The sequence below is a fragment of the Taudactylus pleione genome, unplaced genomic scaffold (genome assembly GCF_031769625.1).
Source record: "Taudactylus pleione unplaced genomic scaffold, aTauple2 ptg000386l, whole genome shotgun sequence".
Classification (NCBI taxonomy): domain Eukaryota; kingdom Metazoa; phylum Chordata; class Amphibia; order Anura; family Myobatrachidae; genus Taudactylus; species Taudactylus pleione.
The window spans coordinates 11,009,133-11,081,221 of record NW_028284787.1 but is presented as its reverse complement, the minus strand read 5'-3'; the positions used below and the strand labels follow the sequence as shown (position 1 = coordinate 11,081,221).

Genomic DNA, 72,089 nt, shown 5'->3' with positions numbered 1-72,089 from the left:
CGCTGAATCTCCATGTAAAAAGATGATAATGAAGCAATACGCCGGTTGATAATGTAGAAGCTCTCCTTGGGTGCTGGTTCCACTAAAGGTATTACCTGTCTAAAGGAAGAAATCCTTAGTTAAAGCGACAGTTGTGGTTCCAAATAAAGCACTCCGTACAGGGGCAAACACAGGAATTGTAAAAGGGGGTTTCCAAATGGTTGATTAAAAAAAAAAAAAAAAAGCAACTATATATATATTGTAACCCCAGCAGCACATAATCAGAGATAGTGGCTAACTTGATCTCCAAACAGGAGGGTTTTACAGCACATAAACAACAATGCATTTATATTTCCCATTAATTCCTTCCTCTGTCACATATAGCAGCAGCACACACACTGTGTCACACACGGAAGCAGCACACACACCCTGTCACACACGGCAGCAGCACACACACCCTGTCACATACAGCAGCAGCACACACTGTGTCACACAGCAGCAGCACACACTCCCTGTCACACACACAGCAGCACACACACCCTGTCACACACAGCAGCAGCACACACACACACACTGTGTCACACACAGTAGCAGCACACACTCCCTGTCACACACAACAGCAGCAAACACACCCTGTCACACACAGCAGCAGCACATACCATCACACACAGCAGCAGCACAAAGCCACACACATCCTGTCTCGCACATCCTGTCACACACAGCAGCAGCACACACCCTGTCACACACAGCAGCGGCATACACATCCTGTCACACACAGCAGCAGTACATACCCTGTCACACACAGCAGCAGCACACACAGCCACACACACCCTGTTACACACAGCAGCACACACACCCTGTCACACACCTCTCTGAACAAATGACTTACTTCCTGCATCCAAGGAGTTAATCATCACGATTCAGCTTGCCGGCTGATCAGGACTCTGGAGCACTGAGCAGTGTAGGGGTGAGGAATGCAGGCTGTCTGTGTTAGTGAGTCTGTCGCAGGAACACATACTGCACTTTTGAATTTGCCACGTTTACCTGCCCCAGCTGTAAATTCTCTGGCACCGCACACACAGAGCTAATTACACTTTTTGCAAAGAGCGGTGCCAGGGCTTTTAATCTGCCAGTGTGCCCCTTTAAGCCCCGGTATACCCCTGTACCTTTCTGTTGGTACTTAGCTGCTGTCACTCCTTTCTGGCTTTATACACACTGCCTGTCACTCTGCCATGGTGCCATTTTAGACCACCCCCTTTGATGATGCTCTGGTGCAGCCAACCATTAAATAGTGCCTATGACATGAAGTGCACCTCCACTGCATCCCAATAGTGGCACAGTTTCCAATCAGGGGTATACCTCTGCTCTGCTGCACAACTCCATCTAGGTGCCGGGCTACTGGGTGATCCTCCTTCTCCCACGCTCTCTCTGGGAGGACTGTATGCAGTGCCCAGGCAGCTCCGATCGTGGTGGGTGGCCTGCGGCTGATGCAGAGATGGAGACAAGGCTGTCTCCATCTCTGAAAAAAAACTTGATATATCAGGGGGGTTTCTGGGTACTCAGAAACCCCCCCTGTGTACGCTACTGCTGTATGGGTCAGTGTCCATGGTTTTTATGCAATCCTAGCTCCCAGTGCCTGTTACAGCACGGCCCCACTGGCAGATCACCACCGGTGGCTGGTCTCCTTCACTGTCTCGTGTTAGACAGACGTGAGTCGATACTTGGGGAGGGGAAGCAGAGGTAATGTCCGTTTGTTCAATAGGCACTCCACGCCGGTTAGCAGCAAGGAGCTGGCTCACTGTTCAGCAATAGGAGCTGATTGTGTAAGGCAATAGAAGATGGGAGTCACGATTGGAAGAAAGCAGCATAGATGCTTGACACATTTCTCCGGGCACTACAACCCCCGGTTAACCTTCTGATGAAACTGGGGGTTGTAGTGCCAGGAGAAACACATCAAGGATCTATGCTGCTTTCTTCCAATCGTGACTCTCATCTTCTATTACCTTACACAATCAGCTCCTATTGCTGAACAGTGAGCCGCGAGATACTGCTCCTTGCCGCTAACCAGCGTAGAGTGCTAATTGAACAAACGGACATTACCTCTGCTTCCCCTCCCTAAGTATCGACTCACGTCTGTCTAACACGGAGACAGTGAAGGAGACCAGCCACACATGGTGGTCTGCCAGTGGGGCCGTGCTGTAACAGGTACTGGGAGCTAGGATTGCATAAAAGCCATGGATGCTGATCTATATCGAGTGTCTTATTTGGAACCACACCTGCAGATTGATCTAAGATTTCTTCCTTTTGACAGGTAATACCACTAGTGGAACCAGCACCCAAGGAGAGCTTCTACATTATCAACCGGCTTATTGCTTAATTTTCATCTTTTTACATGGAGATTTAGCAGTAAGAGACGTTGCATTTCACACAATAAGGAGCTTTTACTTAATCCAAATGTTTTTTTAGGAGGAACAATTTCATTTAATGGACTGATTAGTGGCTACCATATTGCTGCTAATGATTGTTATATTGTGTCATCTCTTAAGCTACATTTGCACATTGTTTGAGTACTTTTGCAGAGGACTATGATATATGTCTCTCCAGGTTATTAATATTAGACTATAGGATGGAGATTGGAATTTACTGTTTAATTTTATGTTTACGAAGTGTAATATATGCTTGGTTATTAAATATTTATATTTATATATGTATATATTTTTATGAATAAAAGAGTACCATTGAACTCCTCAACTGTGTCAGTTTGAGCGCTTTACTTTACTTTGTTTTATTTTTGTCTTTCGAGTGTGGGATACAGAACCCTCTTGTGAGCTGCCACAGATACAGTTGATATTGGGAGCAATTGACAGCACACCTTTCTGCCTTTTAGATGTAATCAATAACGTCCCTTGGGTCAGGAATAAGTCATCATGTACTTCTTTCTTAGTGTGTCTCTGGATCAGATTCTTAGTCGTTTTGCTCAGAGCAATGTGTGCAGTGAAAAGAAAGAAACATATGTTGCGTCACTGTCATGCAATCACCGTCTGATTTAAAACACACGATAGAAAAGGCCCCAAGTTATGAGGGTTTTGCTTGCAGTAGAGCGTACCCTACTCACAGGAAAAAACACTGTGATAATCTCATAAAGGTATTTTTACATAGACCATCCCTCGAAAACGCATGTTCAGGAAATGCCAGGTACTGCATACCATTCACTCACTCCGAAGCAAATAGTTAAAATCACATCAAGGTATCTTTGATTCTATAGATGTATCAATATGCATACCGAACTTACGGTTTCAATATTGTGGGTTTTGCACATCAAGGTATCTTTAGCTGTGTTATTTCAAAATACACCAAATCTTGTATATATTCACAATCAAAATCACTCCAGTCCAGGAAGTACATCCAAAAGTAATTTATTGATACAAAAAATGTCCAAGGTGTTTCAAAAGAGTATATTCAAACAATGGTAGTAATACATAAAAAATGCAGCAAGATAAGTGAATAACAAATTAAAAAAATTTATATTTACATCCAAGAGACAGCTCAAAAATTATATGGAAATATATTGCAAATAAATTCGAATAGAAATCCGTATTTTTCCAGGCTAGAATAAAGTGCAGATGATAAAAGACATACCTCTGGATCAATAAAAACAGCACACTTCCATAGGATCAACGCGTTTCAGCTCTCTTGGGAGACTTTGTCAAGATATGGGAATAGTGTGCAAACATAACTTATTTAAACCATGAAACTACCAATCAGGATATATCAAGGCGAGGTCACCGCCAAGACTCAGGTGTCTCCTGATAAGGTATATTACCTTTCCTCAGACAGGTGCAGTTTAAAACAACCAATAAAAAGTATGATTCGCCTGGAGACCCTTACCTTGCAGGCTCTGGAGAATCCCAGCCGACGGATCCATGTTCGCCACCTGAAGTGATGCGTACGCATCATTCACCGGAATCAGCCCCAGCCAACGTGGACACATGGAAAGTATCGGCGGTATGAATACCTAGTGTTCTATATACCTAAATGTTGCTATTTAGTGTTGTAAGTCGCACAAGAAATAATTGTTTTCCAGACTTTGATTGTGGTTCCAAAGCACAAAAAGATATTATTCACATAAAAGCATATAGTTACATGCCTTGATCTATAAAACAATTAGTGCAAAGGTTATACAATCACAAGGTACAGTCGATACATACGCAGGCGCTCTGGGTCCAGATTTCCCGGCATCAAAGGTGAAGCCTCTGTCAAAAGTAAGACTAAGATGACTGACTGCTAGAAATAGAGCGTCTGAATATATACCTTTACAGAGAGTGGCAATACAATGGAAACGAGTTGGCATAATCCCATTGGTTCTTCTTCATGGTTCTTCTGTTACGATGTAGTTCATAGGTCAATTTGTACAGTAATGGTTCAGCCCTCCAACGGCTCTTTGTGTGTATTTTCCCCCGAGGAACAAGTCTAAACTGGCTAATAAACATTACATTACAGAGTACATTTCAATACCTAACTCTCTATAATTCATAATTTGCAGCCAAAAAATTATATGGAAATATATTGCACATAAATTCGAATAGAAATCCATTTTTTCCAAGCTAGAATAAAGTGCAGATGATAAAAGACATACCTCTGGATCAATAAAACACAGCACACTTCCATATGATCAACGCATTTCAGCTCTCTTGGGAGTTTTTGTCAAGATATGGGAATAGTGTGCAAACACAAGTTATTTAAACTAAGAAACCACCAATCGGGATAGATCAAGGCGGGGTCACCGCCAAGACCCGGTGTCTCCTGATTAGGTATATTACCTTTAATCAGGCAGGTGCAGTTTAAAACAACCAATAAAAAGTATGATCCGCCCGGGGACCCTCACCTTGCAGGCTCTGGAGAATCCCAGCCGCCAGATCCACGTTCGCCACTGGAAGTGACGCAAGCTCGTCATTCCCGGCCACCGTGGACATGCGGAAAGCATCGGTGGTTACCATGTGAACCCGGGCAGGAAAACATATTACAATATCTCTAAACAACAGTGATGTACAGATAAAAATAAAATTCCACAAGCATAATTAATACAACAGTAATATACAGGTAATTATGAGGTTTCACAAACACATATATGTAAAAGACCAACACAAACTGTCCATCGCCGAATGGTGTGTGTTGGAATAGTTGCTCCATGGGGCATAATTCTTATTCATCTCCTTTGAATATATTCACATATATAGGAAGGCCCATAATCTGAAATCAAGATTAGTTGCTACTACAGTACGTTGTCCACGTCCAACAATCTTTTGACTGTTCTTTCAAAGGGTTTCTATAGATGTGGAGGATATCAAGGCTGTAGATCAATTAAAAGTTATGGGAGAAATAAATTGGAGAGTGTTGATATTAACGGGAAACTAGTGCATATTAAAGATATTATTACTTGTAATAGCAAGAACGTCATATACTGTATGCAATCAAATGTATCTGTACTAAAACATACTGTATGTAGGGCGAACCACCAGGCCCTTGAAGGTACGCGTGGGTGAGAACCTTCATAACATTAAAAAAGGGCTTGAGACCCACTCCTTAGCCTCCCACTTTAGGGAAGAACATGGATGCTCACCCACAGATATTTCTGGTTTCTATGGTCTTAAAATTATTAAGCCTAACAAAAGATCCTCTGAAATCTCTTCAGCTCTGGCAAAAGCAGAAATGTATTTTATATATACCCAAAAAACTCTTATTCCAAATGGTCTGAACAAAGACTTTGAAGTTTAATGGTTCTTATAATGATGTATCTGTTGTCAGGGTCACCATCAGGCCTGTAGTCCCGGGCCTGGAGAGAGAGGGGGCCCGGATGTCAGCAGTGTAGATTAATCATTATACCGACAGCCAGGGAGAAGACTCAGTGCAGGCAGCATCCCAAATAAGTTGCCAGCCGCAAGCCAATTAGAGTTCGCAGAATGGCAGCCCATCAGGAACGGCCGCTCCTGATTGGCTGCTCGCGGAATGACAGCCAATCAGCAGTGGCTGCTCCTGATTGGCTGTCGGTCCGCGAGCAGCCAAACAGCAGTGGCCGCTCCTGATTGGCTTGCAGCCGAACCATATTCAAAATGCCGCCCGCACTGTTTCTTTCCCTGGCTGCCGGTGCAGTATGCACTGCTGACATCCTTGCCCGGCCAGTGACAGGTAAGTACACTGACCCTTCTCTGCACCCCCTTTCTAGTCCAGCCAGCCTTCTCTGTGCTTATCCCCGTAGTACAGCAATCCTTCCCAGCCCTGTGCCCCCATAGTCAGCCTTCCCAGCCCTGTGCCCCTCAGTCCAGCTAGTTTTCCCAGCCCTGTGCTCCCCCTAGTACAGCCAGCCCTGTGCCCCCCATACAGCCAGCTTTCCCAGCCCTGTGACCCCTAGTACAGCTAGCCTTCTCAGCCCTGTGCCTCCCCAGTCCATTTTTGCCAGCCTTGTGCCCCTGATGTTCAGCCTTCCCTGCCCTGTTACACCCCTCCTCTACCATTCTAGGTCCACCTCTCCCAATTGATGCCCCACCCCAATGTAGCTCCACCCACCTATGTCCTGTCCCCCTGCAAGGGGGGCCCTGCCTATTTTGTCAGTATCAGGCCGCACAATTTCTGATGGCAGCTCTGTCTGTTGTTCTGGTTTTAATATGCACGCTTTTAGTTTAATTTAATATTTATTTGCCTGTGTATGGAATATGGACTTTCTTAACACATCAATTAACGATTGCCATTATAAAGGAGATGAATAAGAATTATGCCCCATGGATCAACTATTCCAACACAGACCATTCAATGATGGACATTTTGTGTTGGTCTTTTGCATATATGTGTTTGTGAAACCTCATACTTACCTGTATACTACTGTTGTATTAATTATGCTTGTGGAATTTTATTTTTATCTGTACATCACTGTTGTTTAATTAGAGATATTGTAATATGTTTTCCTGCCCGGGTTCCCATGATAACCGCTGTTGAAGCCGGATGGTTGGCTAAGACCTAAATTGTAACAATAATATCTGCACAACGCCATTTTGTGTTGTCTGCATGATGCCATTTTGCGTTGCCTACACGATACCCCGTGTACAGCGCTATATTATGATTATTAGCGTCATGCGTCTGCCACTGACCTAGGTTAAAAGTCCTCATTATACAAATATGTACATTTATTAATACATATAAAATGAACAACCCCGCAAATCACATACCATGGTGTACTCCACAAACACGTAGACGCACAATGCATACAAGCGTCTTTTCTTAATATCCCTACACCGACACATTGCATACTTACACAGAAAGGGTCCCTGGCATTAAGGTTAATATTAGAGGTTTTACTTGTTATCAATTATGTTGTGAAATACAGGTATTTGATATCTAGGGTTTAGTACATGATATGCAGAATGTGTTTGGTGCCATTCTAAACCACTGTTTATTTGCAGATCTCCGGTTCCATCGGCAAGAAGATCGCAACATGCATCTGCAAATTATGAATTATAGAGAGTTAGGTATTGAAATGTACTCTGTAATGTAATGTTTATTAGCAAGTTTAGACTTGTGCCTCCGCGGAAAAACACACACAAAGAGCCGTTGGAGGGCTGAACCATTACTTTACAAATTGACCTATGAACTACATCGTAACAGAAGAACCAAGAAGAAGAACCAACTTGTTTCCATTGGATTGCCACTCTCTGTAAGGGTATATATTCAGACGCTCTATTTCTAGTAGTCAGTCATCTTATTCTTTCTTTTGATGGAGGCTTCACCTTTGATGCCGGGAAATCTGGACCCAGAGCGCCTGCGTATGTATCGACTGTACCTTGTGATTGTATAACCTTTGCGCTAATTGTATTATAGATCAAGGCGTGTAACTATATGCTTTTATGTGAATAATATCTTTTTGTGCTTTGGAACCACCATCAAAGTCTGGAAAGCAATTATTTCTTGTGCGACTTACAATGCTAAATAGCGACATTTAGGTATATAGATCATTAAGTATATAGTTGGGGGCTCATAGAGTGAGGTCACACCACCAATTTACATGGTAACACACGGTTATCGATCTCTCACCAAAGGGTGGATGATGCCATATGCAGGAAAGGACGCACTGTGTACAAAAACCTGCTACCACTTGATGTTGAGAGACGGATATCTGTTATTGTGTGAGTTCAAGGAGCGCTGATTAGAATCCAGGGACAAGGAAGTAAATGTTTTCTTTCATTGATAAAGTTTTGTGTTAAAAGGGTAAGTCGCGCAATAGCATACGCATATTTCCTGTATTGCTGCCACATGTTCAAACGGTCATTGTATGCATAGCGTGATTGCTTGTTAAACTTCTGAATTATACTGCTATATTAAGGGAAAAGGTTTTATTTGTTTTCTGCACAGAAAAGGTGTGTCAAATTGAAACGTGTGAATGTAAAGCAGAGGCTACTGTCTGGTTAAGCCTAATTGTAAAGTGTAGGCTACTGTCTGGTTAAGCCTAGGTTGAAACTCAGTAGGTGCCTGACGGAGCCATACAAGCTACTGGGACAGTGTACAAAGCAGGTACATTGTGGTTATCAAGAAACTAAGGGGTTTCTTGGTCCGACACCCATTATTCGCAAAGTCCATTGATCAGTTAGGTTCTTTGGGCAATGCGATCGGACCTCATAGTTATATAAACTGTGATTGTGAAGTGGGTTGTTGTGGGAGTGAAACTGCTGGCAAGGTTAGGAGTTATTGAAACTTCTAGATGCTACCAGCTGGGAGTAACTCAAAGTAGGAAGCCAAGTGGTGAAGCTTGAGGTGAATTCATCACAAGTAAAATAATTTGCTAGGTGGTTATTTTACTTCTTGTTTATGCACACGGACCATATTGCTTATCGGGAAAGTGTTGCATAACGGGATGAAGCGAGTGGTTGAAGCTTGTTTGAATTCACCACAGGTAGAATAATTTACAATAGGTGATTATTCTGCTCCTCATTGTGCAAGCTGACTGTAACGCCCTGCGGGCCAACTGTGCATAACGGGAGGGAGTGCGTGAACGTAGGTCACTGAAAATCGTTCACCAATCAAAATTCTCTAGAAATTGCTAAGCGTTTTCTCAGATGGGTGCTAAGCAATCTCTGGAAATGGTCGTTGATGTGCTGCTGATGGAAGGGCCGGTTGGTTCGGCCAGGTATGTTATGTTTAAAAAGTAAGGTTCGTACGCTACAGCGTACTGTGATATGGGTCAAAATGACCAAGAAATGTAGAACACCTTTTCCTAAAATTGGTAGCTTTGATTCAGATGTACTGAATAATGTTAGAGAGAGTATATGTTTAGTGAAATCTCTAAAGAAAAGGCTAAAGTTTAATGATTGTTTGAAGTTGTGGCAGCATGAGGGGAGCATGTGGCTTAGCGGTGTGCACGCGATGCAAACTAGCATCATGTGCACGACGCAAGGGAGCGCACACGCAACGCTAAATAGCATTGTGTGTATGCCGCAAGGGTGCACGCACAGCAAGGTAGCATTACCAAAGGTAATGTAAGTAGCACATGCGCACCACCACCACCCTATGCGGATGGGGTGAAGGTACAGTCGATCTCAAAAATCATAAAAATGTAACAAGTAACTTGTACCCTCTCCAAAGTATCTATAAGGAAGATGTTTATGATGCAGATGATAAACCTGTTGTAATGTCAGCTCTTTCCCATGTTGCCCAAATGTTAAATGTACCATCACAGCAAGCACAGGTAACTGCCGCTAGTACCAGCAATGAAGGTAGCCCCACCAGTGCAGGAAGTATTAACACCCGCTTTAACAGTAGCAGAGGTTGTTAATTCCATAAGTAGTAGTAATAGGCTGAACCCTGAAACAGGTAGCAAGGCCATAGGTAGCAGTGTGGCAGGACTCTATCCCGTCCGGACAATAACTGTTCCCAATGGGAATCCGGATGCAAATGAAATAGTGACCACCAGGGATGTAGCGATGCATTGTCCATGGACAAGAGCAGAACTACATTCCATAATAACAGATTTACCTGACCCTAGGAAAGAAGTAGCAAAGTGCCAGAGATTTGTAAAGGATTTAGGTAATGCTTATGAGCCAACCAACAAAGATTGGTGAGTGGTATTACGGGCATGTCTTCCACACAATACCAATGTGAGAAAGTTTATCAAGGCCTGTGTATTGGATGGAGATAGTCCCATAACTGAAGAATGCAATCAGGACAACATAACCCGCATTGTCACCCAATTGGCCGTATTTTTCCCATTAATAGTTAACTGGAGTAAAATCTTCACAATTGAGCAGAAAGAGAGTGAGACTGCAGCAGGCTATTTCTCTAGAGCACTGCAGACTATTATCCAATACACAGGTATAGAAGATATAAAAGACAACACACATCACAGGGAAATGACCATAATGGTGCTTAAGGATGGTCTTAAAGACTCTCTAAAAGCCAGGGTTCAGACCTCTCAAACTGGGTGGAGGGGAATTACAGTAGACACACTCAGGGAATCTGCAATTGAACATGATAAAAACATCTTTAGGAAGAGATAAATGCAGAGCGAGAAACTAATGGCTGTTAGTATTCAAGCTCTGGAAGGAATGCAAGTATCACCGCAGCACTCTTATCACACACAGCCTCAATACACCCGTCCCACACAACATCCACAACCACAATCTTTCCGTACTCCCCAACCCACACAACAACAACCTTTCAATACACGTCAACCACGAAGGAGTTATATTTGTAACAACGTGGGACACATAAGTAGGTTTTGTAAAGCTAGAAAGTGGGTACCACCAAACCAGGGAACACCGGGATACCCACAAGGGGGGCACCCCCCACAGTCAGGACAGTTCCAGCAATTACATGCTCACATTGTAGCAGTAAATGCTTTAATGGAGGAAGACAGCCAGCTCTAGGGGTCAGGTCACACCTGTAGTCTACAGCCAGTCAGGTTAACTGGGAGTACTAGGGAAGAACCTGTAACGATGGTTGATGTAGCTGATACTAAACATTCTGTTCTTGTGGACACAGGGGCCACCAGATCAGTGATAAAATCTCGATCTAATTTACAGGCGACCTGCAAGACAATACCAGCAATGGGTGTAACGGGTAAAGTGCAACATTATCCTTTAACCAAATCTGCAGATGTTACTATTGGTCCATTGCATACCATGCATTCCTTTCTCCTGGCAGCAGCGGCCCTTACTAACCTACAGGGAAGGCATTTGTTATGTAAAATGGGATGTGCCATTTATTGTACCCCTGATGGTATATTTTTAGATATCCCAGAGAGAGTTGCGCACAAGGTGAGGGATATACTGGATATTCCCCAAAGGTTAATGTTTCACTCTACTGTTTCAGATAAAAATCCATCTCAGGTAGAGCATATGTATATATCTCAGACATCAGGGTCCCTCTGGACCAAAGATGGACAGGACACTGGATTGATGGCAAATGTAGCTCCCATAATGGTAAATCTAAAAAGTGGTAGGCAAGCTCCAAAAATTGCCCAGTACCCTTTAAAACCAGAGGTAGAGTTAGGGGTGTATCCCATAATTGAGAGATTGCCCCAGCAGGGGATTTTAGTCCGTACAGCTAGTGTAGCCAACAGTCCCATCTTTCCTGTGAAGAAGAGTGATGGGAGGGTTTACAGGCTAGTACAGGACCTTAGAGGGTTAATAAGGTAGTTGAGAGCCAATTCCCTGCAGTGCCGAATCCAGCTGTCATCCATATGCAGATTCCACCATCCGCAACCCATTTTACTGTCATTGACCTCTGTTCTGCCTTCTTCTCTGTCCCTCTTCATCCTGACTGTCAGTACCTATTTGCATTTACATACAGGGGGTACAATACACATGGACACGATTGCCCCGGGGTTTCATAGACAGCCCCAGGATCTTCTCCCAGGCCTTACTCGACTGTTTACAATCTTTTCAACCTGCCAATGGATCTGTTCTAATACAATATGTAGATGATTTATTGTTGTGTTCTGATTTGTTTATGTCATGTTTAATTGATTCTAAACTACTGTTGCTTCATCTCTCACAGACAGGACACAAGGTTGCTAAGGACAAATTACAGCGATGCCAGTCCAGGCTTTAACTACTTGTGACACCTTCTAACCCAGGGATTACAACATCTGACTACTGACAGAATCCAGGCCATACAGACCATGACACTGCCGCAGAACCAACAGCAAATCCATACATTCATGGGAATGTGTGGATACTGCAGAATGTGGATCCCAGGTTTTTCTGTTTTGGCTTTACCATTACAGGACTTAGGGCCTGATTCAGAGGCACTCGCAAAAAGCGAGCGCTCGCTCTGAATTAGGGCGGGCGCTGTAGTTAGTGGCCATGATGATGGTCGCAATGGTCAAGACCATCGCATCCATCGGGCTTGCGATGAGACCCTTGTGGTTGGGTCTTGTTCATTGCAAGCCCCAGAGAGCTTTCGGCTCTAACAGAGCCGGAAACTCTCCACTGACATCACTGATGATGTCAGTGGGGCCGCCCCCAAACGGCAAGCGTTCCCTTGGGAATGCCTCCATTTGGGAAGCCACACCCCTGGCCCACCCACCAAATGGGGTGAGCTGTCACTCAACATCGACAGCTCGCCCCCTTTGGTGCGAGAACCGGAGCGACGGATTGCCCATTGCTAGCCGGGTCTCGCGCATGCACACGACAGAGCCGGCTCTGTCGTGCGCATATGCTGTGGACCACCACCGACCTGGTTGCAAGCGCTCAGTGCTTGCAACTGGGTCTGAATCAGGCCCTTAGTCTCTTCCTCAAAGCCTGATCATGTCGTACACACAGAGGAAACAGAGCAGGCTTTCCTTAACCTTAAGGATAGTCTGACAAGAGCACCTGCATAGGGAATACCTGATTATGAAATACCTTTTGATTTGTATTGTATGGAAGCTGATGGTTGCACAGCAGGTGTCCTCACACAAAGACATGGTGATGCCAATAGACCTGTAGCATACTACAGTGCACAATTGGACACTGTGGCAAGATCACTCCCAATGTGTTTAAGAAGTGTAGCAGCAACTGCTCTATTGTTCAGTAAGAGTGAGGATGTAGTATTAGGCCATGATATGATTGTTTATACACCACATGCTGTATCTGCTTTGCTGAATTCTGCCCAAACCAGACATGTCTCCTCAGCTAGGTTCACGAAATGGGAACTAGCTCTAATATCACCCTGCAATTATCACCATTAAATGGCAGTACGTTAAACCCAGCAACGTATTTACCATATGTGCCTCAGGATGCACAAAGGGTGGAGAGAGGTGAGTCGCTGGAGGAAGGTGAGTTCTGCAGGTATATTGATGCACATGATTGTGTGGAATATTGGAATCAGACCTTTACTGCAAGACCTGACATACGTGATACACCTTTAGAAAATGTAGATGTGACATTTTACACAGATGGAATTGCCATAGACAAACTGACACTGGAGAGTTGTGTACAGGTTATGCTGTTGTAGATGACGAAGACATCATAGAAGCCAAACCTCACTTGGCCCAAGTGGCAGAGCTGGTGGCACTAAGAAGAGCATGTGAATTAGCAAAAGGCAAATCTGCTAATATCTACACTGACTCTAGGTACGCCTTTGGGGTGGTACATGATTTTAGTGCTCTATGGCGTTTAAGAAATTTTATGACAGCAGCAGACACACCAGTCGCACACTCAAAACATATAAAAGGACTATTGACAGGAATCCAAATGCCAAAGGCAGTGGCTGTCATTAAGTGTAAAGCCCATACATGTGAGGACGATCCGGTGTCACTGGGCAATTACAGGGCAGACGAAGCTGCCAAATGGGCAGCAGGTTTAAGATTTAACATACCAGTTGATAAAATGATGATGTTTCAAATGATTGATGTGCAGAAATTAATTGAGATGCAAAACTTGTGTTCCATTCAGGAAAAGGCAGTTTGAAGATCCAAGGGATGTGGGCAAGAGTCCTCTGGAGAGATGGACAAGGTAAGCCGGTGGCACCTAAGGCATACTACCCAAGCTTGGCTGAGGAAGCGCACGGTCTGACTCACCTGGGAAAGCAAGGTATGTGCAAGTTGGTGAGGGTGTATTGGTGTGCAGGTTTCTCTTCCCAAGCTGAAAATAGGGCAATGTCCTGCTTGACATGTTTGAGGAAGAACATTGGAAAAACAATCCCAACCGAGCCATCCCACATTCCTCCTACAGACGGACCTTTTCAGGTAATACAAATTGATTTTATCCAATTACCACCTTGCAGGAATCTCAAGTATGTATTAGTTTGTACAGATGTTTTCTAATTGGATTGAGGCATATCCAGTTGCCACTAATACTGCTGTGTTGACTGCTAAAATGATTGTTCAGGAATTTGTATGCAGGTATGGCATCCCTAGAATTATTGAAAGTGATAGGGGTACTCATTTCACAGGTGATGTCTTCCAGAACATGTGTAAGTTGATTGGTATTAATAGTAGACTCTAGACCTCTTACCGACCGCAAGCCAGCGCCAAGATGGAGAGGATGAACGGTACTATTAAAAATAAACTGAGTAAGATCATGGCAGAAACTGAACTAGGATGGCCAGAAGCCCTACTACTAGTCCTTCATAGCATCAGGACAACTCCCAGACCCCCTCTAAATCTGTCCCCCTTTGAAGTACTATTTGGTAGGCAATCTCATTTGATTGTAAGTCCACGGGAAGATTTGAAGAGTAACAACAAGGTTACTTTAAAGTATCTTATAACAATGAGTGAACAATTGAAGCAGCAACAGCAGAAACTGAAATTTTTGTCACCTGATATGCCTGAAACTGTCATGATGTTGAACCTGGAGAATTTGTAATGATCAGAAATTTCTTGCATTCAGGTTGTCTGACAGATCGGTGGGAAGGTCCGTATCAAGTGTTGCTGATGAGTACAACTTCCTTGAAAGTGGCAGAGAGCGATACCTGGGTCCATTCCACTCACTGCAAAAAGGTCAACCAACCCGTGGAGATACAAGTCGAGGCAGATAACATAGACGCAAGGGGTGTGGAGAGGTGCTTTGGCCCACGTTCACATGAACACAGTTTTAAACCAGACTGACTGTTGGGTGTGCTCTCATGTGCTTCAGGGACAACATAATGTAGGGTTAGTGCCATTTCCATTAAATGTCTCTTAGGTTTTAGAATTGCAGCAAGGGAAGACGCTGGATGGAAAATTTCTTATGTCCAAACCACCTCATTTAAACTCCACCAGTATCAAGTAGATAGATCACTCGTGTTTGAACATCACCAACTTCAACAAACCAGGAAGTTGGGAGGTGACTGGGAATAACCAGATGATTAACTTCTCACTAGAGCTGATAATGAATCTATACATTTTTAACTTTTACGCTCAATTAGACTAGGTGGAAGACACTTCCAGTATTGGTATAAACTTAGTGACAGCAAAGAAATGGTTGGTAGGGTACCAGAAGGGTACTATGCCAGGGTTATACAACCAGAAACATGTGTTAGCCAGATGGGAGAACACGAAAGAGAAACATTTGCTAGGGAAATGTGTTTAATGATTATGATGCATTCTATCCCTTACATTTTCCCCGATGATGTGTATTTTATATGTGGAAGAAAGCGTATAAGTGGCTCTCTCCAAGTTCCAAAGGTTTATGTTACCTGTGAAGGGTACTCCCAGAGGTTATGACCCTTACACATGGTGAAGTGCTTGGTATTCATAAAAACACACCATCACCATATCTTCACACATAGTATGAACACAGAGACAAAAGAAACATGATGTACATAAAGCAACACAGTTGATTAGTGAAACAACTGACTTTCAAGTTTTAGTAGCATTGGATCCCACCAGGATCGCTCGGGGTACTTTACATTTTAGTTATATTCAAGATCTTGCTAAATTAATAGACAATATCACCGAGATGTATGATGACACATTCAGATATACAGGTAAAGAGTTACAGGCCTATAAGAAAGAATTTGTACAACATAGACTTAAATTACTTAAATTATTTAACAGCTGTCACTGGAGGGTACTGTGTGACCTTAGTCACCCAATTTGGTGTAAAGTGTTGAACATACATCACAAATAATACAAGTGACCCCAAGGAGGTGATAGACTGGAAGATGGACGAAATTCTGCAGCTGAAGTGGGAATTTCGGAAGAACCATAATGCTTCAGTGGCTGAAGTAGAGGAAAGGTACAAGAGTGGTTCTCTTGGTTGAATCCTGTAAAATGGTTCTTCGGTCTAGGAGAGTGGGTCCAGGAAATGGTTGCTAGTGTAGGTAAACTCCTGATCCTCATATTGGTTGTCATCTTAGTAATTGGCCTATGTGTCAGGTGTGTTCCTGTTGTGTCGAAATGTGGAAAATGTAATGCTAAAGTAAACCATGAGAATGAAATCATGATGGTGGTAAGAAATGATAGTATGAATACCAGGGTAAGTGAAGAACTGCATTACAGTCCTGAACTAGAATGTACCATCAGATGATGTATAGCTTTGGCCATGCATGAAATGTATTATTAAATGTTATCTTAAACATCCTAAATAATGTAAGTCCCTATCCCCTTCAAGACTTCCTTTATAGGTTACGTGCATCCCCCACATCTTTCTCATGATCTTCCTAGATCCGCGGTGTGCATATAAGGGTAGTTTTATGTCCTTCCCAGAGACACATTATTGATGGTTTAAAGACCACATTGTGCCATCCCATAATATAACATTAAATAATATGTCATAGTGTAAGAAAAACAATAAAAAGTAAGATCAGAGGGCCTGATTCAGACCCGCTCGCAAGTGCGTATGTATAAAATACATTTCTGCTTTTGCCAGAGCTGAAGAGATTTCAGAGGATCTTTTGTTAGGCTTAATGATTTTAAGACCATAGAAACCAGAAATATCTGTGGGTGAGCATCCATGTTCTTCCCTAAAGTGGGAGGCTAAGGAGTGGGTCTCAAGCCCTTTTTTAATGTTACGAAGGTTCTCACCCACGCGTACCTTCAAGGGCCTGGTGGTTCGACCTACATACAGTATGTTTTAGTACAGATACATTTGATTGCATACAGTATATGATGTTCTTGCTATTACAAGTAATAATATCTTTAATATGCACTAGTTTCCCATTAATATCAACACTCTCCAATTTATTTCTCCCATAACTTTTAATTGATCTACAGCCTTGATATCCTCCACATCTATAGAAACCCTTTGAAAGAACAGTCAAAAGATTGTTGGACGTGGACAACGTACTGTAGTAGCAACTAATCTTGATTTCAGATTATGGGCCTTCCTATATATGTTGAATATATTCAAAGGAGATGAATAAGAATTATGCCCCATGGAGCAACTATTCCAACACACACCATTCGGCGATGGACAGTTTGTGTTGGTCTTTTACATATAAGTGTTTGTGGAACCTCATAATTACCTGTATATTACTGTTGTATTAATTATGCTTGTGGAATTTTATTTTTATCTGTACATCACTGTTGTTTAGAGATATTGTAATATGTTTTCCTGCCCGGGTTCACATGGTAACCACTGATGCTTTCCGCATGTCCACGGTGGCCGGGAATGACGAGCTTGCATCACTTCCAGTGGCGAATGTGGATCCGGCGGCTGGGATTCTCCAGAGCCTGCAAGGTGAGGGTCCCCGGGCGGATCATACTTTTTATTGGTTGTTTTAAACTGCACCTGCCTGAGGAAAGGTAATACACCTAATCAGGAGACACCGGGTCTTGGCAGTGACCCCGCCTTGATCTATCCCGATTGGTGGTTTCTTAGTTTAAATAACTTGTGTTTGCACACTATTCCCATATCTTGACAAAAACTCCCAAGAGAGCTGAAATGCGTTGATCATATGGAAGTGTGCTGTGTTTTATTGATCCAGAGGTATGTCTTTTATCATCTGCACTTTATTCTAGCTTGGAAAAAATGGATTTCTATTCGAATTTATGTGCAATATATTTCCATATAATTTTTCGGCTGCAAATTATGAATTATAGAGAGTTAGGTATTGAAATGTACTCTGTAATGTAATGTTTATTAGCCAGTTTAGACTTGTTCCTCGGGGGAAAATACACACAAAGAGCCGTTGGAGGGCTGAACCATTACTGTACAAATTGACCTATGAACTACATCGTAACAGAAGAACCATGAAGAAGAACCAATGGGATTATGCCAACTCGTTTCCATTGTATTGCCACTCTCTGTAAAGGTATATATTCAGACGCTCTATTTCTAGCAGTCAGTCATCTTAGTCTTACTTTTGACAGAGGCTTCACCTTTGATGTCGGGAAATCTGGATCCAGAGTGCCTGCATATGTATTGACTGTACCTTGTGATTGTATAACCTTTGCGCTAATTGTTTTATAGATCAAGGCATGTAACTATATGCTTTTATGTGAATAATATCTTTTTGTGCTTTGGAACCACAATCAAAGTCTGGAAAACAATTATTTCTTGTGCGACTTACAACGCTAAATAGCAACATTTAGGTATATAGATCATTAGGTATTCATACCGCCGATACTTTCCATGTGTCCGCGGTGGCTGGGGCTGATTCCGGTGAATGATGCGTACGCGTCACTTCCGGTGGCGAACATGGATCCGTCGACTGGGATTCTCCAGAGCCTGCAAGGTAAGGGTCCCCAGGCGAATCATACTTTTTATTGGTTGTTTTAAACTGCACCTGTCTGAGGAAAGGTAATATACCTTATCAGGAGACACCTGAGTCTTGGCGGTGACCTCGCCTTGATATATCCTGATTGGTAGTTTCATGGTTTAAATAAGTTGTGTTTGCACATTATTCCCATATCTTGACAAAGTCTCCCAAGAGAGCTGAAACGTGTTGATCCTATGGAAGTGTGCTGTTTTTCTTGATCCAGAGGTATGTCTTTTATCATCTTCACTTTATTCTAGCCTGGAAAAATATGGATTTCTATTCGAATTTATTTGCAATATATTTCCATATAATTTTTGAGCTGTCTCTTGGATGTAAATATTAATTTTTTTATTTCTTATTCACTTATCTTGCTGCATTTTTTATGTATTACTACCATTGTTTGGATATACCTTTTTGAACCACCTTGGATGTTTTTTGTATCAATAAATTACTTTTGGATGTACTTCCTGGACTGGAGTGATTTTGATCATGAATATATACAAGATTTGGTGTATTTTGAAATAACAAAGCTAAGGATACCTTGATGTGCAAAACTCACAATATTGAAACCGTACGTTCGGTATGCATATTGATACATCTATAGAATTAAAGATACCTTGATGTGATTTCAACTATTTGCTTCTGAGTGAATGGTATGCAGTACCTGGCATTTCCTGAACACGTGTGGTGAGGGATGGTCTATGTAAAGAAACCTTTATGAGATTATCACAGTTTTTTCCTGTGAGTAGGGTACGCTCTACTGCAAATCCCTCATAGCTTGGGGCCTTTTCTGTCGTTTGTTTTAAATCAAATGGTGATTGCATGACAGTAACACAACGTATGTTTCTCTTTTTTCACTGCACACAACACGCTGAGCGAAACGACTAAGAATCTGATCCAGAGACACACTAAGAAAGAAGTACATGACGACTTATTCCCGACCCAAGGGACGTATTAAATACATAAGTATTTTTCTATTAGTTAGTGCCTCTTTGTCTATCTCCTGTTCCAATTTTTGTATGACACATGTAGTAAAGCCAACAGTAATTATCAACTAGTTAGTAATAATAAAATGCCTATTCTGTAGAATAAATAGTAACAAGACGCAGAAGCTGAAGGCGAGAGTGAAAACAACCACAGCTACACAATGTATATGTTTATTCCAACAATAAAATAGTGAAAATTGAGATTTTTGTGCACATATTAAACAACACAAAATAAATAACAATTGCGCGCTATGCAATGTTTAAACAAAAACAATGTATAAAATGTAGTAAATGTCCCTTTTGAAATGGACATGTTAGCTAGACAATGAATTGATATCTGGTCATACATTTAATTAAAATGTTTTACATTTATCAATTGCATCAACACTTTTAAATTTTTTCTTTAACTTGACTCTTGAGAGCTGAATAATAGAAGCTATATTCTTGGCAAATGTTCAATATTTAGGAAAAGTCATGAGACTTCCCAAGTTTCGATGGACATATAAACGCTAAAATGAATTGAAGCACTGTGCTCTTTGTGAGTTTAAAACAACACCTAATTACCCAGAAATCTAGGCAGAACTGTAATTTAACAGTTTTTATCGTTAACATAGTTCTAATTATTGACTTTGCCATGGCTAGTTCTGGGCTATGATTCTGATTAAATTTGCTTTTACATTCATTATCCAAATAGTTTCTTGCTTGTTTTTCCTTCATAAACAATTCTGTAATCTACATGTTGGTTAGGTCTATTAATTCCAAATATAGACACCAAAGGAAGCAGCAAACAGTAAATCTATCACTAAACATCCCATTAAGAAACACCTGCTAGTTAGTGATGAGACTGTTGGTATTCCCTGATTAATTTGATTAAAAGTAGCACCACCCAATCATGTGCCACTCAAATTTAGTACAACATGTCCTCTTTTTTATTTTCTCTTTTCAAGTGTATGCTTAATACATGTATACAGCATAGACTACTAGAATAGACAATGATATAACAGGTGTCGGTGATATAGGTCAGTTGAAAATTTACATAATGAGAAAATTAATGATTTTTTAAAATCCTGTCATCACCAATACAGAAAGAGTGAATTAGCAACCACGATCTCAAAGCAAACTCTCTGCAGATTCATTTGAAATAGATATTTCCCCTTAGAACCTCAGTTTTCCATTTCATATCCTTTTTTTGAAATATTTCCCTATATCTATTCCGTATAATTTGAAAAAATTCTATCTAAATACAAATCGTTCCCACTCTATCTTTTAAAGAAAATGCTTTGTGGGTCAACAATGTATAATTAAATTAGGTTTAAATAAAGTTTATATAAAAACAATATATTAAATACAGACCAACAATATTCATAATATATTTAAACAGAAAAATAGCGTTGTCTTAAAAACAATTTAAATCCTCATTAAATTTAAAAAACAAAAATACAAAAATAATTACCCGTGCAGATAAATTTCCCGGTAGACCTGCAGAAATAAAAGCTAAATCTGAGGGATTAAGAGGATAGATTCTTGTTTCTTTTTTTTACAATAAACAACAGTATCTTGCAGAATAAAATTGGTCAAAGTTGTATTTTGTGTATTTAATGGTCAATGGAGACTCCCTGAATCCATTAAGAAGGGCTTTTATTCCACTAGGTCACCTGTTTTAGGGTTAATAGTGCAGATTAACACGGAAAATCAGAGCTAAAGACAACTGCAAGATTATCAGTGGCAGGTTTCAGCTGTGACGTCAACAATCTATTTATATATTCAATCTTCGTAAGAAGTTCAGTTTGCAGCTTCATGTCAAGTAAAGTCCATACTGTACTCTAGTCCTTCCAATAGCTTTTGATTGATCAAATGTTTTCAGTGTGTCCATGCTAAATTAAATAACTCATTTATTTTCCAAGTTATAGCAATTGACATCTCCTTTATTATTCACATCATATCCAGGAAGAGGCTGTCCATATTTATCTACGCACCAGCAATTTCCTCTTTTCCTGCCTTTAGATGGACGACACTGCAAAACAAATGTACTGTTAGTTATGTAAATACAAGTTGACTTGATATAATTGGGATGCTTTACTGTGTGAAATAAAGATACTGTAAATCTATGGGTAAAAATAAATCACATTAGGTAAAATGTAATACAATTCATTGTTAAATACATTATTAATGCTAAATGCACATTCAAGAATAGCTGGAAAGTATGCCAAATATCTGTGAGTGCAGTTGTATGCAATTATTTGTATCCAGAGAATGAGAGATAACAGGACGGTGTATGGATACTTTAGGTTGGGTCAATCAAGGGAGCAATATTTTTAAATATGTTTTTAAATCGATGTTTAGCCCAAATATGGAAATAAAGCAACAATTTCTAAAGCATTTGGTTTGCTGAGTACATAAGGTTATTCTGTAATCCATTTCGCTGGTTGATGACCTTATACACATGTTGATGGAGGTAACACTATTTACCATTAGGGATATGCAAAATTTGCCAAGATATTATGTGGACCTCAGTCCACATATGACATCAAAATATCACATGCTTCTCAAGCAGAATTCAGCATAAAGTGTTATGTAGTGAATTTACAGTGTAAGTTTTATTTTGCTAGGAATTGAAAGCACACGACAGAGCAGAAACAATTGACATTGTTGTTGTGCCAGCTTTATTTGTAGGCTATACATGCTGAGAAATGCAGAATTCACAAATACCATGCCAAATGGTTCCACACAGGGGCTGATTCCAAGTTAGGAGCAAAGCAAAAAAAAAAGAGCACGTAACTTTGCACCTTGGCAAAACCATGTTGCACTGCAGGTGGGGTTGATTTAACCACTTAACCAACAAAACATTTTCTAAAAACTGCTCAGAAATTTGTTGAGTTTTTTTCTATGAGTGAATCAGGTGGAGAACATGTATTTTATCTCGTCCAAAATAATTTCATAAAAAAATTTTTTCTTTAATGTTTGTAAAAAATCATTTTTCAAACATCGGAAACATCGTGACTTTCCTTTTCACAGCAGCTTCAGGCGCCAGGTACACTGGGGGGTGAGGGGGGAGGTTATTTTACTTTTTCCCAGTGGCTGCTTATCTCTGCAGCCGCTGGGTGGGGGGGTCCTGCTGTGCTGACCGATCAGCAGTGGTCGGCAGCATGGCAGACACTGGGGGAGGGAGCAGGGAAGCAGAGGGACCGGAAAGTCCCGCTGAGAGTAGCAGCTCCTGAAAGATTGTCTGTTTATCTGACTGGTTGCATTATTGAGACCAAATCAGATAACGCACAGCCTGGTTTGGTTGTAAAAATGTGACCATGCCAGGCAAGTCGTTAAAATTTGCAGAGGTTTAGATTTGAGAGGGGTGTGTCCAAACGCAAATCTAAATTGCTGCGTAAAGATAAATCTGTCCATTATTTGTGGGCTACATTCAAAGAAGCCATTATTTAAATATAAATAAATTTATTTACACCCCTTCCATTGCAACATGGGTTTGTTCCAGATGTAGTTACATGTTGTTTTGCTTTGCTCCAATGTAAGAATTAGCCTCAATTTGATATTCTATGTGTTGCCACAGCTTTTTTCATTTGCAGTCACCACTTTTCCCCTGCAGCTTAGATTGCATTTTTCTTCTCAATTAGCAGTATGCTAAGCATTTCCTGATATATAAGGGAGATGCCACTAACAGACATTCAACAAAGGAATTTATTACTTTCCCCTCCCTGCATATAGGGCAGTATTTGGTCCTGCTACTAACTTTACAATACAGATTGAAGGTCAGTAATTGATGTCAAAGTATTTGGTCCTTCCTTTGATTGAACATATAATTGCTCGCTAATACTGCAATATGTGTCCTTTAACATTGCAAGAACTGATCAAAAGAGGCATATATTTTTAATCTCAGCCTAACAAGACCATCTAAAAGTATGAAAAGTAATCTTATACCAACTTTTAGGTTGTTTTAGCATTAAGAATGTATACTTAACTACCTGATATACTGTTCTTGTACAGTATTAATATAAAAAAGTTGGAAATAAATGAGAAAAAAGTATTTTTACACTACTAAGGTCCAGGGGTATTATCCAAATGTTTACATCAGAAATTGCATTTGCTGTTTTATATGCAGTTGAAATTTTTAATGAGATATGGTTCTCAAGATTATGAAAAAATCATTAGCATAATAAATCTATCTAAACCAGTTTGTTCTAAACAATGTGATTAATGTACTTTTAATTAAAAGAGAGAAATATATTTTTAACAGAAAATGTATGTTGGAAAACAATGTTGTGGTCAGGAAACATAGCATAGAGCACAGACTAATAATTCTATTAAAATTAGTCACTTCGGATAATTTTTCTCTATACTAAACAGTTGTATCACGGTTATTTAAGACATCAGAGCACCTGCTGTTTTCTAGTCTCCAAGTTATAAAAATGCTAGGTGCTACAGAAAACTGGGCCAATGTGATATCTTCTGTCTGGCACAATCAAACATTAACCGACAGCTCAGGTTGCTTCATGCTATGTGACAAACATCTTCACTTTAGAACATGTGTGTATGTGACAATATAGTGATCGTTATCTTTAATGCAGAAAACACCTGTTTATAAAATATATCCAGGTGTGCCTGGTACCATTGTAAGCAATAAACAGGGTCAGGGACAAATAGATGGGCCAGAAAGTCACCATGACTAACTGCAACTACTATGTACCCACCAAGATGAAAATGAACCTTGGATCCTTCGGAAACAAATTCTGTAAATATTGTAAGCAAAGTTCAGTGACGTTTTGTGTAATTTGAAATTCTGTTGATTTGTCTTCTCCTTAAAATAATTTTTTTTAAAAGGGAAAAAAAGTATTTTAACTAGCATTTAAAAATGCAGATATGGAATGGTACAGTTAAAAAGAGAATGGTGATATGGGTTATATGCTTTGTACAATCATATAAATGCAGAAGATGGATATAAACATTTTGAAGATTGAAGAGAAATGTTAACTCCAAATGTGGGAGTTAGGATGGGATAAACAAAAGGATGAGATGGTACAAGTGAGAGAGAGCAGGTCAGGAAGTGAATGGAGCTGGAGAAGGAGACAGTAATTTAGGAAAGTGTCGAAGAAGTGGATCCGTGATTTCAAAGCAATACTAAATAGACTAGGGATCTCATGAATTATTCCAGTTAGGAGTCCTAGTTTATATATTTGCCAGATATTTCTGATTAGTGCCTGCCATTATAGGAAGTTTAGTGTTCTGCCAATGAAGAGCTATAAAACAACTACAGTCAGGTGCATAAATACTGGAACATTGACAGAATTTTCATATTTTGGCCTCTATTCACCACCACAATGGCTTTGAAATGAAATAAACAAGATGCGCTTTAACTGCAGACTTTCAGATTTAATTTGAGGGTAATTACATCCAAATCAGGTGAACGGTGTAGGAATTACAACGGTTTCTATATGTGCCTCCCACTATTTAAGGGGCCAAAAGTAATGGGACAAACTAAACAATCCTAAATCTAACTTTCACTTTTTAATACTTTGTTGCAAATCCTTTGCAGGCAATTACAGCCTGAAGTCTGGAACGCATAGACATCACCAGACACTGGGTTTCATCCCTGGTGATGCTCTGCCAGGCCTCTACTGCAAATGTCTTCAGTTCCTGCTTGTTCTTGGGGTATTTTCCCTTCAGTTTTATCTTCATCAAGTGAAATGCATGCTCAATCGGATTCAGGTCAGGGGATTGACTTGGCCATTACATAACATTTTTTAGCCTTAAAAAACTCTTTGGTTGCTTTTGCAGTATGCTTTGGGTCATTGTCCATCTGCACTGTGAAGCACCTTCCAATGAGTTCTGAAGCATTTGACTGAATATGAGCAAATAATATTGCCCGAAACACTTCAGAATTCATTCTGCTGCTTTTGTCAGCAGTCACATCATCAATAAATACAAGGGAACCAGTTCCATTGGCAGCCATACATGCCCATGCCATGACACTACCACCACCATGCTTCACTGATGAGGTGGTATGATTTGGATCATGAGCAGTTCCTTTCCTTCTCCATACTCTTCTCTTCCCATCACTCTAGTACAAGTTGATCTTTGTCTCATCTGTCCATAGGATGTTGTTCCAGAACTGTAATGGCTTTTTTAGATGTTGTTTGGCAAACTCTAATCTGGTCTTCCTGTTTTTGAGGCTCACCAATGGTTTACATCTTGTGGTGAACCCTCTATATTCACTCTTTGAAGTCTTCTCTTGATTGTTGACTTTTACACATATACACCTACCTCCTGGAGAGTGTTCTTGATTTGGCCAACTGTTGTGAAGGGGTTTTTCTTCACCAGGGAAATAATTCTTCTGTCATCCACCACAGTTGTTTTCCGTGGTCTTCAGGGTCTTTTGGTGTTGCTGAGCTCTCCGGTGCGTTCTTTCTTTTTAAGAATGTTCCAAACAGTTGATTTGGCCACACCTAATGTTTTTGCTATCTCTCCGATGGGTTTGTTTTGATTTTTCAGCCTAATGATGGCTTGCTTCACTGATAGTGACATATCTTTGGATCTCATATTGAGAGTTGACAGCAACTGATTCCAAATGCAAATGTCACACCTAGAGTCAACTCCAGACCTTTTACCTGCTTAATTGATAATGAAATGAGGGAATAGCCCACACCTGTCCATGAAATAGCTTTTGAGTTGATGGCCCCTTAAAAAGTGGGAGGCACATATAGAAACCGTTGTAATTCCTACACCGTTCACCTGATTTGGATGTAATTACCCTCAAATTAAATCTGAAAGTCTGCAGTTAAAGCACTTCTTGTTTGTTTCATTTCAAAGCCATTGTGGTGGTGAATAGAGGCCAAAATATGAAAATTCTGTCAATGTCCCAATATTTATGCACCTGCCTGTATATCAATTAAGGATATGAACTATTCATTGTAATGTCTGCTTAGGAACATCTAGTATTGGGTGTGGGAGAAGTAACAATGAAATGTTGGTGGGGAGTTAAAACTTTATTTAATAAAGAGTTGAACCTCTTGCCAGAAGCTCAGCTTAGATTTTGTCAAGGTTGGGGTGATAGCTCATAGCCTTGAAGGTACAATAAGATAGGATCTAAACTGGAGTTTATATAAGTTTTCCTTAATGCAAATAGAGCACATTGTTCTTTCTTGAGGATTTGAGTCCATTTTCCTGGTTCCCCTATGTTCTCCTTTCACTTTAGCTCATGAAATTCTTTTGAAAGTTGTCCCATTTGAGGAGAAGATGATAAAAGGCAGATATTAAGCCCCTAGAGGTTGTATGACCTGCCCAAATTAGCCTGTAGAATGGGAAGGGGCAAGTGATTTGATTCTGTATTATATACTGAAAGTGTAATTTTTTTAAATACTGTTACTAGCACAGTGCCAATGTCCGACAGACTTTTAGCAATGTGTGGTAATCCACTAACACGTTTCGCTTCAATTCCATGAAGTTTTATCAAAAGAGTGTAATGAAGTTGAATGGGGCACGATTTTCCCCTTTTATACTGAATATATATTTTAGTTTATGTTGTATTTTAACTAGGTATTTTCCAGTACAATTTATATAAAGAATGTTGATTCCTTTAACAAATTTGGTGTCTTGAATTCGTTTGTTGGTTTTCTGCCATATTCAGTTCATTTTTTAATGTTTTAGTTTTGATATTTATTTACAGTATTTAGAATATTAGCGTAACACCATTTCTTTCCATTTGTGTTTGATCACCTTTTGGTCGTCTTAATTGGGTATCCACAGACCCATAGGTGTATGCAGCTGTTCTTTTTGGTCAATTATAACAACCAGCCTACGTGCGCCAGTCTGATAATTTTTTATTAATAATATTAGTCCATTTGCTAAATGTTTTGTGATGTTGAGCCGGTGGGAAAGTTATTACACATTGGAATATTTCTATTTGGGTTGTTTCCTTAGGACGCCTATATAGAACACCAGGACTCTTGCCAAAGCAGACAGAATTTAGATATATATTGCTACTGGCTGTTTAGAATACTGAGCGAATTCTAACTGGTAGAGCTTGAAATAGGTATAGTATTCTCAGGGAGAAAATTTTTATTGTGTCAATTAGGTGAGTAAAATCTCACTGCCTATTTTGGCTCTTTTTGCCACAAATATCAGTAATTATGTATGCAGAAGACACACAAATTATACTTTGTTGTTGTTCTTTTTTTACAGAAGACTTCCAGAAAGTAGCATTCATTTGCTTATTTCTCCTCACATAACAAAGACAATCTGCCCAAAAAGGAAAGAGAAAGAAACCAAACTAGAACCAAATGTGTGTTTTTGTTTTTATTTTCAAACCACCACCATCGTGACATCTGGTCAATTAGGTTATTAGGTATTTTACGTTTTAAAAGCCAGCAGAAGTTGTTGTTGCTTTAAGGGCACTGTTGCACTCCTGAGATCATATTAGAGGTGATATCTTCTGTCTTGTGAATGTTGAGTTGAAATTGGAAACATGGCCAAAGCCATGAATCTGTTTCCATAGGGCGTTAAGGAAGTATGCAGCCCTGTGACTGTGAGTATTACATTGCCTGCTTATGCCAGCCATAATTCCCTTAATATTTGGGTTGTGACAGATTCTATCTGTCAATAGTTCCATAACTATGATACAGAGTAGAGGAGACCAACAAAAGACCCGCCTTATATCATATTTGAAAAGAGGGTGAAATTCTGCAATTTGCAGAACCAATGCAGAGAGACTGTAATACAGCACCAAAACACATTCAAAGGATTGACCAACAAAGCCCATTGTGCTTAAAGTTTAAAACATGAATGGCCAAAGCTACATAGATGAATGTATTGTCTGCAGCAAGCACAATACCAGTGTGGGGACAGTTAGTTTGTTTACAGCAGGTATTAAATGAATTGCCTTGGTTCTGTTATCAGTTGCCTGTTATAAAGTTCACTTAATTCAGGTGAACTAGCGTACTGATGGCTGAATCTAAACTGTTCACCAGTAATTTTTAGAATTATTTCAGATCCACATTGAGCAAATATATGGGTCTGTAGCTATATCAAGTTGTATAATTCCTTGGAATGACAAATATGTTTGCCCCAGTGGTGCCTCCTTCAAATTTACCTCACTGAATCATGCTAAATAGTTTAGGAGAAGCCATGAGAGAGCAGGTGCAAGTGCTGCAAAACTTGAGAACAATAACTGCATAAGGCAAGGCTCTTTGTGAAGCCACTTGCAAGCTATTCAGACATGGAAGATGGCATTTTTTAAGAATTCCTTGATCTTTTCATTTTCTGAATGTGACCCCAGAATGTAATGCATACAATTTAGAGCAGTATTCACCAAAGGAGTTTGCAATGTTTTGAGGGACATATAGTAGTTAGTCCAAGGCCACTTTTATTTACTTAATGCTGTGTCATGGTTTTAGTTATCTGTTTTTGAGCCAGAATTGACACTGCCTTGTTGTCCCTTTCAAAGTACTGTATTGTTGGTGGAGCCATTGCAAGGTGCTGACAACCTTGCTCAAGACTAAGTGGTTGAGCTGTCATTTGACTGCAAAATAATGTAGGTAAGTATTCTTTTTAGAAAGTGTTGCTATTGAAGTCTTCAACTTGGAAACGTTTTAAAATTTGAATTCACTTGAGGCCAGGTTTATGATTTCCCTGCGGCGGATCGCCTTGTGTGCTTCCCATGTTAGAGTGTGAGGTATGTCTGGGAAAAAGTTATGCTCCACAAATTACACAATGGCCTGTGCAATTTTGTGTCTTTTTCCTCTTTGCATCTGAGTACATTATATGCTGTCTGGATATCAATATCAATCAGGACATGGAGAAGACAGAGTAGAGATTGATTATTGCTGCAAAGAACAAATAACATGAATATGGGGTATATTCAATTGTGTGTGAGAAAAGCAAAAAAACCCGCACCTGCGAGGTTATGCATGCAGGTGGAGATTTTTTGCTATTCAATTAGGTGCAGTTTTTTTTCTATTGTTCGCACCAGGAGGGTTTTATTCTCGCACCTCCAGAGCAAATGTGATTGTAGTGTGTGTGAGTGTGTATGAGTGAGTGTGTGTGTGCATGAGTGTGTGACCTCCGATGTATGTGTCCGCCTTCAGTGTCAGTGTGGCCCCCCGGAATGGACGCTGGGAGAACTGCATCTCCCAGCAGCCCTTGTCCCTCCCAGCAGCCCCTGGATCTTCCCAGCAGCCCCTGGGACTCCCAGCAGCCCTCTCTCCAGTGAGAAGATAGAGGGGAGGCCAACAAGAGAGGTGGAAACCCCTGGGCAGGTAAGTGCAGAATTATTTTTTTTACGCGGCATGGGGTATTCAGAGCTGAAAATCCCGCAACCACTTTTCTTTTATTGGATACCGCGGGTATCGGGAGCGTGCATACCCGCGGTTATCCAAAATTGGGCGCAAGGTTTTTCACCTCGCTAAATCTTGCACCCACTTGAATATGCCCATATGTGAGAATAGGTGCTGTGGGGGAAGGTTGAAACATGTGTATAGGATTTCATGGATGACTAGAGCACAGGGATGATTGCAGGCATCTTAGTAAGGAGAGATCTATCCTGTTTCAGGTCTAGACCAGTACTGAAGTCTCCTTACATTATTATACGACCTTAGGAGACCTGTCTGAGTATTCATTAAATTATGAAATATGTTTGGTATGGCCATGATGAGTGCTGCCACATTTTAAATGTAATTTAACTGAGAAATTTAACACACACAAAGGAAAGACACAGAGATTTTTTCTAGAGCAATACATTTTGCCTAAATGGTTTTTGGATTTGCATAAATAAAAAACTTATTTCATGTAGCTTAAAATCATAAAAGGTTAGCAAAGAAAGATCAATGCTTGCAGCATTAGTTTTCATACTTCTTAGAAGGTATAATTTCATTTACATGTAACTTGTATCTCTGAAGCCATTTGCAAAGTTAGATTAATGACTTTCTCAAGTTTCTATTGGTAATAAGAGTCAACCAAGTTCTTCTAGGAACTCCTGAATAGCCAGTTACAATTTAGGGAACTAATATGTCACAGTCATATGGTGAATGCAGTATTTAGCCTCTTGGTTCATCATAGAAAAGCCCTGCTTTTTTTAAACCAAGGAGCACTGGTATTAAGGTCAGTGCCAACAATGAGTGATGAGGTATGACAAAGCATTGCTCACTGAGCTGTTGTCATGAACAGCAAGGCAAATAAAAACAGTGACCCTACCTGACATTTGTATGTTGTAGTTAAATATATTAAGGTTTATGTTACTAATACTGCAATAGGTGCGAATATGAAGTAAACATGGCAAACACTTCAAAATTGTATTTCATTGTCTAACTAACACTTGACTGATAACAAAATAATAATTATTAGTTGTTGTAACGGTTGATTACAAATAATAAAATATTTATACTTTGAAATGTTTAATTTGAAAATGTTGAAAATTATTAATGAACATTTTTACCTGTTTGAAAAAAAATGTTTTTCAAATCATGACTGTTGAGTAAATTGAGTACAGAGGTACATACTACTCAGCAAGCTCTGCAGGTGATTTTTGTTTTATCTAAAATGTCCTGTAAATGCCAAAGACAACAGTATGTAAGGTAGACATGTAGTGGATGACTCTATGTTAGAAATAGTTATACCTGTGCAGGGCCTGCACAAGCCGTGGGGTACCGTATAAGCTGCCATGCATCCTCTTTAACGCTTCAGTGTTATGCTGCCACCCTTTACGTTAGAAGGAGGGAGGTAAGAGTGGCATCGTCTGCTCCACACGCTGGAAATAAGGAGCTTGACTGTGACATCATAGCCAGATGACATACTCCCGGGATATCACTAACATTGATGACCAGCAGCCAATAGCTCACTGCTTATCCTTCATTTTGTCACTCATTCATTGTTTTCGGTGACCTCTCACCATTCGGGCCCTAGGCAATTGCCTAGGGTTACCCAATGGTAGTGTCAGTCCTACATAGGAGGCTAAATCAGTTAAAAGTGGTAGTTCTATTTATTAATTTTTTATTACAAGTTATTTATATCGCACACATATTCCGCAGCACTTTACAGAGAATATTTGGCCATCCACATCAGTGCCTTTCCCAGTGGTGCTTACACTCTACAAGCCCTACCACATGTACACACATATACACACTAAGGTTATTTGTTTTTCCAGAAGCTAATGAACCTATCTTTATATTATTGGAGTGTGAGACAAAACCGGAGCACCCGGAGGAACCCACGCAAGCACAGGGAGAATTCACAAACTTCACACAGTTATGGCCGTGGTGGGAATCTAACCAATGACCTCATTGCTGTGAAAAAGTAATGCTAACCATTACACCATCCATGCTGCCCGGTGTGCCTGGAGTGAACCACTTGATTATATAGGGTAGAAAGTATGATTAGATGATGACAACATTCAATGTCAGATGCAGTCACCATACTGACACTATTGTCCAGCCAATAGTTTTCATGCATTTTTATTACAATTTTAACACATGTATGAAAAACCCTTAAAACTTATTTCCATATTTGGTGTAATTGCCATGTTAATTTCAGGTAAAGCATAAAAAGATAGTAATTAAAGGGAAATATGAAGCAGTTCATGTACTGTAACTTACTTGTTTTTTCTTGTAGAATCCTTTTTTGTCACAGTTTGGAATGTGAAATCCTCTGGGACTCAAGGTGTTCATGATCTTTAAGTGATTTAATACACTTTCCATTTCCCTGCGACATGGTCCCTATAATATACAAATACATTAGAGTGTAACCTATTCAGAAAATGTGCAATCCCTGTAACAAATGATTTTTTTTGCAAAGTTTGTATAAATTCACCTGATGAAATATAGGGTGTGATTTTCAGACTAAAGCACACATTTCTTACATATATGAATCTGGAGTTGAATATAATACATAGATATATGTGCTATAGGTTCACTGTTCTCTATGAGGAAGGAGTATTGGCTACAATTTGGCCATAGTAATATAGTTACTGTGTACAAGATGAAGATGGACCCAGCTATAGTTTTCTGTTTCATTACATAAAAGATCACATTCAACAACAACAACAACAAATAATGTTTCAAATGTAATACATGTATAATCTGAAAATCAAGCCACCTGTTTGTGCTGCAATTTCTAGACTCCAATTAGTGCTTTAAAATAAAATAACTTAAGTATTAGAACTTCTTTGAAATGTGTATTTGCATATGCATGTTCACATCTACTATCTCTATCTCTATGTAGCCCTTAATTTTGTTTTTAAGCTATCTAAAACAACAGGCCGTGGTGTTGTTGTCAATATTTACACCCAAGTGTAAAAATAATTTACCGACAATAGCAACTACTTAGGAAAGAGGCATCAACAACAGTTCTGTTGTCTGAATCAGTTGAGTGAGGCCAACATAGACACAGGATCCATTAGAAGCTTTGTTGACCCAGTTGATTGCTGCAGTTGGACAGTTCTATGCCATCAGCAACCTCTGACAAGATTGACAAAAGGCAAAGACTGCCCTATAAATAATGATTTGCATAATATTTAAAAATTAAGTGTGCACACTTCATTAAGGGCAGTCATTATTATTGAGTTATGGCTATGAATACATTCTTCTCAGACAGTACTTAATCTCTAGTTCATATACTGCTTGCATGAAATCCCATTTTACATCATTTAATTAGTTTTAAATATTTCAAAAACAAATCTTTCAATTTGATATATGTATATATATATATATATATAGATAGATAGATAGATAGATAGATAGACAAAGGACGTGGTATACGGCGCTTAGTCCTTCAGTCAAGTTGTTTTAAGTTAGTTTTTGTCAACTAACGCACTCCCCAGGTATTAAGGGTGGCAGCTCCTTCTCCCATCAACTGTTGTTCAGACAGCGTATAAATCCTGAAGAAACAAAAAAGTGGAGAGAGAGCGCCTCCTAGGAGGATAGCTAGTTTTAATGCCAGTAGTCTATATATACCCTAATCCATTAGCCTAATTGATATGCGTGTGTACTGCCAAAAGCTCCGTAGCTTGCGCTCCATAAACCATGAAGTAACCCGGAAGTGCGTCCCAAGCGCCGGAAGTTGACATTTGGCTTCCGCTTGTCATTAATCTCTGGCTGGCATCTAAAGCTGGAGCTGACGGCATTGTGACCGTTTCAGTGTATCCAGTGTGCCGGTGCACTCCTAACGGGGGATATGCATTCTGAAGCCTTAGATGCCAGGTGGAGATTTATGACAAGCGGAAGCCAAATGTCAACTTCCGGCACTTATAACGCACTTCCGGGTTACTTCCTGGTTTATGGAACGCAAACTATGGAGCTTTAGGCGGTACACACGCCTATCAATTAGGCTAATGGATTAGGGTATATATAGACTACTAGCATTACAATTAGCTATCCTCCTGATGAAGTCCACAATACTTTGAACGGACGAAACGCATTGAGGTGGTGGATGCTATGACAGATGATATCCTCTACCAGCGGTGTATACCACAATACATATTTTGATGTACGGGCATTCTATTTTGCTCTAAGTGTTTAAATAAATTTGTGTGTATAGTTTTACACTATGGTTCTCTTTTTCCTCCCTATGCATTTATATCATGCTTGGTGTTGTATGAAGTAAGATATCAAGTCAGTTCCAGAAAGTAAAACCTGAGGACCCTATTGGTTGTTCATGCTGATATAAAAGTGGTGTATTCCACTTTATAATGTACACCCCCATTCACACAGAGGGTGACTATACATGGTGAAGGTTACTTATAATTAATAATATTGCACTAGAAGGCGCTCTCTCTTCACTTTTTTGTTTCTTTAATATATATATTAAAGAAACAAAATTAATGTTACAATGGGACAAGATATACTGTATATGCAAGGTGAAACATTCCCAGCATAATTGGAGAATACTAAATATACAAACTACTTTAGTATTTGAAAACGCTGATTCTTTTTTTGACTTGTGCCATATATCCTGAGTCTTGTGCTGATCATAACTATTTTTACATTCTTTTACTATTTTGGATTTTACAAGCTGTGTTTGGAGCACAACCAATGAATCTACTACTATGGAGCGCACTGCTTCATAACATTTCCGCTGAGCATGTCATCCTCCAGAATTAGATAATGACCCGATCTGCTTTCTAAAAAATGCTTTTGGCCATGTAGTTCTAGGAATATCATCTATTTAGGGCTACCACTTCTTAATTCAGCTAAGGGTACCCTTATAATTTAAGTTTGTTGATGAAAAGCTAATTATCCAATAAGAAAAGATACATTTATTGAATGACAAAGTATATAAAATACTATAATATATCAAAGTTTGGAAAAAGTATGTTTGACTGGTAGATTGTTTTACATTATTATATGCAAATATGGCTGTAAGTAGTAGGTTAAACAAATTGTCTTGTTGGAAATTAATATATGTTTGAAGATACTAATCCATTGTTTCATTTACTTCTTCTGTGTGCCCATTGGATTGTGCGTGATGAGAGGTAACGAGATGTTGCTTTATTTGGATGATGTCACAGAAACCCCTTCTAAAATCATGCAGTGAATTGGACACCTCAAATACAATGTCCTCTGGACATCTATGGAGGTGATAAAAATCCTTAATAAATAAATGGCTTTCCTTTGTAAACGTATCCATTATAACAAAAATAGTATTATCATTACAAAAGAGGCAACTCATATATAATGTCCATATTAATATACATCTAATGTCCTGGTTGAAGAGGTAACAGTATGTGGGATAGGTAATGGCATACTGTACTATCAGATTAATGGACACCGCTAGATTGTCTAATCACTAGTTCTACCATTTTATGAAACCTCCAGTGTCTGGCAGTTAAGGCCTTATGAACTCTTTTTACACTTTAACAGTAGGTACAAATAATCTAGTCTTGTATATCAGACATCCATCTGCTTGAATTACAACTCTTGGGTATTTCTTTTGAATCTTAGGAGAAAAGTTACCCCTTTATGGAGACAGTTCTTTGGAGGTAAGGCACGGTTTCTGAAACTTCAAACTGTTGACATAAGACATCTTCTTTATAATTATGAGTGTCAGGAGAGAAAGTCACATGGAATAGGAATCCTGCAAACGTAAGTTCCACTGTTGAGGAAAGCCTTTTAGCAGCCTTGAAGTATTCCAGGTTTTTGCGATCCACGAATACTGTAAAACCTTTGTGAAACCCATGTATGTTGTCATTCTTTGAAAGCTGCCTTGACTTCTGTGATAAAATGGCTTTATCCAAGGCTTATATTTTCAGAACGAGGGGAAAAGTAGGATCTGAACTAGCTAAAACTGGAGCTGATCGAGCAATCAGCATTAGTAGGTGAAGCCAGTGGAGCGTTGTAATAGGATATTCGGCAATGGTCTTGGTTTAGACAGGATCCATTTATACATTTTGTGGGGAAGTTATGTGACCAAAGGACTTCAAGGATTCTTGTCTAATGAAATATTTCCACAGCTTGGAGAAGATATTATTGGGCTCATTCAGTCGCACACAAAGAAGCTCTATCTGCGGCCGCATACCGTTGATGAAGATAACTGCATTTAGATACCTGTATTCAGAGTCTCTAGGCTTCACTGCCTCAATACACCTGCTTCTAAGACCAGCCATCATCATTATCAGTATGCATTTGCACCAGGCCACCCACCCTGTCATGGGTGCAAGAAATCCATATGAACGTGCCAGATCTTTACTTACACCTTCCTCTTGCCCACTTACACCCATTTAGCCGCAAATGTAGACTCAGCTGACCTTCGTGCTACTCTGAATAGCCTCATGAGCATGCGCCGATGCAGTCACACTGGGTGTGACTCTGAATCAGTCCCTATGTCGGTGGATCAGTGGAGACATGCCACAACTATTCACACATATATCTGGCATTCTGAGAAAGACAGTGGGTACACAAGAATCTCATTCAAGTAGACTATCGTAGATTGGTGCAGTAGATCTCAACATAATTAACTGTTAAAAGATATCAGCTGTATTGTAAAGGTCAAAAGGCATGACATAATATTCTTACAGGACTTTATCTAGTGCAAAATGCTGTTTTCCACTCATCACCACATATTACTTGGATAAGATTATAGGCCTTCTAAATTCGAATCTGGTAAAATGTTTAGGCATAAATATACTTTGATATAATTCTGGAATAAGAGGTAAGTTGATTAATGTTACGCACCATGATCATGTTTAAGGCATGGTAATTAATGCAGGTGAGTAGATGAAGTATAATATGTATTCCCATTTTAGGATTTTTAAATCCAGATAAACCCGTAAAGTATTTAGTTTAAGTTTAATATAGTTTATAACCAGCCTAAAGGTATTTGAGTCCTAGTTAAGAGTCAAATAGGAGAGGCATTTGTCTTTTTCCTTTGTATTAAAAACATCTAAAATGTTGATATGCTGCTGGAAGCTCTGGTGGAACAGAGATGATTCCAACATAAAAAGGAACTTCAAAAAGAATAAACTTTAGCAAAATGTGTAGATAAGGGAAAGCTATTGTATTCGTTTTATAATTAATACTTACTGAGGTTATGATGAGAAAGGCATGTTATTTCAAGAACAGATGGGAAATGTGGGTAGCGGATCAATTTAAAAACCAGGATTTATCAGTATTGATGACTTGAAAATGCTGGATCTTTGTATCAACCAATTCAGAAGTATTGGGGTCATTCTACAGTCTGAATTGGGTTCAGATAACTTACTAGACAATGGAAATCATGGGCTGTTTTGGGAAAGATTTGTCCATGAAGTTCTCCATAGATGCTGAGTTAGTGATAGCTGGCATGGTTACTAGATTATTATGGACCTTAGCTTGAAGAGTTAAAGACACATAAAACCTTGGAATGGTGGCTGAGGTTTGTAACACAAAATAGGTGAAAGGGGAAGATTTGGCAGGACCCAGATAATGCACCCTTGTGTTGCTTGGGTCAGGTTATTTCCCTTCCAACATCTGGATTTACCACATAACAGACATTCAGGAAGACAGTGTCATAATCAATTGAGGTTCCGGTACTAATGATGCATGGAGAGGAATCTCCCAATGAGAGATGGAGAATGTCCAGCATCCTGGGCCAGTACTAGAAATCTTCTGCTTGTCCAATTTCTCCTGCATAAGGGTCAGCTAAGGATTTGCAGGAAGATTTGTAAAATAGTACAGAAATATTTGCTTTGTTCAGTAAGTTTTGGAATCAATAAACTGGTGGGAATGGGGGAAATAAATATAGAGAAAAGTAGCTGCGGAGTCTGGGCTGTTCCTACTGATCCACATGCCTGTGGAGAGGAGTACTCTATGCCATCATGGAATAGAATGGAGGGAAGGCTTAATTTCAGCTCATGGTTCACCTGACCTTTAATAGAATACTATTAGGGAGAGGTATCAAACCTTTTAAAGAGGACAAGTGGAGAAGTTTACCAGAGCAACCAATCAGATTCAAGCTATCCTTTACCTAGTAAATTCTATAAAATGATTAATAGAATCTCACTGGTTGCTATGGAGAACTTCTTCACTTGTTCTCCAACATATCTTGGAATAGAAATTTCTAAACCCATATAAAAGAACAATATATTACTGATTTCACGGCCCGATGTTTGTCGGCATCTCGGCGGTCGAGATGCTGGCGGTCAAAATCCCGGCTCTAGAATCCCAACCTCTGACATCACCATGGTAAGTATTAGGCTTGGAGTTAGGGTTAGGCACTAGGGGGAGGGTTAGGGTCAGGCTGTGGGAGGGGGGCAGCGTTAGGCTGCAAGAAATGTGGATTTGAGGGAGGGTTAGGGTACTTACCTGCAGGCGTTGGAATTCTAACTGTCAGGATGCCGCTGTCAGTATTCTGAACGCCGGCATCCTGACCGCCGGGATCCCGTACCCAACAAGATTCACATATTGATTTTTTTAGACCACTTGTAATGATGTTGGACTTTTAAAATCATATTTGGGTTTTTTCTTTTCTTCTTTCATATTGTGATTATTTTTGTTTTTAATAAAATATAATTTTAGTGACTGACAGTGCCGTTTACAATAACTTGCTTCACAGTGATATGTCTTAATAATCATTGTCTTTGTATAAGAATGCTGTTGATGGCTGTGTGTAAAAAAATTATAGTGTAGTCCTGTTATTTATGTTTAATGTTTTATATGTGTTTAAGCCACAAGTCATATTGTGCCACTACCACCTGTAAGTAGACCATTACCCTAGTTTAGAGTCACCAAAGTCGACATGTAAAGAACATAAGAATCAAATAATGGCATGCTCATACTTACATACTCCATATCTTGTTTAGATTCTGAAAGCAAATTTAATGTATCTGTGCTTTGTGGATCATAGTCAACTTTATAACGCTGAGTATTTTTGTCTTGTTCCTTCCTGAGGATTTCTATTTTGGTCTGAGGATTATTAAACAACATTCTCTGTGTGTTAGATGGTGCTTGAGTGTCACTGCTGTCAGGAAGCGTGTCCTCATCTGAATTGCTGGAATTCCCTATCAATATAAAAGGATAAACATTCCATTATGGTTCATCAAGTTCACTCTTATGTAGTCATTCTTTGATTGCAAGATTTTTATAAGAGACATTACTATTTGGCAAACTGTTCAGAGTAATGTAAAAAAAACTATTAAAATGTACATAGAATAGTTTAATAACAATAATAATATGAATTACATTCATTTATAAAGCTTCAACATGTCCTATGGATTAAATGATACAATTATCACATGTAAAATATGACAATATGAATTAGACATTGGTTGTATAAGTTTTCCTGTTAACAGAAATATTATATATATATATATATATATATATATATATACATACATGGAGGTGGCACTCGTGGTGACTGGCGTGAAAACAGACAAGTGTCCCCTGTGGCTGTAATCAATGTTTCAGAACTTTAATAACGTTCTTTCATCAGGATATCCTGACGAAAGAACGTTATTAAAGTTCTGAAACGTTGATTACAGCCACAGGGGACACTTGTCTGTTTTCACGCCAGTCACCACGAGTGCCACCTCCATGTATGTATATGATGTCTCTCCACACTAGTGTGAATTGATTGAGGAAGGCACCGATGCAGTATTTATTCATATTCAGTGAGTGCCGGCATCTAATCTATCCTTGTGTATGTATATATATATATATATATATATATATATATATATAATAAAATTGTTATGGAGTCATCATGTCGCCACTCAAAATGTCGACACAGAATGACTACATGGCCTGGATGTCGACATTCAGAATGTTGACATGGACATAATGTTGACAGTCAAAATGTCGACATTTACAATGTGGTGGGGTTAAGGCTGTGACTAGGACTAAAATAATCTCAAACTGTTATGTCCACATAACGGCTGTCCACATTCCCAAAGTCGTCATTCTGACAATGGGCCTGACTCAGACTTGGGAATAGAGTGAGATATCTCTTTCAACTGTGAACCTGAACAAACCATGTTGCAATGCAAGGGGTGTAAATACATAATTTGTTTTTGCATGTAAGGTAAATACTGGCTGTTTTTACATGTAGCCCACAAATACTGCACAGCTTTATTATTACTGTACAATTTAGATATCAGTTTGGACACCTCCCTCCCAAATCTAAATCTCTGCACATTTTAAATCTGCCCCACCTGCAGTGCAGCATGGTTTCACCAAGATGATCAGTTGAGAGAGATCTCTCTCTCTATTCCCAAGTCTGAATCAGGCCCATGGTTCTGATTATAGCAATGTTGTTATTCTGAATGTCAACATTTTGTCTTTATTTTTTCACCTTATACTGTATAGCTGGACATATTATATTCTTAACGATTCATTGACATTTGATAAACATAATTAATATAACATTTATCACAATGATTTAACAACGATTAATTTTAAAATATCAAACTGAATCCAAATATTAGTTGTGACCACGATCTAAGTCTAATATTTAACCCATTGCTAAACAGCATTCTTTCCTTTTACTGGACAGATAGTACTGTTGGGAAACTCTGCTATTTTTTCCTGCCCTGGATCCACAAAGTCCTACATCTAAGGGAGGTCACTACCCATTGGCCTCCAGATTGGGATGAAGTCAAAATATCAACACTAACAACACCACAATGTTGACTTTTAGTGTCAAAATATGGACAGTTAAAGTGTTGACATGTGATCAAAATGTAGAGAAAAGACAACATTGTAAGAATGTTGTCATTAAGGATAGGCCGCAAGTGGGAGGGTTAGGCTGGGGAGGCTTAGGGTTAAGCTTCGGGTGGGGGGGTTAGGGTTATTCACTCGAGGGAGGGTTAGGGTTTGCACAAAAAATACAGAACGCCCAAAGGATTGGAAGTCTGAACCTGAAGTGATAGTCACATGACCGCTGAGACACAGAAGCCGCTGCAGCCACCTAGAGCAGGTAAGTCACCGCTAGGTCAATATTCTAACATTTAGAGATTTCACCACTGTCTACATGCTGAATGTAGACAGTGTCAATGTCAACATTATGACCATGTCGACATTCTTATGTCGACAAAACATACCACACTGTCCAGATCAACATTCCCTGGATGAATATCCTTCTTTGCTCAAATAGTTTGTTGTTCTCTCCTGGGTAACAATCACAAGTGTTCTGTATTTATTTAAACAATTCTGCAATACAATTATATGGAAGTTACAATACTAAAACTGCTTGTTTTTTCGTCTGATTTGATATATGCTGAAACACACTCAACACATTATTTGGAGGCATGTGAATGAACTTAAACACATCTACTCTAGTGTACACACACACACACACTGTGGCAGACATTGCTGTACTATGCTATACTTACTTTTTCCAATCTGGTCGATACACTTCCAACAGGTCCAAAGAGGAGCCAGCAGGGCAGGACCAGACATGTGCAAGGTGTCAGGGGAGCTGCCTAGCCTTGTGAACAAAAGACCCCAGATAAGTAAACTTTTGGGAAGTGTTATAACTTCTGATTTGCCATCCAAAACTATTTTTTTTAGCTATTTGTGGAATACGTTAACATGATAGCTTCCACAGGAAGGCAAACAGTTTGCGGTTGCAGGGCCTGATTCATTACGGATCGCTATTGCATCTCCATAATCGCACGCAGGTCTGCTGCGAAAATATGCTAATGAATGCAATCGGAAAGCCAACACAAACCAACATAAAGACGCCCACTCTTCCTATCTCACATCCGTAATACCTTGCAGTCCAGCAAAGACATCGGTACCATCAAGTAACATTGGAGCCCCATGCACAATTACAGCAGGTCAGACCTTACTCAGAGATTGCTAACCTTTCTGCACGCAGTGAACACTCAAGCTGCGTATGCTGTCGCAGTGGCTAATTTATGCACGCCCATGCAATGGCATTCAAACTGTCAGGCGTGCCTGCGTTTTTTCCGACCACCCCTCCGTCACCACCCCCAAATGTTCACTGTCTGTCAATCACTCTGCGATGGCTCTCCGTGATCGCAGTGCGATCGTAATGATACCTTTGCGCATGCACACTGCGATGCATACACATGTGCATTGCGCAACAATCATCCGTCTGCGTACGCTTTAGCAGTTGCAATCCAGTTGCAATCCAGGCCAGCAATCCTCAAAGCTTATGTATTTAGCACACATCCAAATATTTTGATTTGGGTAATCCAGACAACGTTCACATAGTGCCATTTTGGTGGTCTACACAGGAAAGAGTGCGTAGTAATAAGACGGGAATCCACTTTTGACTAATGTCTACATGTGATGCCACTTAGCAGATACCAGAAAAAAACAACATAAAAAGTTGGCTTTCAATATGTTATAGAATGTAGCTCTGCAATCAACACAACACTGTGGGCAGGATGCATGATGCATCGTTTTGAATGCAATGCATCCCGCCACTCATCATAAGCATAGTAGCGTTTATTAATGCCTTATGCTTGAAAAAAAATCACAAAGGACAGCTCTCCCGGTATGAGCTGTTCTTTGCGTTAGATGGACTTCAAGGTTTATGACCCAGAAGTCCTTCTGCACATGCATCTAGTGATGCATGTGCCGTGGTGGGTGCTGGGATCAGTGCCGATGCAAGATATCTACGTGCCCTCTGCAAAATTACACAACACCGCCATAGCTCCCCTGTGGGTTCGGGTCCTGTCTGTTGCTGGAATAAAGTTGTGATAATCCACCATGGAATACCTGACCTTTAAACAGGGGCTCCTACACTAAAAGGATAATGTAGAAAAAGAGATAAAAGAAAACTGGTGCAAAAGACACCACCTGGGCCCTTCACACAAAATCCATGCTATCTATCTATCTATCTATCTATCTATCTATCTATCTATCTATCTATCCCATGACATGTCAACTCTGAAGGTGCAATGGCACTACAAGTCCCAGCACATACAGCTAACAAGATGTGCTGAGACTTTTAGTTCCACCACAGCTGTATGGACAGGCACAAGTAGTTGACCCCAGACCATACTTGCTGACAATCAGCTCCAGCCTTCCGGGAGGGAGCTTTTTGTCGCCTAACAGCGGGGGGGGGGGCGGCATTTACGTCACACTGGGGTCGGGGGCGGCCATTGACATCGCATTGGGGCAGAGCCGGGCGGGTCTGCACGATCGCGTCATCGTGGCCCCGCCCCCTCTTCACAATGCCATTATTTTTGGCATTGTGAAGCAGGGGGCGGGGCCATGATGATGTGATTCAGCGCAAATCGCGTCACCGCCTCCCCCGCTGCGGGGTTTTCTAGTTTTTTCTGGTGGGAGGTCGGGAGGGTCCCAGGCTACTAGGAAGCTTGCCTGCCTTTCCGGGGGGCCGGAAGCAGCACCTGAAAATTGTGAGGCTCCCGGCCAAATCGGGAGGGTAGGCAAGCCTGCCCCAGACTTGCAGATCCCCAGCCTTCTCTAGGGATGTGCGCTGACCCCCGAGTTTTGATTTTGGATCTGCATCTCCTTCGTGTTTTGGATCTGGATTTGGTTTTGCCAAAACCACCCTTGCATGTTTTGGCTTTGGATCTGTTTTTTTTTTTTAAAAAATTGGTAAAAACTGCTAAAATCACATAATTTGGGATTTTTTTGTTCCAGTCAATTCTGACCACCTCACAAATCACAATATTGTTTTCATCCGGTTTAGGCCCAAAATTTGCACCAAGCTAGCTGGCTGACTAAGCTAAGCGTCAGCAGTGGATGGCACAAACATATGGCAGTTCAAATTCCAACATGGCACATAAGGAAACATATGTTTTCATTAATCAAGAGGCCAGAGGAAGATGGACTATGGATGTAGTGGAAAGCAGGGACAGGAAGGGTTGATTGGTAGTACATTTTATTTATTTTTTGATTCTGAAGCAAATTTATGAGGGAAGAGATGAGAGCATGGGTGAACAATATGTCCCATGTTTTGCCCACAAAATCAACAAATTAAAGGGGCATGCAGGAGATGCTGTCTGTGGCCATAAACATTTCTGGACATTTTTGGCATTCAGCAACCGCATGTCAAAGATTGCAGCAGCTCTGGCAGTTCAACTTCCAACATGTCACATTATGAAACAAATGTTTTTATTATTCAAGAGGCCTGAGGGAGTTGGAGTATGTATGTAGTTGAAGGCAGGGAAAGGAATATTTTATTAGTAGTAAATTTAATTAAATTTTTTGATTCTGAAGCAAATTTATGAAGGAGGAGGGGTGGCATTTACAAAAAATATTTAAATCATTCACTTCAGTCCTTGTCCCAGAAGAATCTTTGACTGTTATGCTTGCTGTTGCTGCTGGGAGTGGATTTTCATCCCAGAAGGGGACCAGGAAGAGTACTAGTAGTACTTTAAAAAACAATTAACAGTTAAACAATCCTTTGCAAGGGGGTGCAAGTATGACAGCATGCACCCAGTTGCACAGCAGATCACTGACGCCATAACATCTATGCTGGTATTATATGTGCGTCCAATATCCACCAATAATGCAGTGGGTTTTAGACAGTTAATTGAGGTCATGTGTCTCTGCTACCAAATCCCATCTAGATTCCACTTCTCTAGAAAAGCAATTCCCAGCCTTTACAGTATTGTTAAAAAAACATAATTAGTGGCCTCCAAAATGCCGTTGTACCCACTGTTCACTTAACCACAGATATGTGGACAAGCGGAACAGAGCAAACACAAGATTACATGACTGTGCGAGCCCACTGAGTGGGTGTATTGCCTTCAGCAGCAGCAGCATCTAACAAACAGCAGCTGATTCTGAGGCAGGCTACTCTGTGTATCACCGGTTTCACTAAGAGGCATAACACTGACAACCTTTTAGAAAAACTCAGGGAAGTCATTGCAAAATGGCTTACCCTGCTTGGACTCTCCTCAGGATATGTGATTTCTGACAACGCCACCAATATTGTCAGAGCATTACAGCTGTGTGAATTTCAACACGTCCCATGTTTTGCTCACGCAATCAACTGTGTGGTGCTAATTTTTTTTTAAATGACAGGGCCATGCAGGAGATGCTCTATGTGGCCCGATATCCGCCATTCAGCAAACGCATGCAGAAGATTGCAGTACCTGCAGGAAATGTTGAATTTGCCCTGCCACAAGCTGAAGCAAGAGATAGCTACAAGGTGGAACTACACCCTTTATATGCTTCAGCAGATGGAGGAACATGAAAAAGCCATCCAAATCTACACAGCATACTATGACATAGGAAGAGGGGGAATGTACCTTACTCAAGCTAAGTGGAAAATACTTTCCGTGTTGTGCAAAGTGCTGAAACCCTTCGAAGTAGTGACCTGTGAAGTGAGTTCAGACACTGCCAGCTTGAGTCAGGTAATACTCCTAATTAGACTGTTGGAAAGGCAGCTTGTGAAACTGGAGGAGCTGAAACAAAGCGATTCCGTTAAGTATGTTGGACTTTTAGATCAAGTCCTTTATTCGCTTCACCAGGATCCAAGGGTTGCCAGGATCTTAAAATCGGATCAATACATTTTGGTGACCTTGCTGGATCCTAGGTTTAAGTCATATGTTGTGTCTTTCTTCCCAACGGACACTCTGAAGAGATGCAAGGAGCTGTTGTTAAGCAAATTGTCAGCTCAAATGGCACATGATGCAGCGATGGCTTCTCCTTCAGTTTCTCCAGCAAGTGCATCTGCCGAGAAAAAACGGCTTCTCTTTCAGTTTCTCCAGCAAGTGCATCTGCTGAGAAAAAAATTTAACTTTCCTAAAAGACCCACTGGTGATGCAGATGAGTCAGCACAACCAAGTTTTGACATCTGGTCAGGTCTAGAAGAATTGCCTACAATTAATGAGACCACTACCATGACTCCATCTGATATGGTCACCATTCAAAGAATGGTTGAGGACTATTTTACATTTTTTAATGATAGTGTCCAAATAGGCATGTCAGACAGTCCGTTTGACTACTGGCAGGAAAAAAAGGCAATTTGGAGGCCCTTGCACAAACTGGCTTTGCTTTACTTGAGCTTCCCACCCTCCAGTATGTACTCAGAAAGACTTTTCAACCGGGAACCATGTCAGCGTTCGCCGTACGAGGCTAATTCCTAAAAATGTGGAAAAGATGATGTCCATCAAATGAACTACAAATTTTATGCCAATTACATCCAAAAATTACTGAGGCACCTGTAATGGTGGGTTCCAGTGGGGGAAGAATTAATATTGTGTGAAGATGATGTACACACTGATGAGGGTGAGGAATCGGATGATGATGACAACATCTTGCCTCTGTAAAGCCAGTTTGTGCATGTAGAGATCATTGCCAGTAATGTCAGCTGCCCATTGGTAGCTTGTTTTGTGGGGGCCCAAACAAACCAATCCCATGATTCATGATTGATATTGTTGATGAAGGAGTTGGTGGTGAAGATGGCAGGTGCTTGGAACTAGCAGAGAGAAGGGAGCTAGCTGACGCTGGTCTGCTTGTAGGTATTTTTTTAGCCATGGTTTCTGAATTTTGAAAAAAATTTTGGATGGATGCGCTGCAGATGACGTAACAGGAAGGAGGTTCCTAGATGGTTAAGGGTCCTACCTCTACTTACCCTGGCTTTACAAAGGGCACAGATGGCTTGACAATTGCTGTCTGGATTTGGGTAGAAATAATTCCACATATAAGAAGTGAATTTTTTTGTCTTGTGCCCAGGCATGACAATGGGCATTTCCTTATTATGGGCAACAATTGTTTATTCCTGGTGCCTGATTTACACAAACAACATCCTCATCAACAACATCCTCATTATCAACATCCTTATTAGCATCAGCTACACAAATATCCTGCTCATCCTGGTGCACTTCCACAGAAGCATCCTCGATTTCTATGTCAGCATGTTCACTTGTGCTTACATCATCATAAGAGGCAGAACCACCAGTCATGAATAAAGGCCAAGGCCTTAGCCTTTCCTTGCCACTTCATGTGGTGAAAGGCATATTGCCAATTTTATGTCTTTCTGCAGCTAACTTTCCCTTTAATGTTTTTTCTATACCACTGTAAAAAATTGGTTCTTTGAATTTAGATGCCCTGACATAGGTCCTGTATGCCCTTGGGCATCAGCTTTAGTAGATGAACTAGTATCATCATGACTGGGAGGCACTGGCAGCAGCTCCAGCACTAGTATGTGGTTTCTGCCCTCCTCTCAACTGATCGTTCTCCATATCAACAAGCACAAATGAAGTGGGGTCTTTGCATGGCTTTTTGATGTTCCTCGATCCGCTGAAGCATATAAAGGGTGTAGTTCCACCTTGCAACTATCTCTTGCTTCAGCTGGTGGCAGGGCAAATTCAACAGTATTTGATTATTATTAATCCAGTGTCACAATATTTTTTATGAATAAGAAAAGAACACACTGCGCTACCACTTACAGTGTCACAATATTTTTTATGAATAAGAAAATAACACACTGCACTACCACTTACAGTGTCACAAGATTTTTTATGAATAAAAAGAAAAGAATAACACACTTCGTTACCACTTACAGTGTCACAAGATTTTTTATGAATAAAAAGAAAAGAATAACACACTTCGTTACCACTTACAGTGTCACAATATGTTTTGTGAATAAGAATAAATATAGTGTCACAATACGTGGATGATAAACTGCAGTCTGGCTGGCAGTATCACCGAACAATAATAGCGTAGCTAGCTCACACAAAAAAAAATGATTTTTCTTTTTGTGGAATGCTTTTATTTAACTTGTATTTTTTTAACATTGGGGAAGAGCACCCCTGGGCGAGGCAGAAGCCCCTTGATGAACAACACAGCACCCCTTTATGGACAACAAAGCACCCCTGCAAAGCAGCGGAGTGCGGATGGACAACCTGCAGAGTCACAAATACAGGGATGATAAATTGCGGTCTGGCCGGCAGTGTCACCAAACAATAATAGCGTAGCTACTAGCTACAGTAGCACACACACAAAAAATCAAAACATCTTTTTTTTTTGTGGAATAATTTTATTTAACTTTAATTTTTGTAACACTTGGGAAGAGCACATCTGGGCTCTTGGAAAATCTGCCTAGTGTGGGCAAACATGTCGAGGATACGGATCAGTGTCAGAGCTCAATGGTGAAACCCAACTTACTTATACTGGCAACCCGACAATACATCACAGTTAGGTCTGTGGGACTTTCATCTTGCAGACTCCGTCTCGTGAGCCTTGTGAGGAGAAGTGCTGTACCTTCGTGTTGGGAGGAATATTCACATACTTGGTTGACTAGCTGACATCCCCTATATGAGCTAAGTCATCTACACGCTATATCAGGATATTGTGACTACAGAGGGAGCTGATGCTCGGAAATATGCTGAAAACGATATAAGCTAATACATTGCTGAGAAAATATTGAGAGAGCTGATACCCTCAGAGATTCGCTGTGAACAGTTTATATTGCAACATATTGCTACACATGTGCCACTTTATATCTGGCTATATGGGTACAATAATTCATCAATTTTACGATTGGATGTGTTAACAACGCAAGGATCAGCTCACATAATTACATCATCTCTGGAGACTCTTAGGGACAGCGATATTCAATTTATTTGATTGGTGATATCACCTTGATGCCTGTCATTTATTAACTTTGAAATGTGCTCTTTTTGTGTGTTTTTTCCTTTTTTTTTGGATTAGAAAATCTATGTTCCCATTTAATATTGTACTGTTTAATCCCAATTTTGGGAATTTGTATAAAACATTGGGCATGTATTGAAGATTATGGATCATTAAATTATTTATTAAATCCTCTGCCATTATCTATTAGCGCCACCTACTTTTTGTTCTTTCTGTATATTAGTTTGTAAAAGGGTTGGCAGCTGTGAATTGTAATACAGGATAAGATATTTATACACCTTGACTGGTGCCTGGATTACTTTTTTATTGTTTTTTGAGTAAAGGGAAGTGGGCAACATTGTGTAGTGCTGGGCGACTGCATCTTATGTTGCGGTTGCTGTGCATATGCATTTATTAGCATATACAAGCAGCGGAAGAGTACGTGCGTTCTCTCACTTGCGTTCCTTGCTGAATCAGGCCCCTTGTTCTTTCAAAGGAATGAGAGGCGAGAAGGGAGGAGAGAGCTAGGTGGTGGACGCTCATGCTGTTACACAGAACACATCAGCACTAAGGCTGACAGCCTGAGCATCCACGTCACTGAGACCTGCTGCTGATGTGTGAGATGAGGGTGACGGATTACAGTGGGATCAGGCCAGACAATGGAAAGTGCTGCAGATTAGACCCGTGGCATATGGCATTGCAGTGTAAAACTAGGATGTCTCTTTCAGAGACATCCTTAATTTTCTAGTTTTGTGGACTCAGGAGCGCCCTTCAGTGGCCAGCGCCCTTAGGCAGCTGCCTATTGGATCCCTCTCACAGTACTTTGCGAATAGAAGCCCATAGGATTCTATTGGGCAACATCATCTAAAGATGGTGTTTTTTTACCTCATCCAAGCACTGGAATGTATCGCATTCTGGAGCTTGGTGCATATGCGGTAAGGGGCCAAATCTCCGAAAAAGTAATTTTCAGAGGTTTGACTGCAAAATCAGCATTGCTGCATCCCACTCAGTGTCTTTTACAGTATTCTCTATGGACCAGATGCAGAGACCAATGTGCACGTAGCTCTGTGGAGCATATCTTATGTGTCTACACCCATTCTCCGGGACTACGGATGCAAGTGCATGCGATGCACAGTTGTACACATTTTAATCACGTCTACACTTATGACTGAAGAGGAGTATTTGAGCTGTAACGAGGCATTCTTATGTAGGCATAAGAGGTGGACATAGTCATAAATATGCATTTCAGATGCATCTTTTGCATCAAGTAAAGGCTGGGGCAAGTGTGCACTCATGACGATGAGGAGTAGGAAACAGATCATATAGCAGGAGCAACACAAGGGGCTCTATTCAGCATTAGTGCCGGTGTTATATTCGGGCAACATCGACATGATCATTTTTATTTTATAATTTCCTGCCAAGTTCCCGGAGGCACAACAAATCCTTAATTTTCATATACTGCACTTACTCATAAATATACGAGCATGCACACTCACATATCAGTGTGAATACAGTCACCTTCCCTGCAGTGTGGCCAGCGGCAAGTATATACAGCTCTGTATACATAAGCTCTATATGGGAAGCAATCGGGAAACCGACTGCCTATATACCGGCAGCCGGCTTCCCGACTGTCATATCCCGGCAAAGGTGAAATGCCGGGCATCTAGATGTAGACGCCCGCATTTCCCCGACGCCGGGAGACCGGCGCCCGGCATCACGATCGTAGTGATGCCGGGCGCCGCGAGCGGACAGCCGCGGGGGGGGAAGGGTTAGGTTTAGGGCTCCCGGGGGGGGACTTAGGGTTAGGCACCCCCCCGGGAGGGTTAGGCTAGGGGGAGGGAGGGTTAGGGTTAGGCACCCCCGGGGGGGACTTAGGGTTAGGCACCCCCCTGGGGGACTTAGGTTTAGGCAGCAGGGAAGGGAGTGGTTAGGGTTAGGCACTTAGAGGGGGGATTAGGGTTAAGCACTTGGGGGGGAAGTTAGGGTTAGGCACCCCTAAGGAGGGTTAGGGTTAGGGGGGTTAGGTTAGGTTAGTAGATACTCACATATCCATGATCGGGATTTCCAGCGCTGACGGGCTTCCGCTGCTCGGAACTCTGCTGATGTCGGCCTGCCGCTGACGGGAATCGAACCGCCGGCCATGCGGCCGGTGGTATTTCATACCCATTCCGTTTATATTAGTCTATATACATTAATATTTATGTGGTTTTATATATATATATATATATATATATATATATAGATCGATATGTTTAAAACCACATAAATATATAAATGTATATAGACTAATATAAAGCTTATGTACACATTCAGTGTTCATCAATGCAGCCACTTCTGGGAGGCTGGAGCTGTACATACCTCTGGCCACACTGCAGGAAATGAGACTGGGGCGGAATTTCAGGATCCTGCAGGGACTGATGGTAAAATTTCCTTCTATCTTGCAGTTTATGTGATAGTTAAGGATTTTATTCATATAATGCCATTTTGAGGGGGCATTATATGGAGTAAATTGTTATGGAGTATTTTACCGTTTTTATGCTTGCAGAGTAGCAAAAAAATGTGAAAGCACTGTAGAGAGCAATGCCTCACTCTCTACAGTGCGATACTCTGCAAAATGGGTATTAACAGAGAAGATAATTGCATTATCTTCTCTGTTAACCCTTTGCTAAATAGTGGTAATGCCTTATTTAAGTAAAAATGTCATTGCTGAATAGAGCCCAAGATGTGTACAACTCTGCATATAGGCGAATATACAGTTGGTATTTATTTCCATGTACACAATGTTCCAATTTCTGGCCAACTCTGCATCCAGCCCAATGTGAATAATATGTACAACTATCTTTATACTAACGCCAGCACTGGGACTCGTATAACATCCAAGAACAATGGAGAACCAGATAAATATACAGTAGTATCCGTACTTGCACCATCCGTTTCCTGGAGGTAGAGGCACTACAGATAGGTCCTCACTTGCCTTTGCTGCACTCATGTCAAACAGCCCCTCTTGGCATATCTTGCTCCGTATTACACTGCTAGCGGGGCACCTTTTTGTGCCGAAAATGCATTTAAGTCACAATGTGATGCTACTAGGGCACACCAGGAGACAGTGTTGATTAATTTGATATATGACATTTGTATATCTGTGTGCGACTCTCAATCAGCATGCCACGATGCAGCGGCCACAGCTTTTTTCCACACCAAGTTCCATTTACAGTTTCGGTCACACACAGATATACAAGTGTTGCATTTCAAATGAATCGGCACAGTCTCCTGGTGCATCCTAGTTACATCAAATTTTATCAAAGACGCATTTTCGGGCAATAAAAGAGACGCCTGACGCTAGCGGAGTTTTCTCGGGACCTGCCGCCACTCACGCCAGACATATCGCGCTGCATGGTGTATTGAGGCTAAATGAACAAGGCCAAGGACACATCTGTGTCTCATTCAGTGACAGCAATCACCTAGTGATTTGGAGCTGCAGTACCTGTAGATCACTTATACCGCTTACACACTGCATTATGATGCCCCTTAAACATTAAATATAATGTTTTGCTACTCAAAAATAAAACTGTATTTTTCATTCAAATAACGAATAAGTAATTCATGAAGACTGTGTTAATCCCTCTGAACCTGACTAGTACAAAACTAAGGGTTACTTGAGTTTAGAGTTTTCACATAGCATGATAATTTATCCTCCAGTTATCTGATTATGCTGAGAATTCATCTGTGGATGGTTTTATCCATTATTGGGGCCTCATTTATCAACAAGTGATCGAGTGATAAAACTTGTTGCGTATGATAAAGGGTGCTACAGCCAATCAGCTACTAACTGTCATCTGTTTGAAAAATGACAGTTGGGAGCCAATTGACTGGACATTATTTATCATACGCAACAAGTTTTATCACTAGTTGTGAATGATGAAACGCCTTGATAAATTAGGCCCCAAAAAACATAGTAAAATATTTCTCAAATGCTTTGATTCTAAAAATCACCCTTGCATAACTTTCATTATTGTGATACACTCTGCTAGAAATTGTATCTGTACTGTATAATTCTTAATAATATTTATAGCACCAACATACTCCACAGCCCTTTACAACTGGAATACAGGAATCCATAGGGTCATCTACCAAAAATCACCATTTTTATGCTGGTACTACATATAGCTTTTCACATTCTTTGCTACCTATCCAATTAAACAAGATCAGAATTGTAGCTAGACATTTTGGTGCTCTGTGCCAGGAAGAGCTTTGGTGCCCCTCCCATTGTAAACAGGGACAGTGCGCACCGCAGGCGTGCAAGCCAAAAAAAGGGCATGGTCTCATAGGAAAAGAGTGTGGCTACACTATAGTACCTCCAATACACCTTACTCCACACAGTAGTGCCCCTTATTTACATTACACTACAGACCTGTAGCAGTGTCCCTTATACACATTATGCTAAATTGTAGTAGTGCCCCTTACACATTACGCCACTAAGTAGCAATGCCCCTTACACATTATGCCACACAGTACAACTCTCCCCCTCCTCCCTTACACATTATGCCACACAGTACAACTCACCCCCTCCTTACATATTATGCCACAGCGCCACCCCACCGCCCGCCCTTGTCTGTAACAGTGTTAACAACACAGTTGGCCGGACCTCACCTGGCAGGTTCTGTCACTGTCCAGTCACCTGGTGTCCACACAGCGCAGCTGCAGCGCACCGCTCCTTGCCTCATCCACCCAACAGCAGCAGCTCCTCCGCAGAGTGACTCCACCCACGGAACTGTGGGAGCCTTGGGCGGGGAAACGTCATGACGTAATGACATCTCTCTCATCTCAATAGACACAGGGCTTGTTGCACTTGCCGGGTCTCGGTAGGCGGCGCCGGAGACTCAGACTGGGTGAGTCACACTCTGTCACATGTAGGGGGGGGAGCCAGAGGCTTTTAACTGTCCTTCTGCTTGGCGCCGCAGATCGCGCTGTAAGGAGCAGCCACCCAGCGCCAGCAGAAAGACTAGAGGGAAACTGAGGTGGGCGGCAAGTGTTCCGCCCTCAGGGCAGTTGCACTCTGTGCGGTGGCACCGGCCGCACCACCCTAGCTACGGCCCTGAACAAGATAGCTAATGCTGGACATTTTATTTAAAATGACAAGTGAAAGATTGTATTAAGAAACGTGATACCAAATATGTACAATTTTTAGAATGACTTCTTACCACTTACATTCAGCCTGTTATGTAAAATGGAATATGATTGTAACTCGCAATTTTTATGTACTACAAATATAATTTGATTGGAAATAAACGTTTGTAAAGCAACAAGTAGAATTTAAAATTCATGTATATAATAACTAATGGAGAACCTTCTCCTGTTGTCCCAATAATATCAGAGTATTGTAGCTTTATTTAGGACATCCAAAGTATACAATGTTAAAAATAGAGTTTTATTATACCATTTAAATACAGCTATATTTAGTAATCCATATATGGTAGTATATAATATTAATTATATAAGTAGGAACCATCTGAGGAAGGGGAGATATCCTGAAATATTATATACTGACTGTTGTGGAATAACCCTACTCCTACAGAAAAATTTGTTTCTTCATTTGAGAAATTAATTTTTCAGTACAGTTTTTTTTACATCTCTCTTAAAAAAAGTATCACACGCGTCCCCGCTTATCCCCGTATTCAATTCCAAAGGACGCGAAAACACATCCCGGCAAAACTCAAACAGGTGAAATGTGCTGTCAGATATGGGGAAATCAGCCTGACACCCCCCAAAAATTGCACTGACATGGGGGATCACTATGGATACCCCCGAATAGCCCTGCTGGAGGTATTTGGGGTGCTTAAATGCTCTTAATTGGTGCTATTTTGCATCTTTGCACAAGTGGTGAAGAATAGCATTTTGCAGTTTTTTTTGGCAAAAATAAGTAGTCCCAGCAAATTTGGGGTACATGAAAATGGGTGCAAGCATGGTTAAAAAAGTGAGGTCTTAAAAGCGTTAAAAACGCACCTTCAGCAAGCACCTGCAATCAAAAAAACACCTCCCCCATAGTCTATTTCACTAGTTTTTAAGTTTGTACCCCAACTTTGAACTTTTTCGCCCCCTTTTTCAAAGTCATTGTTTGGGGTGTTCTGTAATTCTTTTTTGTGTTTTTTTTTACGCAGTTTACCTTTGGAGTGCAGGGTGGTTTCCCCACCTTTGCACCCCAAAACCGCAATTCTGTACTTTTTTCCGACAGCTATTCATAGGCGAAACTTTTCAGCCAGGTACATTGCATTGCGTTTTTCGCACTGGCGAAAAGTCGTAACAATTGAATACGGAGATAAGTTTCCACTGACATCACCAGCAAAACATTTTCTCAAAAAGACGGTTTTTCGCCGTTAATTGAATACGGCCCTTCGTGTTCCAGAATTTATCTTGTTAATTCTTTAAGTTGTGAGATTTATATGTATTGGTTGCTGTTAAATGTTTCCCACAGTCTTCCCTGAGTGCTTGATACTGTACTTGAACAAGGAAGAAAATTCTGTAACGATTACATCCACAAAAAGAACCAACAAGCCACATCTTCATCAAATGAAGAAACAAATTTTCCTGTAGGAGTAGGGTTATTCCACAACAGTCAGTATATAATATTTCAGGATATCTCCCCTTCTTCAGATGGTTCCTACTTATATAATTATTATTATATACTACCATATATGCATTACTAAATATAGCTGTATTTAAATGCTATTCAGGATGTATTTAACCTCTGGTACCTAAGCAGCCATTTAGTCAGCATCAATATATACACAATGGATTCCCTATTCTCATCCTTACTGCAACAGGAGATTATTAACATTCCGTTTCGTGACTGACTTTTTATTTTTAAACAAATGTATGCCCCAAAGATAGCTTGCAGGGACAGTGGTAGCAATAACTTGCACACTAGAGGAGTCTTTCACATTGTCAAAAGACTACTCCGGAGAAACTGACACTGCGCATGTGCATAGTGCACATTTGCCTACTTTTGAAAATGCATTTCAGGGAGATTGTGAAAGCTACACCTATGAGTGGGCCATTAAAATGGGCGTGTACTGTTCTGCCAGAGGTGCGTGCCATAATACTATCTTACATTCAACTGTAAACGAAGCAGCAGTTATTGCTCAGTAAGATCTACTTGTTGAAGAAAACACACTGATACATCACTGTGCCTTATAACTAATGCAGGGAAATGGCACTGATGATCCATTTTGAATGTATGTATATCTTATTTTTTTAATTTTTTAATAATGGGGGTAAGATGGAATCCGGGTGATTGCTAGACTCTTCAGGGAGTCAGGGAGATTGCTACTATTTCAGGGCGTCTCCCAGCATAGGGGCCCATTTATTAATGATCGCTTTTGCAATGCGATCAGGGCATGTCAGTACCGCCCATGATCGCATTGCAAAATGTGATCATTAACGGCTGGATGTATCATCCAGGACATGCAGGGACATGGAGCCCGTCCCTGCGATGTCTCCGAAGAGCTGCTGGCCAGTGCCTGGGCTGTGTGCATGCGCAGTCCCGGTGACTGGTGGCCATTGCTGGGGGAGGGTCCTGGAGGAACATTCTGCTGGCTAATTATGCTGTGTGTAGCCATAGGCAACAGTGGCTAACGCAAGCTTCAGATGGCGTTAGCTGAGGGGGCCAATATCGGGAATGCATCGCATTCCGGATATTGGTAAATTTGACAGCATCGCATCCCCCGTAGAAACCTATGGGGGAGGCAGCTGCCAGCGGTAATGGTGGGATCACAGCAGTCCCTCCTTAGTACATCAGGGGAATACTTAATATTTCAGACAAAACCCCCGAAAAGATTTTACCTCTAATATTCAATGATAAATGGGCCCCGTAGTGTCAGTTTCTTTAGCCGGACGAGGGTTGCAGGAGAGGCATCGTAAGATCCCTCTCCTAAGAGAATGCCTCCATAGGCGTATTAACAGGGTCCAAACCCCGGAAAGCTATGCCTTTTGACATTTGGTACATAGGGGTCATACTGGAGTCACTTATGATAATAATGCAGTGCTAATTAGCTATCTGCAGGAGATTTCTGATAAATCTCCTGCATTAGGCTGTTAGTACATAGATATAATACATAAAATTATGCAGAAACTCCCGTTTTTACATAATTTTATTCAAAAAGGGTTGATAAATAGGTATTAAAGTATAAAACGTATTCTGAAATAACTTATGTACTTTTTAAAAATAGAGCAATAAGCACATTTGCATAGACAGTTTTGAAACTTAAAAGTGCAATGTTTCAAAAAGTTATCCTTCTTACATTCAAATTAACTTTTAATTAAAATTAAGTTTAAATTAAGCTATACTTTGGGTCTCAAAGACATCTCCTAAATTCTGGATTGCTCTCAGACAAAAAAAACAAACAACGTCACTAGTAACCAGCAACTAGTGCCTAATATACTTCAGCTGCTAGGAAAACAGAAAGACACCCAGAATCCTTTATTGAATTCAATTAGCTAAGTATGCATGGATATTTTGTATATTATACTAAAAATACTTACTGTACCCAGAGTCTAACAATTTCCATGACACACAATTAATTATACAAACGTTCTCCAATAATAACTCATAAAACTGGGAATGACTTTACCTTAAAATACCTATAGTAAAACCTATGACTCAAGAATAGTGAAGGTTTAATAGCAGCATCGCATATGGGAGGCTCAAAGAAAATAGCATAATCTCAGTAAAGTACTGTCACATAAAATAGCGTTCCACAATATTGTAAAATACAGCTATTTAACATCTGGGAACTCTGTGGATTTTTCTACATTTATCCTCTAGATGTTTTTCTATGCGAGATATATATACAGTATACATATTTTACGAGTATCTAATTTTTTTTCATGCATACTGGCGTTATTTACATCGGCATGCATGCAATGACTGGCTGGATGCACCGCATGCAAACTGCTATGCGTCATGCATCCCGCCCAGGGGTACTCATATTAAAACCAAGGGTGATTGCAGTCTGTCTTTGTAGGATAACATGCAAGTACTTAAGAATAGATTGGATAGATTGGATAGCAAACTTTTTGTGCCACTTTTTTGGCAAAATTATACAAAACATATATTGCTATTGACAATGCTATATTGAGAATTTACTATTCTGTAAAATTAGCTCCACTTTTCTAATTCGTTACAAGTAAAAACAGGAAATAGTATATGGACAACAATACAAAAACATTTTACAAAAACACCAATGTAGATATTTTATTGGTTTTAAAAAAAATTTGCCTACACTGTATTTACTTTCATGTGACATCAATTCTACATCAAATCCTACAAATAGACTTCAAACTCTTTTGTTGACTTTATCTAGCTCAAACTCTGCAAACAGTAAATTTTCTCCATGCGTATTTGGACCCATAATGGTCATCTCCGTAACAGAATAATAAAATGGATGACGTGCTTTGTGTCATCATAGCCCCGCCCCCACGCTACACACTACATAATGACGCAGTCTGCAGCATTAAGTAGCGGGAGGTGGGATTATGATTATATGAATCACTCTGCCATGCTGAGAAGGGGACGTGTGCATGCAAGGAAGTGTCACATATAATGGGGGTCAAACCCAGTACTTCCATGTAGGGGTGTGCACCAGCCACTTTTCGTGTTTTGTGTTTTGGTTTTGGATCTGAATCTTTCTTCGTGTTTTGGATCTGGATTGGTTTTGCCAAAACCACCCTTCCATGTTTTGGGTTCTGGGTTTTGTGTTTTGGATCTGTATTTTTTTTTTAAAAAGCATAAAAACAGCTAAAATCACAGAATTTGTGGGTTTTTCTGCTCCTATGCTATTATTAACCTCAATAACCTTAATTTCCACTAATTTCCAGTCTATTCTGAACACCTCACACCTCACAATAGTGTTTTTATGTCCAAAAGGTTGCACCGAGGTAGCTGGATGACTATGCTAAGCGACACGAGTGGGCGGCACAAACACGTGGCCCATCTAGGAGTGACACTGCAGTGCAGTGGCAGACAGGATGACAGTTTGAAAAACTAGGCCGCAAACAGTACATAATGCAAAGAAAAAAAAGAGGTGCAAGATGGAATTGTCCTTGGGCCCTCCCACCCACCCTTATGTTGTATAAACAGGACATGCACACTTTAACAAACCAATAATTTCAGCGCCAGCGTCTGCCACACAACTGTGGCTGAAATGATTGGTTCGTTTGGGCCCCCACAAACCAAGCTGGCAATTAATCTGTCCCTGCACAAACTGGCTCTACGGAGGCAAGATGTCGTCCTCATCCTCCTCATTCACCAATTCCTCACCCTCTTCAGTGTTGTGTACATCCTCATCCTCACAGAATATTAATTCGTCCCCGCAGGAATCCACCACCACAGGTCCCTCTGTACATTATGGAGGCTGGTCTCCCTGAAAGAGTTGATAATTCATTTTTATGAATATCATCTTCACCACATTTTGTGGAAGCAACCTCCTACGCCTTTCACTGACAAGGTTCCCGGCTGCACTAAACACTCTTTCGGAGTACACACTGGAGGGGGGGCAACTCAGGTAAAATAGAGCCAGTTTGTACAGGGGCCTCCAAATTGCCTCTTTTTCCTGCCAGTACATGTACGGACTTTTTGACATGCCTAATTGGATGATGTCACCGATGTAATCCTTTAACAGACAGACGCACGCTTGTTGCTGCTGCTTTGAGGATGCAGGTGCGGCTACAGCCCACACAATTCACAAAGACAGAAAAAAAAGAAGAATTTTTTTATTGTTTGTGGAGCGCACTTTGAGGGTTACGCCACCCTTTAACAGACAGACGCACGCTTGTCGCTGCTGCTTTGAGGATGCAGGTGCGGCTACAGCCCACACATTTCACAAAGACAGAAAAAAAAAGAAGAATTTTTTTATTGTTTGTGGAGCGCACTTTGAGGGTTACACCACCCTTTAACAGACAGACGCACGCTTGTCGCTGCTGCTTTGAGGATGCAGGTGGAATCTAGATGGGATTTGGTTGGAACCGGGGACACACTACCTCTATCAATTGTCTAAATCCCACTGCACTAATGGCGGATAATGGACGCACGTCTAACACCAACATAGCAGTCAAGGCCTCAGTTATACGTTTTGCTTCAGAACTTCATCCTCCTCGCTAAGGACTGTTGGAGGGTCAATTGTTTAGTAAAAGTAGTGGTGTTCCTACTTCCTCTCTGGGATGATGAACAACTCCCAGCAGCAGTAACAGCACTAGGAGGAAGTGCTTCTTGATCTTTCCATATTTTTTTTTTTATCGGAGAAAGTTTGGTCCTCCATTTATGTTATATTGATATATACGTGCGGCTAAGGCGCACAAACACAGAAAATTATTTTTTATTTTTGTTGGAGACTAGTGTACTTTGTGGGTTACACCACCCTTTAAGAAATGAGCCAGCCGGCCCTTTACTTATGGGACACTGGCGCACGCTTGGCGCTGCTCCTTTGTTGATGCACGTGCAGCCACAGTGCACACAATTCACAAACACAGAAAATATTTTTTTATTTTGTTTGGAGTGCCCTTTGGGGGTTACAGCACCCTTTAACGGACAAGCCAGCCAGCCCTTTACTTATGGGACACAGGCACACGCTTGGCGCTGCTCCTTTGTTGATGCACGTGCAGCCACAGTGCACACAATTCACAAACACAGAAAATATTTTTTTATTTTGTTTGGAGTACCCTTTGGGGGTTACAGCACCCTTTAACGGACAAGCCAGCCGGCCCTTTACTTATGGGACACAGGCGCACGCTTGGCGCTGCTCCTTTGTTGATGTACGTGCAGCCACAGTGCACACAATTCACAAACACAGAAAATATTTTTTTATTTTGTTTGGAGTGCCCTTTGGGGGTTACAGCACCCTTTAATGGACAAGCCATCCAGCCCTTTACTTATGGGACACAGGCGCACGCTTGGCGCTGCTCCTTTGTTGATGCACGTGCAGCCACAACGCACACAATTCACAAACACAGAAAATATTTTTTTATTTGGTTTAGAGTGCATCTTGGGGGTTACAGCACCCTTTAACAGTCAAGCCAGCCGGCCCTTTACTTATGACACAGGCGCACACTTGGCACTACTTTGTTGATGCACGTGCAGCTACTGCGCACACAATTCACAAACACAGAAAAAATATTAATTTTTTTGCACTTGGGGGAAGCACCCCTGATGGACAGAGCACCCCCTGGACAACACTACAGCATCCCTTTAGGACTGGGACCTGCACAGGACTTTGGAGTGGACACAGCCCCTATGGACAACTGACTGCACAACACAGTCCAGCCAGCCCCTATGGACTTTGGACTGGAGTGGACACAGCCCTTATGGACAACAGCAGCACAGCGCAGCACAACACTACACTGCACTACACTACACTACACAGCCCAGCCAGCCCTAACTCCCACCCTCCCTCTTCACTGTCCACAGCCGAGTGAGAAAATGGCGCTGACGCGGGTACCTTATATAGATTTCAGAAATCCGAACCCGCTCACCCCTACTTCCATGGCACTGAACAATCTATTCACCCCATTTCCTTCCCTCTCAATGCCACTTGTACCTATTCAATGGTAAATGTACTTACCTCCACAACTGAATGGTATATTGGGACAATTGGTATCTGGAAGGCGGTACAGAGCTCTCTTATGGGGACTGACTCATTGACGAGATAGTTGGGAGTCATGGAGTTAGCTGATTCCATACCCCTCAACATTTCAAACAGATATATAATAAGGGACACTTTAAATTTGTTTATATGTATTTAGAAATGCATGACCCTATAAGACATTCAAATACAAATTAAATTAAACACTAAGTACAGTTTACTAAGCAAAGCTAAAATTAACACAAAGATCCAGATTGTGGCAGAAGAGCATTGAATGGAGAAGCCAGACCGGTATGTTCGTAGACCAATGGAACAGCTCATTTATAAGGATGCATCCACTAATCCTAAAGGTGAAACCAGGAAGATGGGTTATCCTATTAATAGAGGACCAGCTATGACCATGGACTTCCTTGTCAAAATGTTTTAGTTATCTGTTTGGATAGAGTAGGGTTAATAATAGCTGGATGAATAAATCTTTAAGGAGCCTATCCAAGTAAAAATATGCCCTGAATCTAATGTCCCTTATCGCCACTATTCACAGCAATTTGGAAACGCATTATAGGGCTTTTTATCATTGACTCCCTGCCGAGACAGCTGCTCCTTAAATCTAGAATTACCACTTTTACATTTTCAGACCCTGGACAGGAGGCGTGACCAATACCACAGTAGGGTTTATTTCTAAGATTTCAGGCCCACACATGTCTCTTTATATGCTCTCTGCTCCACATGCACCTTATATGCCTCAGAGCCCCCTCATGTGCCCTTATATGCATCAGCGCCCCCTAATGTCCTTGTATAAATGTTTTTATTCTGGTCTCAAATGTTTTTTTCATAGCCTCATATTGCCCCATGTGGAATCTACTGGCAAAAGCGATAATATACATAGGAGTAAATATTATCTACAGAATAATAAACCATATGCAGCACTTCTCTATAGCCAAGTTACAGTCACTTGCATAACTAGGGCGTGGCGAGCAGGCCCAGCAGAGGGGGCCATCGCCGGCCAGGGTAGTGTACCCTACCACCCACCAAAGACTTGCAGTTGTGCCGCCGAGCACCATGGGTGCACCTCCCACTATGCTGACGCGTGCGACGCCAGAATCACGTGACGTCATGCTCCCTGTTCTGCAAAGGAAGAAGAGCCCTGGTGCCTGCCTGACCTCTCCGTCTGTTGCTCATCCAGACAGAAGGCAGAGGAGAGGGAGCCTTGACCTTACTTCTAAACTGCTAACCTCGTTGCATGCATTGAGTGCTCAAGATGCGTATGCAATCGCAGCAGCTAATTTATGCAAGCCCATGCAACGGCGTTCAAATGGACAGGCATGTCTGCGTTTTTCCGACCAACCCCGCCCCCCATCACCACCCTCGAACGCTTCTGTCGTCATGCTCTCTGTTCTGCCGGGAAGAAGAGCCCCGGCGCCTGCCTGATCTCACAATCTGTTGCTCATCCACACAGAAGGCAGGAGAGGGCAGCTGGCAGTTACAGAGGGAGGGGGGAAACAGAGAGAGAGAAAGAAGGGAGGGGGGGCACAGAGAGACACAGAATGGGGGGGGCACATAGAGACACAGAATTAAGAAGGGGACACAAAGACACAGAATGAAGGAGGGGCACGGAGAGACACAGAATGGGGGGCACACAGAAACACAGAATAAAGGGGAGAGGCTGAGAGATACAGAGTGAAGGGGGAAGGCTCTATTCAGCAAGGATCACTGATGCGATCATGGATGCAATCGCGCACGCAGGTCTGCTGTGAAAGTATGCTAATGCATGCAATCGCAAAGTGCTCGCACGGACAACATGCAGACATCCACTTCCCCTCTCTCACATCTGTAATTACTTGCAAACCTCCTCAATCAGAAACAGCAAGTACCATCGACACCTCACGCAGAATTACAGCAGCCCTGACCTTACCTCTAAACTGCTAACCTCGTTGCACGCATTGAGTGATCAAGATGCATATGCAATTGCAGCAGCTAATTTATGCACGCCCAAGCAACAGCGTTCAAATGGACAGGCATGCCTGCGTTTTACCGACCAACCCCCCGTCACCACCCCCGAACACTCACTGCCTGTCAATCATCATGACTCTACGTGGTCTCCGTGATCGCAGTAGTGCCTTTGCGCACACGCACTGTGATGCATACGCATGATGCAACAATCGGCCATCTGCATACACTTTAGCAATAGCGATCCAAGCTGAATGAGGCCCTGTGTACCAAATCTCGGGTCAGACCCAGGATTAGTTATGATTTTTACATTTGGTATAAATTAACCTAAATTAATCTTGATTTTAAGGAATAACAACCTTAATCTGTATAAAACAAATTAATTAACAATTTCTGTTCATTTACTGAAAAGAATAAATTATGGTTTCCAGTAAATAACCCCCCCCTCACCTTATCCAAGGCTATCTACATAGTTTTCCACCTCAGAGTATCAGATTCGAACCCTTTTACAGTCTTTACCCATATGCATTGAGGTATAGACACTGTACATTGTTATCTTATATAGTGTTTAGTACACATTAGGCAGTACATTTTAGTATTTTGAGCGCAAAGCAGCTAAGGATCATTCAAACAGAAATCCATTTGCAACCTAGTCATAGGACTTTGGGGAATGATTAGATTAACGTAAATCAATGTTAGAGAATTCATTTCAAGCACCAGTATATTATTATTATTAGTATATTGATGCTTGCAGAAATAAATGTCATGCTTTCACTTGGCAAGCTAACCTATTCTGTGGGTGCCCCTCTACCGATGACAAGCACGCTTACTCAAAATCCAATTCACTATGATTGGCAGTGGGGTAACTACAGTATCATACAGGTGTGTCCTTATACATCTTTGCGGCAGTCATGCTAAAAAGTCCCTCTTGGCGCACCGATTTATGCGAGACTCTGCTAGTGCTGGGCATCTTTTTTTGACGAAAATTTGTCTAAGACGTAATGTGATGCGACTATGAAGCATCAGCAGACAGTGCTGATTAACTTGATATGTGACACCTGTATATCTGAATGCTACATAGTCTCTGTATCTGTATACAAAGTGCTACAATGTAACAGCTGCAGCTTTTTTCATTCCAAATTCCGTTGTGGTTCATACACAGACTCAGGTGCACACAGATATACAAGTGTCACATATAAAAATTAATCAGCACAATTAGCTGGTGTGCCTAGTTGCATTGCATTGCGACTTAAACACATTTAGGCAAAAAAAGATGCCCGGCGCTAGCAGAGTAGCACGGGACCTGGCAGCTCACTCACACCAGGCAAGTCGCGCTGCGGGGCGTATTGAGGCTAGATGTATGAGGACACATCTATATGTGGCTGCTTCAGGTCCCTTAAGCCTGGCTAAATATATATTTATTTTGCTAGCAATACAATGTGTCAGCTAGTGAAAGTAAAATGTCAGATTGCCAAACATAGGGGCGGGATGTACTAAAGGTTGAAATGCTTCCGCATTTCCATATGTATCAAGCTCTGGAATGCGATACGTTAGATGGCATTACCCAATAGAAGCCTTTTTTTCGCGTTTCCCCCTGAGAGGGATCCAATCAGCATCCCACGGCATTATAAACCTGGAAGTCCTTCTATCACAAAGGACAGCTCTTACCTGGCGAGCTGCCTTTGTGATTTTAATCGCATTTCTAGGTACATACCGGCAATATTATTGCCGGTATGTACTCGATAATAAGCAGAATGTACGGTATTGCGGATGCGGTGCTTAATACATCCCGCCCAGGGGCTGATATACAGTTGGTAGCAAAACGGGCATAAATTACTCCAAAAAAAATAGGACTTATAATAATATCAAATGTTTATCAGCTATGTAGCAGGTGCAACAAACAGGCATATATGTTCATAAATACTGGGCTGTATGAGCCACATTTGTGTGAAAAAAAACATGACATAATAAACCTTGCCTGTGTGATAACATCATCTCCTTGCTTTGGTTCTGTTGTGAAGTTGGGTTTTGTTTTAGAATGGAACATGTCTTGGAGAGTGATTTAAATTGAAACTGGGAAATGGCTTCAATGTATTTCAGCAATCTGCACAAAGTTAATTTGTATATAGTAGTAAGCAAGAGTAATGTATATATACTCATTTATCCAATATTTGTGCATTTGCATGTGTTAATCCCAAGTAATCAGAAAAAGGTTCCATGATATTTATCATTATTTTATATGGTACAAGCATAACTTTAGTACTGGAGAAAATGGCATGGGCTTATATAAATACATATATGATACCAAATAAAATTATGTGACTGTGTTCTTACAGTACGTACATTGAATTCAAATAAATGTGTATATGAATGATGAGCAACTACAAGGTCCTCCAAGGTAAGCACATTCACTGTTGGAAAATATCTATCCATATTTCCAAAGAATACAAAACATGAAAAGAGGCAGTTTTATTCTGAGTACATGTTCTTAGGCCAGAGTGCATTCAGTGCATAAGATTATTACATAAACCAGATAGCAGAGTATAATATTATGATCAGTGAAATCGCATCAATCCCAAGATTTTAATTAATATAACATAATTTAGAGAAAATATATTATAATGACCCAGAAATAAGGTGAGGGCAAATGGAGCACAAAATTAGAGAGAGTTACAGCTCTTACTATCAAACTATCATAGTCCTATATATCATATTAGGCATGATAAATGTATTTATTTATTACCAGTTATTTATATAGCGCACACATATTCCGCAGCGCTTTACAGAAAGAATATTTGGCCATTCACATCAGTCCCTGCCCCAGTGGAGCTTACAGTCTATATTCCCTATCACATGCTCACGCGGGATTCAATCGGGAAACCGGATGACGTAAGCCTGACAGCTGGCTTCCCGATTGCTTTATCCCGGCGAGGGTTAAATGACAGGCGTCTAAATCTAGATGCCTGTCATTTTTCCGACGCCGGGAGACCGGCACCCGGCATCCCAATCAAAGGGAATGAGGGTGCCGAGAGCAGACAGCCGCGGGGGGGGGGTGGGTTAGGTTTAGGGCACCCGGGGGGGACTTAGGGCTAGGCACCCCCCCCCGGGAGGGTTAAGTTTAGGCTAGGTGAAGGGGGGGTTAGGGTTAGGCACCTCCGGGGGGAGGTTAGGGTTAGGCACCCCCCGGGAGACTTCGGTTTAGGCAGCGGGGAAGGGGGGGGTTAGGTTTAGGCACTTAGAGGGGGGATTAGGGTTAGGCACAGGGGGGGAGGTTTGGGTTAGGCACACCTAAGGAGGGTTAGGGGTTATGGGGGTAGGTTAGGTTAATTTGTACTTACCTAGGGACGATCAGGATTTCCAGCGCTGTCGGGCTGCCGCTGCCGGGATCTCTGCATCTGTCGGGCTGACGCTGCCAAGAATCGAACTGCCAGCCATGCATCAGCCGGTATTTCATACCGAATGAGGTCACACACATACACACTAGGGTTAATTTTTTTTTGTTGGGAGCCAGTTAACCTACCAGTATATTTTTGGAGTGTGGAAGGAAATCGGAGTACCTGGAGGAAACCCACGTAAGCACAGGGAGAATATACAAACTCCACACAGTTAGGGCCATAGTGGGAGACGAACCCATGACCTCAGTGCTGTGAGGCCATCTACTTGTAGCAGTTGTATTCTTAGTACCATAGGTACATTATTTAATGTGACAAAGGCATATTTATCAAGCCCCATTTTTCATAATATTATGTAGAAACTACAGTTTCTGCATAATGTTATATATCACTGCTGTGTACCAATAGCCTAATGCAGATTTCATAGAACTTTCCTGAAAAAAGGTGCTTCAGTCCATAGACCCCAAAATTGTAGCTTTTTGGAGTTTGGTCGTGAAGGCTACCGCCATCCTCAATGGCAGTAGCAGTTATATGGTTTGGAGGCATTGTCAGGTGAGTGTGATCTTGTAATCCCTCTCCTGCAGCCTCTATTCTCCTACCAAGTTGTTGGGAAACTGACACTGAGCGCATGTGCAGTGTCAGATACACTGGAGGAATCTATGAAAATACAAGATACTCTTCCAATTTGCAGGGAATAAATTCACAGGAACAGCGTCTTTTCGAAAGCACTGACCCTGTAGAGCTTTCTGATACACTGTGGGAATTATCATGTTAAAAATTATTATTGATTAATCCTGCCACAACCATGATTTTATTAATCAAAGCACTGACACAATTATTAATACATAAGCCCATAAATTGTCTTAAATTGTAACTCTCAAATAAGTATTACAATTAGTGTGAAGCAGAATTAAGAAAAAATACTGCTGAAATTGTATTTGGTGATGAGGAATGTCTTAAATATTTGGTGAAACTATACATACTATACATGCAATTCAACAAAACATATGATATGAAAAAAATAGAAAAAAATAAACACATATTTAGTTGTTCCCTGGGGTTATATTCAGAGACCTAATAGACTGATGCACCCTAGGACCAGGTGGTGATGACAGTGACAGAACAGATACAGTAGGACATGTGTTATCATGCACAGATGGAACTTTACAGTCAATGGCAAGGCAGCGAATGAAAAGAGAATATGCTACAACTTTTTGTTAGTAAGTTTGCACCACTCTCATGGGTTCTGTGTGTTTTAGGTAATTGTATAACTTGTATTGCACATTGCTCAAAGTTTAAATTATTATGAAAATGAATGGTAGCATAATGGGTTTATATAGATCATAGAGCTTGTTCATTCATATAGCCAAGTAAAGGTACAGTAACTCTTACCTGCAAGCTGCTGGCCGTGTACATGGCTTGTAGACCTATTATTGTTGGTTACACTGACGCAGACTCCCCTTCCCTCCAGCAAAGCGTGCAGTGGTTTGGGCTCTTGAGGTCCCGGTCTGCAGATAAGCCCGGAGCCACATTTTTGGCTATACACGCCGCACTGGCTGCCCTGGGGCAGAGCACAGGTTACACAGCAGCCACACAGCGACTCCTGCACCAGTTCCGCGCAGTCAGGGCTCAGGGGCTTACACTGCTCCAGGGCTTTGGAATCACAGGGCTCGCACAGGACAACCGGCCCCACCGCCACCGCCAGCTGGCTCAGCAGCAGCAATGCCAGCGCCACTGCACAGTGCACGTACAGCTTGGAGATCATGGCAGCGAGAGCCAACTGCTGAAGCCAAACTTCGTGTCAGACACACGGATAGCAACAACCTGCAAACAGAACAGACACAAGAAAGTGTAACAGTTGGGCACAGGTTCTGCTGTACACACAAACTTCAGTAACAGATCACTGCATGTCCAAGTCAGCAAGACACTATACAAATGATATAGTATGACGTTGCACAATCTAATGGATACAACGTGAGACATGTACTCACCTCCTTGTTACACCTGGCTGTGCTGAGAGCTGTATTCAGATATTTCACATGCACATGCTAGGCATACAGTAGCCGCTGGTGTACTGTACACTGCGGGCCAGGAGGTTGCAGGATTCCTGGTGCAATCACGTGTGCTGCTTACACACAGGCTGAGGACGTACAGTATACTACATAGGTTCCTACACACTCCCCCCTAGTACACCCTGCTGAGAACTCTGCAGGTCACACTAAAAAAAATGAATCACTGTAAATAAATAGATATCTTATTAATTTCTAACGTTCTTTCCTAAATAAAGTTCTAAAAGTAATGTGCTAAGCACCGCAGTGTATGTAAAGGTTAGAGAGAAGGAGGCACAGTCATATAGACGTGGATTATACAGTAACTTTCTAGAAAATAACGCCTGTTAGCTATCCCTTCTCTATGCTCCTTTTCCCCCATCTGTTCTCTCATTCAAGTTCTGGCTATATAGAGAGTCGGCTTCAGACACGCCCCGGGATATGAATAGTAAATAATTTCAGGGTTGCAAGTTAAAGGTTGACTGGCAGAATACAGGTTTCGGTTTAATGAAAGAGGAGGAGAAGGGGAGTCTCTGATTCTGATTTGTGTTCAAGTGCACCTCTGAGAACACCCATTAATGCGGTGGAGGGGAAGGGGGGATATTGCTTGCCTTTTGTTTCAAAGGGGAAAAAAAACTTCATTTTATTTGGCCAAGTTAAATTAAAGTCACTGAATTGATTGAAAACGTTCACTTTAATGTGTATTTTAGTTTAAGTTCTTGTTCCAAATGAGTGACTAGAGTCATGCTTTGTGTTAGTACACACATTGGCAACGCTATTAATGTACAAGCAGATTGCCGTGATTATGGGAGACGTGAAGGATGCGTTGCATAGGGTACAATAAGTGCGGCATACCCCGACTTACACAAACTGCAATGCAAATGGGGTGTAAATTTACTGTAATTTAAATAGATATAAGGTTTAGCTCATCTACAGAGATTGTCTTCCATTCTAATAAAGGCTTTTAACACAATACAAGAAGTTATATTTTAAAAAGTATTTGTTATATTTACAACAAGCCAAAAAAAGTGTAGTAAAATATTATGGAAACGAAAGCTATTTAAAATGTATGTCCTTTGTAGGGTTACCCAGGGCACCATAGCGATGATGGGTATTGGTTGGAAAAATAGCTTTTATATCCAACTCTCACCATAGCAGAAAGTTATGTCAGTGCATGTTATGCTGCTGAACAGTATTTCAGTTCGCTCTATAGCAGAAATAATCACTAATGTTCAGAAACAAATACTTTTTGTAACACTGGAGAGTTTTACATAATTAAAACATGACATCATGTGACATCAGTAGAAAGAGAACAACCTGTATATGGTCACTCAAAAGTACTTCTCAGCATGCACAGCAATATAAACAGTTAATGTGCTAAACTTGGTATATAACAAATGACCCTGCACATGACCTGGTTGCACACTCTACATCTCAATGCCACAAGCAAGTTTTTCTGGTTTATCAATCCCCTAATATCCATGATTATCTTAAAAGACTATAGTTTCAATGGGATTTAGCAGGTGGAAACAATGTAACAAAAGCTAATACTTTTTAGTCTGTCCAATTGAATGAGCGAGCCAGGTGACCCACGCACCCCAGGAGTTATAGTGAAAGCCCACCTGCAAGTATTACTTTTAGATAGGGATGTGCGCCGACCCCCGTGTTTTGGTTTTGGTTTTGGATCTGTATCTCCTTCAAGGTTTTGGATCTGGATTTGGTTTTGCAAACCACCCTCAAGAATTTTGGTTTTGGTTTTGGATCTGGATTTTTTAAATAAAATATAGATACAAAGTTTTAAAAACAGCTAAAATCATGTAATTTATGCAATCCAAAACCCGAAATTCAGATTTAAAATCCAAATTCCGAACCACAAAAAGATCAGATCCGCGACCCGGATTTACCCAGATCGCTTCAGAAGATTAGAACTGCGACTTGGATTTACCCGGAATCACAAAATTCGAGTGGATTCGGATTTCTGGAGAACCGAACCGCACATCTCTACTTTCAGATAAATTCGAATCCAGTTTCGAGAAAGATGGATGTTATGTTAATTGGTAAGTTCATTGCCAGGTTTGACCATATTCAGATGTGTCCTTATACACCTAGCATCTATATGCTATATGCCGAGAGACACCCGGTGCAACTGAGAAGCTCCGAGATGTGAAGTGTACTGTATTTTTAATTACATTTTGCATCTTATTAGCATCACAGACACAGTGCAAAGCCACTCACAGTGTACTAGAAACGCTGGGCTGCAACTTTAACCACAAAGGAATTAGTTTTAAACACTTCCAAAGTTGCAGAAAAAGCACAACGAAACTTGGCGTGATAAAAAGTTGCGGCCGCTGCATCACATCACTTTGTATAGAGATGCAGGGGATATAGAAGTGGAGATGTTGCCCATAGCAACCAATCAGATTCTACTTATTTATCTAGCACTTTCTAGAAGATAATAGCTAGAAACTGATTGGTTGCTATGAGCAACATCTCCACTTCTAAAAACCTGCACTTTAGTAAATATACCCCTCAGACTCAGTCACACACATATACAAATGTAGCACGTCAAATTGATCCGTGTAATCTAGAAAAGTAGTTTTGTTGTTATGTATGTGAATAAGATGCATATCTTGAGCAAGAAAGACACTCGGCCAAGTCGCCCAGGAACTGACGCACTGCTAGAGCATGTATAAAACATCCCATCCCATTTGTCTTCAAAATCATAGCATGTGGTGGTGCCTTTAGGAAGTGAATTTAAGAGAGGTTAATTAACAATGATTTTCAAATATATGAATTTTAATAAGAGTCTAGAAAATGTCATTAATACTGTGTTTAATGTTTGCAGGCTATCATTACAAAATGTGCGCACTGTTACATCCTCATTTTTCAGCTTCTTGCATATTTAGCGAAGACCTCTCCAAATGATAACAACATGATACACCCACCTAAAGGCCCTTTAAAAGCCTTCTACTGGGTGCTCCACAATTGAGAATAGTTTGTCCAGTGCAACCCTCCACCCTGTTTTTATTTTTATTATTATTCATAACAAGATTAGATGTAGGACAATTATAGGCATTTGTCAATTCCACTTCAGCTTAATTTTGAATATAGTGTTCCAGTGCCACAAGTAGTTTAAAACAATGAGGCTTGTAGACCCTTGCTGATTAATGTAGAATTGGGCGAAAGTAAAATGTTGTAGTCCACATTATTTTCAGGCAGCATTTATTTAATGTTAATTATTATGTACTGTAAGCTATAAGACTATATTTCATCTTTTTCCAAGACCAGCAGACATAAATATGAAACATTTGTTTAATGTGAAATACTTTCTATTTATGTGGATTTAATATGATGCATTTACAAATAATAATATTATTTACTTAGATTATAGTCTATTGCAAAACAAACAATGCCAATAGGGGTCGCCTTTCCACTAAATTTCATGTTGATAAACTTGTACTCAGTCTACAAA

The 72,089-nt window shown here is 40.8% G+C and overlaps 1 protein-coding gene across 1 annotated transcript; it reads right to left on the bottom strand.

Annotated features, from left to right (window-relative positions):
- Window positions 1-19,829: 19,829 nt before the first annotated feature.
- Window positions 19,830-68,982, bottom strand: IGFBP3 (insulin like growth factor binding protein 3). The gene is made up of 5 exons (XM_088445653.1): window positions 68,561-68,982; window positions 67,962-68,393; window positions 38,861-39,078; window positions 32,204-32,323; window positions 19,830-21,627 (listed from the first exon to the last, which is right to left on the bottom strand). The coding sequence occupies exons 2-5, from the start codon at window positions 68,332-68,334 to the stop codon at window positions 21,502-21,504; spliced, it is 837 nt and encodes a 278-aa protein (XP_088301779.1). The 5' UTR covers window positions 68,335-68,393; window positions 68,561-68,982; the 3' UTR covers window positions 19,830-21,501.
- Window positions 68,983-72,089: the final 3,107 nt, after the last annotated feature.

Excerpts from the sequence above, each read along its gene's own strand:
- IGFBP3 (XM_088445653.1), bottom strand. The coding sequence starts at position 68,334 with ATGATCTCCAAGCTGTACGTGCACTGTGCAGTGGCGCTGGCATTGCTG. Across the intron at positions 39,079-67,961 it reads ACACGGCCAGCAGCTTGCAG|GGAATTCCAGCAATTCAGAT; the intron begins GTAAGAGTTACT and ends TTATATTGATAG. Across the intron at positions 32,324-38,860 it reads CTAAACAAGATATGGAGTAT|GGACCATGTCGCAGGGAAAT; the intron begins GTAAGTATGAGC and ends TGTATATTATAG.